The 69,370-nt window shown below is 31.5% G+C and overlaps 2 protein-coding genes, 1 long non-coding RNA gene and 1 other non-coding gene across 4 annotated transcripts in view; 3 read left to right on the top strand and 1 right to left on the bottom strand.

The window, feature by feature from the left end:
* The first annotated feature begins 9,702 nt into the window (after window positions 1-9,702).
* LOC128170149 (uncharacterized) lies at window positions 9,703-10,864 on the top strand. Its single transcript, XM_052836101.1, has 3 exons — window positions 9,703-9,790; window positions 10,332-10,451; window positions 10,641-10,864. The coding sequence occupies exons 1-3, from the start codon at window positions 9,733-9,735 to the stop codon at window positions 10,700-10,702; spliced, it is 240 nt and encodes a 79-aa protein (XP_052692061.1). The 5' UTR covers window positions 9,703-9,732; the 3' UTR covers window positions 10,703-10,864.
* An 11,012-nt stretch (window positions 10,865-21,876) lies between these two features.
* LOC128170159 (uncharacterized) lies at window positions 21,877-23,379 on the top strand. Its single transcript, XR_008241692.1, has 3 exons — window positions 21,877-22,012; window positions 22,097-22,207; window positions 23,204-23,379. It is a non-coding gene; the product is annotated as an uncharacterized LOC128170159 (long non-coding RNA).
* Window positions 23,380-65,547: 42,168 nt separating this feature from the next.
* Window positions 65,548-69,370, bottom strand: part of LOC128167229 (enoyl-CoA hydratase domain-containing protein 3, mitochondrial-like) — an 8,116-nt gene continuing 4,293 nt past the window's right edge. The window contains exon 10 of the mRNA XM_052832826.1: window positions 65,548-65,797. Coding sequence (XP_052688786.1) covers window positions 65,680-65,797 — 118 coding nt within the window. The 3' untranslated portion in view covers window positions 65,548-65,679. The remainder of the gene's footprint in view (window positions 65,798-69,370) is intronic.
* Window positions 67,401-67,490, top strand: Trnay-gua (transfer RNA tyrosine (anticodon GUA)). The gene is given in 2 exon segments: window positions 67,401-67,437; window positions 67,455-67,490. It is a non-coding gene; the product is annotated as a tRNA-Tyr (tRNA).

Here is a 69,370-nt window from a genome sequence, read left to right as displayed (position 1 = left end):
TAAACTGTTTGTGATTGGCAAAACTCTCTTGTAGGTATTTTCATGAAAAAAAAATCTAAAAGAAATGATATACTTATCTTTTAACAAAATTGAATTTATTTTTAACAAACAAAAGAAAGGTATATGTATTAAAAGACGACTAGTTACAGAGTACATGTATATATAACGTTTTTATACGATGTTTCAGTACTGGTACAGTTTTACCGGTAACGAATATTTGCCAGTATCGAATAATTTTTAGAAAAATTATTGGTGGAAGACAAAGTTGAGGTTTTAAAAAATTCTAGCTAGGTGATTATAACACAGAAATAAATATTATATCAGTACGTGAAGTTGTTTGCCATTTGTACGATTATTTACCGAATTGTTTACAAATTAAAAATGTGCCCCAGATATGAGCTACCGGATGTTCAAAGCAGAAAAAACGAAAGTGTGAAAACAATTAAGACTAACTATGAAAATAAGTTTGTTATTGATCCCTATTTAGTGAATAATTAGTAAATATAATTCATTTAAAAAGATAATACATCATATCAAATAATAATGGAGCTTTGAATGAAATTACGACTTCAAATAGAACCACGTGTAGTTTTCCTAGTTATGGTTCATTGCGACAGCAGTATTATTTGGCTGCAAAAATTGATAGATATACGGGAAAAACAAAGGAAAATGACAACTACTTATCATCAATTACTATTATAAAGTGTTTTTATGAAAATTCAATATTATAAAGTAACGGAAATGAAAACTGTTCAAGTCCAGTTTCAATTTGACCGGAAAACGGTATGATAAAAATAACGATCATATAATTTGTTTAAATGACATATTCCCACAATCGTTTTTCCTTGTTCATTTATAAGTCCATTAACATGTACCTCTAGAATATTTTTGAAATTAATTCGCCTCAAAATATTCGGTCAGAAGTGATAAAGGGCGCTTAATTCGATACTGGGAAACGAATTCGAAACTAGGAAACTGGAGGGGGTGTTGAAATTACTGTCTCCGTAATTAATCCTTTATATTTTCGGAAGTTTGATACAGTTTAGAAGGACAAAGAAACGCGATTTAAACAAAAAATAAAAACATTTGGAATTTTGATAATAATAGTTGCATGCACGAGAAACCGCATACTGATTCGTTACCGGTAAAATGACTGTACAATATTAGAATTCGCTATACATAAAAAATATTAAATACAGTTAGCAAAACATGATTTCTGTTGGAACAAGCCTTAATCAACTTTAACTTACACGAGCATGTTTTGATAAGCATGTATCTTTTTTAAATTTATTTACATCGATAACTCTTATTGAGACCACTCGCGGCACACATATAAACCTCGGACATCGGGTGAGACCTGCACCTGGCTGAACCTGTCAATCAAACTCTGTGTATTTGTTTTCATTGGATGGTCAAGCGTCTCTTTTTTTGTCAATAGCCAATGGAAAAATTAATGACTTCAATGTAATTGGAATCAGTATCTGATGAAGCACACAATTTAAATGATAGAAAATTTATTAATTATTTGAACAAAATTAAATGTAAACATAGAAAGAAAGCATACTGATCATTTCTATGAATTGCGGGAAGTAAGTTCTTTGGAATCCCGATTATAGATATTTTTACAAGTAATTATTTTAATTACTTAAACCACTGTTAACGGAAAACAAGACGTAATTAACGCACAGGGATTTGCCTACAATGTACACAGTCATGCAATAAATTATTAAGGGAATCTTTATGAATGGAACTTAATTCAAATAGATTATGATAATCTATATACACTGTACGCCGTTATACATGTAAGGAGCGCCGGTAATATATACGAAGATTGAGTCAAAAATTTAAATCATTTTTATTTCTTGTTCTTTTCAATACAATGTTAAATTACTTTGAAAAAAATCCGAAATAGTAATTACAACTTTCTTTTTTGTTTAATCATTTGAATTTTTTCTGAGGTACATGGATATGTACAGAACATATTTATTTACGCGAATGATACGACATAGGAAAAAAATTATCGGATGTTTGTATAACATTGTTTTCTAACGAATGTGACTAATTTAATTTTAAATATTTTTCAACATTATCAATGTAAATAATATCAGATTTATTTCCTGTTTGTATTTTTACATCGTATTCTCTGAAACCAATAAAAATACTAATGTTAGAAGAAAAAATCAAATCCCGCCGAATACTGAAAAACCGATTTCAGTTTGTAATCATACGGATTTTTATTTTTGGTATTGACTATTGAGTTACGGTAACATTTTTTCTGGATGATTTTTTTATTTATATTTTATGTAGTAAAAGCACCATTCTAACTGTTACTCAATTACATAACAATTGATGACCCGGGGCTATATATGTTCTGAGCTGTGTGCGCTGAAGCGACACAAGATTCTCGGTCGCACGTGGCGATTGAATTAACACAGACTGACCGAATAAACAAACGGTTGGGAAAGTGAAACAAAATGTTACACATAAGAAGAAGCCACCAAAAATGATTTTCGACAGATCCTGATATCGTATCGCCCCCCCCCCCCCCCCAAAAAAAAAATACAGCGCGAGCTCCTGTCAGCGGGGCGGGAGGAGGGGGGCGGGGGGCAGCAATGAGTTCGCTTCCATAATGAAACGAATATGTAGAAAAAGTACAGAAGTGATTAATATGTGACCGACAGAATCTAATCTAAAGTTGTTTAAAACTCATGTGAATATTCTTTTAAATAATCATCGAATGCCTCAACTCAGGACATTCTTTTATCGTGCTAGCACCTACCGCAAACATGTAACATGGAACTTTGATTATAATTTGATTTGATTTTTAAACTACCTTGTACGCTATCGTATACACCAATGCTTAATCAACTGTACAAGTAAAATAAATTTATCTTTTCATCTTAAACCAAAATAATAGTTGAAAACATAATAAAATATAGTTGTGTCCGTGCAAAATGCCAAAATATGAAACATGAACGCGTGATAAGGTACAAGATCACGAACCGACCGCGGATCACTTGTCCAATCGTGCCGGATCTCCTCAGCCATGGGCGATGGATGATCATCATTTAAATGTTTAATATTTAGGGGGGGTTGTTGTTGTTGATTTAAAACATTATTTGTACAGTTTATAAAATATTTTATATAAACAAACCAACCATTAATTTATGTCTGACGATGTTTCCGATTTGGGTTAATATCGTTCATTAATATTCATTTACACTCAAATTTAATTAAATAAATACAAAATGGACAAACTTTTATAACATAAAATTAAAACAGTTCTTGTATTTACGACTATATTAACTCAAACACGTTCATATGCATGGAAGTGTGCGTCTCGGTGTGCGAATCTTCTGTATAAATAACCGCTATGTAGTGCAGCCGTGGCTGAGATCCTCGGCCGTGGGCGAACGATAGATTACGTAAAGGTACAACGCACAGACCCACACAGCTCAGAACCCAGTAAGCCTTGAAAATTGCAGTATAATGACCTTACTCTATCAAATAGAAGTTATTTATTTTAAACTTAAAACCCACAATTTATCTATAGCTATTATTGCTTTAGATTGAGAATGACATTGCTTTTATTAATTAACTGAACGATTTCTTAATTGACACCCAATCGTTTAATCCATAAAAAAACATGTGTAATCAAAACAAAAACAATTCTTGGGTTTGCGGATAAATAAAATCATATATGAGAGACGCAACTCTCGTGTATTAGATAACCCCTGACCGCTAGGTAGTCCAGCCGCGACCATGGTGACCGATTTTCTCGGCCGCGGGCGAGGGAGAGCTTACGTAATGGTACACACCAGCTCTGATTCAAGGTAGATTTTAAATGTATGGAGTTAATAACTAAAATGTAATGCATAGATTTTTTTTAATTCCATATTTTGTGGTTTACTAGAAAAGAAAAACAATGATTTGTTTTCCAAATCCCGTTTTTAAGGGTTGAGCATTATAAGAACTTAACAACAATGACTTAAACTCCTAAAAAAAGCACGTATAATCTAAAAAAACAATTCTTATGAATTAATGCCGTTTGTATAAACCAGCATACTTTCTGCGGTGACTTTATGCCAGTTGTACGCGCAAAGACTTTCGTTAACTTGTCAAATGAAAACAGGTACATGTTAACATGTAAAGCTTTTTACACTCATACTACACAAATCACATACAAAATAACATTGTAGCGACCTTTATGAGATCCCAACAAACAACTTTTCCAGCAACAGCCATATCAAAATCCTAACCGTTTTTGAGTTATTAAGCAAACTTTTTTAGGGGCCATTGGCCCTTAATTTAAGGGGCCAGCCCTTTTTTATTGGTGTCAAATGAAAGCCCTCTATATTTTGCACAACTTTTATTCTACATGTCTTAACAAAATATTTTTCGTTTAAAAGATATAAAGGAAAATATGTCTAAATTTTCGCACTTTTTTGAATCCTGTTTTTTGACCCCCTACCTTTTCCTAAATAAAAAACGTAATCTAAAAACAAAAACAGATGTGCACAACTACAATGTCTCTGTTATTCAAATTCGTTGGATTCCCATTCCCTGCTATCATAGTCTCGGAGCCTTTGTCTGGAAACAAAAGGCCCTAAAAAATTTTAAAAGGGGAATAACTCTTTAACGGAAAGGGAATTCTAAATTTTATGAATTGCTTAAGATAGTGTTTTGTAAAGTACATTAGCCCTGAAAATTTGAGCAAAAACCGTTCAGAAATAAGCAAGATATGAAGCCTCAAAGTTCGCGTCTAGGAAGAAAAAAAAAAAAAAGAAAAATAATCTTTCCCGCACAATAATAGAAAGGTCTTCCGTTGGAAACGGAAGACCTTAATGAGTGTTGCTCAAACACTAAGTTTTCACTCATGATAATTTACATTTGAATAGATTTACATTTCTTTATATATCATTTACTTATCTAGCAAATATAATATGCTTTATTAATAAGCAGTAATATAAATGGCATAAAATAAAAACAATTGCTTACAGTCTATGGATTTCTTCTGGTCTTATGATAAACACATCTGGTCAGTATGAAGATCAGATCAAAAAGGACAAAGCAAAGAAAGGGAATTTAAAGGGTACCTGCAGTGCCGGTCAATTTTTGATATAATGGAGATCTATGTGTTAAAACATCATCCTGAAAATTTTACAGCGATCACATAAGTTGTTTTCGAGATATTTTGGGAAAACCCGATTTCACACCTGAACGAGTTTTGAATCAAGCCGATTTGGCGCGAGATGAACTGTGACGTCACGGGGTCAACACCGCTGTATGAGAAACAGGAATATCGTATGAAAACTATTCGTTTTCTTATATTGTTTTATCGATTAATGAACATTTTTTCTGTTGTTTTATTTCCTTATCAACCCAGGATGACTAATTATACTGTTGTTTGAGTTTAACCCGTATTTTATCGAACAAAAATGCCGAATTCGGACAATTGTTTGCTTTATGAATTTTGTCAAATGTGTAACACATTTTACATATAAATGCACAACATATGTAGCAGAATGACAATTAATCAAAGCATTATTGATATAAGAAACATGCTTTGTTAATATTGTCATTCTTTCGAATGATTTCTCAGTGACATTATTAACTGATTAATAATATTGATAATACATAAATAAATGATATTTCGTAAAAGGTAACTCGGGGTCTATTCCTCGTATAAGGCATAAAATTACAAATGATGTCGCCCGATTATTCAATATTATTGATATCGGACCAATAACAATCAAAATAGTATGCATTCTTTAACAAACAAACACGGGATTATAAACGGATCAAGGCGAAAGTCCAAGATGGCTGCATGATTAAGTCTGTCTCGTATTCTTTTAAAAATACGATAATGGAATTTAATTTTACATTTATTTACATCCTTTGTCAAAATGTTACAGTTTATTCAGATTTTATAATGATTCGTTGTCAGTATTACAATTTAAGCTATACGGAGTTATAAAGCGTTTAATTGCTGGCCATAGCAATAAGAAATTATAAAGACCAACGAAATTACTTCCGAAATAATTACTTGATCACATAAAAAAGGTTCAATTGCTCAATTGTAAATTTAGTCATTATTTAAGTGATTAGATAAGTAACAATAAAGGCATTTACTCCGAACATTAGTTTTACTATTTAATAGTATCATGCATGATTCTTTAATAATTGATTGACGGACTATACACTTGTTTTAGCTGACGAATGGTTGATTTTACACAGTCTAATTTATTTTTCTGTTTTATCTTTTAACAATTGAGTAGCTAATTATACACAAATCAATTTACCCGTCTAGAGGTGTGAAACCCTCTCTTTGTTCACCAGACTCGTGTACCTTGTGTATACATACCCCAGATACACGTGTGTCTGGAGCGATGGCTTCGTTAGTTTACCTGTCTACCTGTGTCATTGTCTCGGATCACTCGTGTGTGAAAGGATATTATGTAATCAAAAATGAATAATGAACATAAATTTGCCCATGTAAGCGTTTTAAGATATCGTATTCATCGGTAAAAAGGCGACGAGAATAACGAATTTTAAAATCCTTTAAAAAGAAATCTGATTGTAATAAAATAATAACGGATACAAATTTCTAGATCTACAATACTTAAAAAAACAAGATAAGTCAAAACATCAGACCTATATCAATCATTTTGGCTGAAACATCGAATTTAATTTGTATAGTTTTGTAAGGAAATTTCCCTCCTGTTGACCTCGTGACGTCACTTCCGCTGAAGCCTCGTTGTCGCCTAATTCTGTTTTCTCTTGATTAGATTTCCCAAAGCAGGTAAAAATAGCCACTTTGAAGAGGCGTAACTCCGTTATTTTTGCACCGATTTCGATGCGGTTTTATGCATTAAATTTTGGTAAATAAACTCTTTAACATATTTTTCACATCGGCTGGGCTGCAGGTACCCTTTAAAGGACCAATGAAATTTAGAATTCAAAAATAGAATTGACCATGTGATATGGTTTAACACCGACCATAATGACCATTGTGATTCATACAATATAAATAACTATGTAGCTATTTACATACTGTTAGGTTGTACATAAAATTGTTTATATTGGCAACTTTTATAGCAAATACCGTAAACTAATAATAATATAGAACTATTAACTAATAATTTCATGATAATGAAATCATGATTTAATTACTATAAAATATCACCCTATCACATGATGTCCATGAAGCCCTCTACCAAAATTGTGAAATTCATGTAGGGATTTTTCTTGCTTAGTTTTGGGTCCGTTTACCGGACCGATTTCCAATCCAAAAATTACCGATATTTTCCCAAATCCAGATCCATTTTTCCCTATCAAGTGTCAATAATTTCAAATATCAGAACATGTTCTGCTGGTATTAAAAATGCAACTTAAAGAGCTTTTTTCTTTAAATTTTGTTTATTACTAATCATAAATAATGAACCAACTAGGGGCCACTTCATAAACACATTCCCTTTCCGTAACTTCGCCAGGATTTCTTCATAATGTGCATTGATTTTAACCGATGTTAATTGCTTTTGTAGAGATGATTTTTTAAAATTGGTATTTTAAAATTAGTTAATAATTGTGCCAATTAAATGCTGAAACTATCATAAAATCGTAAATCTGCAGTTATTTACAAAATTAAACAGTTTATCTGTATAATGGTTGTAATTGGGTTAAAGGGTAGGACTATTACCCCCAAATGCAAATATCATAGCTATATTGCAATGAATTATTTTATTTTATGTTTGTCAATTTGCTTACACAATTAATGATATTTCATCTATAAAAGGTAAAAAATGTATGAATTAAATTAACTTCTGCAAATGGGAAAACTTAAAGAAATTTGGAGAAAAAAAAAGGATTTTCTTTTAATCTTTGAATGTAAGTGTGTGGCCCCTGGGACAGGGGTTCAGGCTCTAGGGTGGGGCCAATATGGGCAAATAGTAAAAATGTATAAAGCCTTTAAGATTCTTCTTCTTTACTCCCAAATATGTTGGCAAAAAAATGAATACATCGTTATAAAGTTCACTAACTCTTCTACCTAAATTGTGAAATTCATGGCCCCTGGGTCAGGAATTCAGAACATGGGGAGGGGGGGGGGGGCAATATGGCAATATAGTGTAAATGCATATAATGTTTTAAAATCTCTTTTTTTTTTACACATCTGTATGAAAAACTGACTTCATAATTATGTTTACCAGGAAGTCCTCTACTAAAATTTTTAATTTCATGTCCCCTGGAGTATTGGTTTTGACCTTAGGGCAGGGCCGAAATGGATGTATAGGTGTTAATGAATGTAAAGCTTAAAAATTATCTTCTTTACTCCCACACACCTGAAAGGAAAACTGAATTTATGATTTTGTAGACCAAATCTTTAGATTTTCAAAAAAAATATAGGTTTCAGAGTTCTTTTTGAAAAATTTCAGGCAGGGAGATGGTCGTCATTACAAATTTATAATTTTTCTACACAAGAATGAAACCTAATCATATGAATATATGAGACTCTTCGACAAGTTGGTGTATGGGCTATATGCTACTCAGGTGACCGTTAAGGCCTATTGGCCTCTTGTAAAGAAAAACAGTCATGCCAAAAACCCTCAAATTATACAACTACCATGCTCTAAGAGTCTTAATTATCCTACACGACATCATTAAACAAGTAAGGCTTTGTCAGGGATATAACGAAAATTGTTAGTATGTGATAAAGATGGTGCATTTGACTATTCAAACTAATTTAAACCAAAGAAATCCTATTAGAATTGTGTTCTAAAGTATTGTAGTACACGTTTCTATTAAATTATTTTTGGTTTGGTCTTCGTACTGAAAATAAGAAAATTATTTTAATTAGTGGCTTTTCTAATACAATCATTTATAATATATTATAGCCATACATATGTAAAAGACATCCAACAAAAGTGTTAGATGAGTAGCCTAGTGGTAGCGCGTAGGTCTTTTTCAATTTGTTGTCGCTCGGTCAATCCCAACAGGTCATTACTATTCTTTCACTTAATTTAAGCATGACAAGAATATTTTAACTAATATGTATCTAAACGGCTGTTTTTGTTAAAACTTTGTTGTTTAATTCAGCTTGGGTATGAGCACATCCAATATAGACAGATCCAATATAGACAGATCCCTTGAATAACACTTTACATGCATTCTATATACATGTAAAACTGTACATGTAGATTCATTGCATATTAATTGTTACCAGTCCACGGTTCAAAATAACCAAGTTAAATTATACACATAGTTCTCTATACAATTTATTCATTTCTCGAAGCAGGTTTCCCAAATTTATATCATATCAATCGTTACAGACACTATTATAACTTGATTTCGAAAAACAATTTTGCGACAGGAAAGAGATACTTTCTGTCCAAACACAGGTGTAGGCTAAATAATGGTTAGGCGCAATACCTCTTAAAAACATTTCAAAAATTTTTCTTATCAAATGATTATGGTTCATAGGGTGACTTCTTGAAGGAAAAAAGGTTAGTTTATTTTTTGGTAATATATCAGCACACTGTCAATTGAAATGTTTAAAGAAGTGATACATGTCCCCAAAAACGAAAAATATTTGACCCTAGTGATTTTAATTGTATCTTGATGACACAAAGAAATTTAAGTCTATGTTGATTGGTTGAAGCAAAGACAGGGAGAGTATATATTCAAATAAACAAAAAGCAGATGTTACTTTGAGTACCTGAGTGATACAGAATCAAAATGAAGAACACTATTCTTGCTTTGCTATTCATCGCTTGTGTGGTGTCTATGACATCGGGTAAGTTTAACCTTAATATTTTTACAAAACGTATGAATACATAACGCTAAGCTTAAATGTAGATTAATACGTATTAAAGTGGATTTGATGTTTAATCTAAAATGTTTACACATTACGCAAAATATCCAAACTTCAAAGCCAGATATAGAATTTTTTCAAAAATAGTTTATACTTAAAAGAAAAATCATTTTCAGAGTAAGATAAGATCTCGTTAATTTGTGGACAGTGCAGCTTCCTGAAATAACTTTGGTTCTTACGGGTTTAAGGGTAGCAATCAATCAGAAAAATGAATAACTCTTGTCAGCAATTTTGTGATTATTTATAATGAGACTTACATATATAGACACTCAAAACCACAATAGAAAAAATATTTTTTTAACACCAGATATTTACTAAATATATTTCAAAAGATGATATTTTTGCCTCTCAATGCAAAGCAACTAATGTACAAATGTATAAAATATCTTTGAAAATGAAAAGTTTTTTCTACTCTTTTTGTCTAAGGTTTGAATAGGAGAATGGTTTTATTATATTTGTATAGCTCGGATTCCTCCTTCTGGAAAATGCTACTACTGGAAAAGATGTAGCATCTGGAGGCCATGCGGCTGGGGAAAATATTGCGACTTCAGATATGGCCATCATGGATACTGCTGTAGTCAATGTGAGTTTTTTCCATGCATTCATTGTTTGATTATTTTCCTAATTTGGAAAATGAATTCTGCATATAGATATTGGAAAATAATTTAAGTTTATTAAAAAGGTATACATGCATTAAGGAATGGAGTCATGAACGACTCATCAAATATAAGGGTCAATTTGTTTGACAATTCCATCTTATATTTTGTTTCAGATCATGGCGGACACGGCCATCACTACGGTTACTATGGTGGCAATGGAGGCTATAGTTTTTAAGGCTATGGTCATGATGTTGATCATTATTAATAAAATGGTTATTTTGGCAAATATTTTGGTATCCAAACAAAATTTCAATGAAAACAACAATTGGTTTTGGATGATCTTCTCTACTATTTAAAGAGGTTTCATTGTAAAGCACATTATTTCATTAATAAACAATATTGACACAATTTTTTTTGTTTATTTTTTTTACTCTTACCATTCAAATTGTAGCTATAGAAAGTGATCGTAAGGATAAGTCTAAATAGACTAATTGAAAAATCAAACTATTTTGTATGTTTCTGTTTCACACAATGCCACCTAAACAGAAATTTACTGTAAACGAATGATATAAATCCCGTTGTGTCCAGAATGTAATTTTAAGGACACGGAGTTGGTTGTTATTAAAGTAAATCATGGATAAACCTATACAAATGTGCCTGAGAGAAGTTATAGTTGCATATAGTGTCTAAAACCGTTATTGGTGTTACATAGAATTAAACAATTTTATGGCTAGGAATATCCCTGTGTAAATAATTATTCATCAGACCATGTATCAATAAATACTTTGGTTGTTCTATCTTAGTTAGTAATGACTAAAAGAATAGACAGGACTAGTTTTTAATACGTTTTTATCATTTAGCTAAAAGACAAATTTCATTTATTAATATTTTTTATCCAACGGCCAGTATACGAAAACCGATTAGGCTTGATTTTAAAAAGTTTATTGTATAAAACTTGTTGTAACGAGTGAATATCTCATTATTTCGCGTGGTCTCGTTAATACGAGTTTGAATCGTAGGTTTGATTAACGAGTTAATTATCTCTTTATTGCAAGTAAGTGTCTTGATTTCACGACTAAATTATCTCGTTAAAACGACTACGTTATCTCGTTATAACGAATTAATGTACAACACAATGCACAAGTGTAAGTACCTGTTGAAGTGATGGTGCATCACTTCCAATATACAATACAGCAATATACACTGTCAGTGAAACGGCGAACATGACATTTCCTTCTTGTACCGTTCAGTGTTCAATCTAACGGGTCAATGTGTTTTCAAAAAGATATTTACAAGATTTTCACGCTAAAAAGCTAAAATGTGACGAAACCTTGGTTCAACATTTAAAACCAATAAAAATGGAAACAAAATTGCAAACTATATACGGTAAAAGGCCTGTGATTCTTTAAAGAACTGGAAGCATAAAGAAGGTCTTTCATTGCATATTAGTCTTCTCATGTAATGATATGGCCATACAGATTCCGTTGCCGAAGAGTAAAAATGATAAAGGTCAGTGTTATCTATATGTTATGTTTATAAACATGAAGAAATTTTATCCTAAGCGACGCTCTGTGCCAGGGTATCTCTATAAAATATCTTGCAAATAAATTAAGCCACCCGATTTTTCCCAAGCCTTCAGATTGGATTTTTGGCTTGTTTTTTCTCTATTTCAGCTGTTGTTCTGGGTACCAAGGTTTTTGGAAAATATCGTTGTAATACTTTCACGGAAGATAAAGCATATTGACATAAAAGTAGAAACTTACCAAGCTAGTACTTGGTACTCAGACATTTTGTCTTTGCTACACTTTTTTGAGATTAACATGGTTTTTGTACGTATATAGTGATTTACATGATTTGTATTGTAGACCTTGACACTCCAAACAGCTCAACAAGTTCTTATATCGGACTATGTACATCCAAACTACTTTTTAACGCACTAATTAATACATTAATAACACAAAATGATAAATGCTAATTGATCAATATCTTAATTGAGTTTCAAGTCCTGAACCATGAATTTTGAATGTCTTTATAATAGTTGATTCAATTAGGACGACAACTTTAAAGTGTGTACAATATCGGATGATTTACTGCAAATGAAGTTAACCCGTCACTATTCAATCTTCATTTGGAACCCAATTGATTTCTTTGTCCCTGTTCACACAAAGGCGTCTTAATTTTTGCAGCCGGTGGTCGTATTTATTTGCTAAAAAATGATTGATCCTGTCTTTGAATAATGAAGTACGCTGTGCAATTAAGTTAACGTCACGTGGATATAAATCACTGTAATTCCGTCTTTCACATGCACGGCGTCTAAATTTTAAGATTAAAAAACACTTTCAATTTAAAAAAGCATTTTAAATTTATTTATTAAGATGCATTGTTTGGTCATTATTTAGTCAAATGATGTTTCCTGACTAAAACGGTTAAATGAAAACACATGTTTACCTTATGTATCATCAACTTTTATATTTCAAAAATTGCTTCATGTTATATGGTTTTATGCATTTTATTTGTATTTGTTTTTGCGTTTTCCCAAGCACATTTTTACTAGGCTTTATATAAGATTTGTATATACTGAGAATAATATTGTAAAAAGTCAATCTTCTTCTTTTACATTTTTAAATATCAGATAAGAATAATTTGTTAAGTTTGTAAGAGTAAGATTTTGTGATGGGATTATGATATACAGTTAGGTATGATGTAAGTATAAGTTACTTAGTTAAACACACAATAAGTATGATATAATTTTCTAACAACATTTGTGAAAGGGGTTAATAAAAGAAATAATCATATTTAGCTCTATGTTGGTTCCATTGTATCAACCCTATCAATGTCATAAAAATCAAATTTATAACTTTATTTCATTCCGTGACAAAGACAGCCTGCAGTTTATATATTAGTTTGTATGGATATATTTGCTTGGAATGAATTTATCATGTATAACTTTAAAATCTATTTTTTAGGGATAAAAACAACATAAAAGTTGCCTAAAAAGTCCATTTATTTGTTTTGTTTTTATTGTTTTAGAAAAATTACATTTCGCCAAAATAAATGTTGATTAATGCAGTGAATTGTTTTTTATTTTTCTTTTATCGTCACGTTATTGACACCTGCAAAGTCAATCTGTTTTAATTGCTTTCCAAAATATTGTCCGCTATTTACAAGTATAATTATCTTTTGGTCAGGGCCATACATTAAGCATTGAATGTTATGTAAATAGAATTAGTTTGACAAAATTGAAAATTAAGTAGAGTGAACAAATTTACAAGTAAATAAAAGTAAAAGTCTGTTCTTATCTAAATACATCAATGCTATGATAAATTTCATTGAATTACTATAAAATATAATTTAAACGCATTTCTACAAGTACTCTTTATACATTCTTTATTATCTAGTAATTTTTCTTGACATATGTATGGAAAATAATCATTAAAAAATAATATCTTCATAAAATCTCAAAAATCTTTTTTCCAAACTTCCTTGTAACAATATGACAAACAAACTGAGTAGAATTGGGTTATTTCAATACGATATTTACTGTATGTATTCTTTTCTTATTTGAGAATTTCTACCAATACGTTTTCCTTACAACATGGTTAGTATATTAGAAATATGAAATACACATTTTAAACAGTATTGTCGTTCAGAGAGAGAGAGAGAGAGAGAGAGAGAGAGAGAGAGAGAGAGAGAGAGAACGTGAACCGAATCAGTGTATATAGATCAAACTATAGCACTGTTTAAGGACAAGCACATTCTTAGTCAAACTGTTTTGCATAATTGAATTCCCATGGACGTGAATTTATTATAAATTATAACTCATGATCAGTTGTTAGACATTCGATTAAATTATGTAAAAAAGATTAGATATTTCATTTACATGAATAAATTATGTCTTGAATGAAAAAATTATTAATGATTAACTGCTGTCTGGAATTTCAAAAGGAAATCAGATTTTACCTTTGTCGTTGCTTGTTACATGTAAGGATTTGTTTTGCTTAGACATGGAAAAAAAGCAAAACACTTTGGTTTTCTTAACTTTATTTTAGAAAATAAAGTAGTAAACTAATGATTTCATTTATCAATATGAATCATAATACAAACAGTGGTTGATTTCTCAACATAGAATAAATTTTTAAAAAAATTTGTTATAGAATAGAATACATGCAATACAAATTATTTCGGATTATCTAAAATAAATTTTATATAGTCATTAACAGATATAAAATAAGTGCATCAGAACTTTCTAGGTTGGTTGTTCTGGATTTGGTTTGAATTTGGGTTTTTTTTAAACCCAACAGGTGTTTAAGACTAGAATAATTTGAACAAATTTTGATAAATATAAGTGCAACATTTATAAATTTTATTAGTACAATTTAAACAGTTATTTATGAAAAGAAGTGGTACACCTTTGAAATGTATTTGAAATCATACATTAAAAACATACAAAAGATATACAAAGTAACCTGTTATACATGTATACATATAAATGCAGTTGATAAATATCAGATTATTGTGACCACTCCTGTAAGGAACATTCAATTATATATTAATCATTCTGTCTTGATTTTAGTTAAAGTTTATTTTAAACATTTATACCAGATTTAAATCTTTTGGCAACAGTTTTGGTCAATTGTGAGGATAAATTTAGATCAAGAAATGTTAAAACTTTTGGTCATCTGTAAGGATAAATTTAGATCAAGAAATGTTAACACTTTTGGTCATCTGTAAGGATATACTTAGATCAAGAAATGTTAACACTTTTGGTCATCTGTGCAAGAAGGCCGGACAAACCCCTTAAGCAGGTTTGCTGAATACAACGGTTCGGGATTGACTTTTTTTAATTATGAAACTGCAATTTTAAAGCAATATGAGCTGTATTTTTTTTTTAGAATTTTATTTTGCTGCAAAAACCTGCTAATGTGATAAGTCTGCCTGTAACTTAAACTTTTATGATAAATAAGATTTGAAAAAATCACTTACAATGAATAGATAGCAAATAAATTTTTAAAACCATGATATTTTTGTCATTTTAGTAAAAAAAATATTTTCTTTAAAAATTCAACATGAAAATTTCAGCTGATATTGCTTTCAATATTTCAATTAAGACAGTGTAGAATACATAACTGATTCATATTTCACATTTATGGAACCAGCACTAGACCAGCTGAGTACTCCTAGTTTGTGTAAACACTTAAGTCTACTGCATGCCTTAATTTTAGCAGCACTAGACCGTCATATTATATCTACACCATACCAACATTATCTTTTAGTTTGTTTTCCAGCATAATTATAATTACAGTGTACTGGCTTAAAATAATATCAGGTCAAATGATGATTTACAATTGAGTGCTTGACATCAGACCAATTTCAGAATCTCATTAGTCTTAGTAGATATTGCAAATTAGGATTTCGTGTGTTGGATATAAGTTAAGTTAACAGAAAATTGCATAATTTGGTATGAGAGATAAAACATAATGTAGTAACCCCACCCGTCAGCAAATTGTACAAATTAATTCATTAACTTCGGCTTATAAAAGTTATGATACCTTTGTGTGAGATACAGACTTCAATACCAGACGAGTGCCCTTTCAAGAAGTTGGGGGGGGGGTCAGTATAACCCGCAGTAAATTCTATTACTATACTGACAAGTGATAATTTCAGAATTATGGAACAGCACTTTACAAGGTTCGGTAACCCTTCCCCTCTTACGATATGAACTAAACAAAATTTCTAAGTTGTCGCCAATAGAATAAATAAATTGAAATTTATGAAGTAAATAGATATTACATTTTCAACATTTTACAACCAGAATGTATTCTTATAAACAGAAAATAAAAAGTTAATCAATATTGATTAAAATCAATAGTTCAGTGTTTTTCAGCATTTGTTTCGGGGTAAAGACAACTTTTTAAGATTGATATTAAATCGTTCTTAAAAGGTGTCTCAAATAAAAAAAATCAAAATTTATTTGCTGAACGCCAATGAGAAAAAGAAAGAACGTTTGGAATTTTTGTTTCTGAATTTATCATATGGTAAGTTGTACTTACTTCACATGTAAATCTACTATTCATTTTTTCTCGATATTGTTTAAAATATCTGGCAATGCTACAAGAAGATATTTTAACGTATCTTTACAATGCTGTAGATGTATCGGTATTTCAATTGACATAAAATTACAATTTAAAATCTCTGAATACCTTACTTTACCGGAAGTATTCACGATATCCGGCAACCAAAAGTAGAGATCGATATATATTTCTGATCTTAGGTCACGTAAATAGTGGTAACGTCTAATATTGTTAGTCGAATGGTAAAGTTCGATGTATATGTATTTAAAAAACACAGGGAAATTCCCTATTTTAGACCTCTTAAACTCACTCTCCTAGCAATGAGCGGTCACCGTCCTAACCACTCGGTCATCTAGGCAAAACAGAAATCTCGCTTTCGATGACAAACGGAACCTGGCGCTGGTCGCTTACTACACGGTTGCTTGAGATACGGGCGGTGTTGTATAGCAGTTTTTCCCCCATAGTAGCTTTTCCCCCCGGAAAACCTACTATATAGTAGCCTTTCTCCCCGGGGGGAAAAGCTACTATATAGTAGCTTTTCCCCCATGGTAGGGTTTCTCCCTCACGTTTTTGGTTCAGATTTTATAAAAAATATTTACGGAAATCCCGTAAGGATTTAAATCATTGTTTCTACACTCCCAGGTTGCATACATGTATATCTGCATTCATCTGTTCAGGCTAAGTTTCGTTTTGGCGATTTATTATTTCTATAGACAATGCTGAAAATTGAACATGTGTGTAATGGAATTACACATAGAACTTAATTTAGGTAATTTATTGAAAAAAGTACTTGGTTTTACAAGTTATACACTTATAATTCTGTTTTCTGAAATTGTATTAAGCGAGAATGTTTTAAGAATTTTTTTATAAATCTATCAGACTGTCTGTTTGTGAAAATATCATCCAGGCTAAACCTCTGTTTTGGAGAAATTTTGTTTCCGATGTTTCAGAGCCCGATTTTTAAAATCCTATTATAATTATTATAGTGCATTTTCTTTAGGGTCCATTGTCTCATAAACTAGAGATGACCATATCACCATATTTTTTATAGTGGCAGTGTTTTACCACTTGAAGATGACTCTGAAAATTTCAGTCCTCAGGGTAGGGGCCCTTGATGTTTCAGGGCCCGATGATTAAAACCCCATTATAATGATTGAATAGTGTTCTATAAGTGGGGACCCGAATCTCAAATTCTAGAGATGACCACTTAACCATATTTTCACAGTGATAGTGGTATACCACTAGTAGATGACACCAAAAATTTTAGCCCCCATGCAGGGTTAGGGCCTTTTGTTGTTTTCGAGCCCGATGTTTGAAATCCAGGTATAAAGAATATGTATTTTTTAGGGCCCCATATTTCAAAAACTATAGATGACCACATAAACATATTTTTATGGTCATTTAAAAGTAAAAACATCAATTAAAAATACACAATCACTCATATATTTCTTTATCAAAATGATCGAAAATTACGTTTAATTCTGCTTTTCTTTTTAAATTTACGAACAAAAATGTTCAAAAAGATACGCGGGTAAATTCATTATTCTTCAAAACATTTAATCAATTCATAAGATGACTTATGATATAATAAATAACTAGATAGATAAATCAATAAACTTTTATTCATAAAAGGAGAAACAGAAAATCAAAAATAAATAACCAACCTAAGCGCATATACAACTTTTTTTTACTTGTTAGTTGATTAGAAGAACAAGCTTATATCTAATAAAGTCAGCTCATCACAATAGATGTGTTGGTTGTTTTGTTTTGTTTTGTTTTTTTTTTGTTTTTTTTTTTTTAAATTACCCTTGTTTCATTGTTCGAAGAAATAATATGGTACACAAGTAAATCTTTATTGCAAAAATATGAAACAAATAGTATAAGATTTTTAGGTAATTGAATCGTATATCTTGATTTATATAGCATCGTTTTCAAAATTGTATATTTATAAATCACGTTGCAAACTTAAAAGTGGAAAAATTAACAAATAGTGAGTGACAATATATACATAAGGTTAGTGCAGGATCCATTTCACATTTTCCAAAGTAACCAGCAAAGATACCGACATTGTTCTGGTTGTGAAGACATTTCATTTTTTTTTAAAATGTTTACATCATAAAATCTCGCGTTTCGTAAAAATGTGCTTAAAAATATGAATATGCGTAACTTTAAAACGAAATGGTAAACACTAACTTTACACATGCTTTTAATACATAATTAAAATACCCCTTACCCATGATTTAGAACCCCATCAATCAAAGTAAAACTAAAACATTTCAGTTTCTCATTATATCATTGCGCCCCGTCTCCCATTTGATATTTAGAAGAAGATATATATAATGTTTTTTAAGATCGTCAATTCTAACGGTATTAATTTAAAATTGATAGACTTTCGGAGGAAGGGAGTAATACATTTCCACTTTTTATTTCCTTACTCTACAAAATTAAGTCAAGATTGATCAGTTAGTTCCCTGGGAGAAGCTTATACATAGATGGTAATACATTGGAAAATTAAAGTTCCAAACCGGCGTATTTTCACTCAAATGTGTTCTCACGTGTTCATAACGTCGAGGTCAAAACTGTAAGCATCGATTAGATGAAAAATATTCGAGGTATTCTGAAATCCGTGTAAAAGGTGTTCCAAAAAGGGGTGAGAACAGGTAAAATAAACGATGATGACACATGAATGTTATGAAGGCGCATGCCTTAGTTCATATTTGGGGTTGAAAAACCATGTATTTTATTCTGTGTATTAATAAATGCCATAATTATCCATTTTTATGAGAAATTAATATCATATCACTTATTGCAAATTATTGTCACGAATGGTCCGCCAGAAACATGGCCGGAAAGTAAAAATGGGGGAAAATCCACTATATAGTAGGTTTTCCGTGGGGGTAATCTGGCTATAAAAAGGAGGAAAGCCCACTATATAGTCAGCTTTCCGTGGGAGAAAAACTGCTATATAGCCATTTTTCCGGGGGGAAGAACTGCTATATAGCCATTTTCCCGGGGGGAAAGATGGCTAGGGGGAAAAGGCACTATATAACAGCGGAATACATTTAAAGGGGCATGGTCACGATTTTGGTCAAATTCTGGTTTTTTTCTTTTTTATTATTTACAATGCATTAAGAATGCATTTCTAAAGATCAAATGAAATTTGAGATTCAGTGGTTGAGTTATATGCAAGATACAGGACTCGCAGTTCTTTGTCATGTAAACATAGCTTGTGTCCTGTTTTTGTTTACATAGGTTCAATATACCAGTAAAAATCCCCTTCAAGCTAATTTGTCTATCTTCTTATTCATTTTAAGCATAAATAATCAGTTTTGGACGTTTAACACACTCATTTTAGGTCTAAAACCGGAAATTTCACATCAACATTCAAAATGTAAACAAACAAAGGCTGTGTTAACAAAGCGAAGAATTGTAAGCTTTGCAACTCGCTGATAACTCAGCGAATGACACTTAATTTTTGGTTGCCTATTAAAAATACCTTACTGAAGCATTGTAAGCATTAAAATTGATATTTTTTTTTTACCAAAATCGTGACCATGCGCCTTTAAAAGACAATTTGAGAGGATCAGGACGATAAACATTGCAAAGATATATACATATAGTAAGCACAAACATTGCAATAACTCAAAAATTGATATAAACCTTAAACCGTTTAGATTTTAGCGTTGTGATTTTTTTTAGTAATTTAGTAAATTACAAGGGTTGATCCAAAAGTAATGTCACACTATGCACGACACTTCTGAAGGACACGCTATTGTTTAAAATGATACATTAAAATTTTCCTTATCAAAAATTAAATTCTTCTTATTAAATTTAGTTGAACACTTCACAAGATATTGATGTTTGTAGCATGATATATACGTGACATCGCCGCATCCTGAATTTACATCTCTTTCAAGGTTTGTATATATGAATAAATTACATGCTTCAAAATTTGAAAATGCCCCCAAAACACACTATTTTTCAACAGATACATTATTAACTTTTTCTGACTGTTTTGGAAAATTAAGTACCCTTACTGTCCATTTCGGATATCTACCCAATGCCTTTTGTCTCAAGATCAAGGGATAAAATGGCTTGGTATGTGAATAGTGATACGATGTACTTTTTGCTTCGATGGATAGAAATCACTACAACATGTACTGGAGTTGATATATCAACCTAAAATTGAAAGCGAGGGTACAGGGTACCTTTAACATGGTTCCAATACATAATAAAAGCGTATGTCATGTTAATAAATAAATAAGATAGATAGAAGACATACGCTCTGAAGGAAAATTAAAGCTGAGTTCTTACGTCAATGGCTACGTATAAATCGTAAAGCTACGTTCATGACTTCTTGAAGAGACCTCGACAAACTGATCGCACATTAAATAATCCAATATTCTACTTCGTCGATTAATTAGTTACTTTATGAAAAAATAGATTAAAAAATGTAAAATAGCGCATTGTGGTGAATTTCTATAGCGTACTAAATAACGAAATTCAACAGAACACCAAAGATCTAGAAATGCCGTCCCGAGCGTGCGGCGACTATCGTTTCCTCATGCTCTACAAAATATATTATCTTCGGAAATAATTATCACAATGCATTAAAATTTTCAGGTCTGAATTGAATTAGGTAGATGTCAAAAAGCACGAAATTTGGTCACTTTACGCAGATTTTTCATGATTTTATTGCATCTGTGACATTTCTTTTGGATGAACCCTCGTACTTGTTACTTTACAAAACAATACTTTATTTGAAAATGAAATAAAAACTATAACCAAAAATTATCAACGTACATGTGTTATTCTTTTACATGTTTTTGTATTTATCTTTTAATTGCGATTTAAAAAAAAATGAAGAAAATTACAGTTCAACAATTAACTCCTCTAGGGTTTTCATATTACAAAAAAAAAATGCTCGTCCTATGGTTCATGTTTAATTTTACAGGGATAAACTGCTGAAACAATGATCGGTGATAAAATATCAAAACATTCAATGGTTGTGTTAATCCTTTATTGTTTACTAGTGTTAACACATTTCATATTAATGCATTAATTTAATCTTTAACCCTTTAGTTCATTAAAAGTTATTAAATTATTTTGGCTATCTTTCGTCATTTTCATACTAATTTAAACAGTGTATCAAAGCATTAGATTTTCCATTTGTTTAAATCTGTTTTTGCTTTTTAGTTTGATAAATGATAAAAGATGACAATGCCAAGGTCCTTGTTATTTGTCTTGTAATTCATTAATTTCACGATTCATTTCGTCCCTAGACAGCATCTTTTTTCAAATATTTGGTTATTTTTAACCACACGGAAACTACTGGTGACAACCGATTGGTGGATTGTTGCTCGTAGACAGTATAAAAGACCATCATCTCCAGTCGACTGTTATCTGCATTATCAAAATGGGAAAGGTTATCGTTGCTTTGCTTCTTCTTGCTTGCTTGGTAGCCATCTCCTCGGGTAAGTCCTTCTCTCTCTCTCTCTCTCTCTCTCTCTTGTTTTTTGTGAGTTGTGTTAATATGATTGTATTTTCATATCTCCTAGCCAACTGGAGTGGCAACCATTGCAGCTATCGGCCTTGCAACCCATGGTTTCCATTTCCATACCAGTGTGGCTATTTTGAACAATGCACCCAATATGGATACTGTTGTAGCTGTAAGTTTTTTTTTTACAATCCATGTAACGTTCAACTTTTCCATTTTTTGCGTGCGTTTAACGTTTGCTTACCGTGCATTTATCGTGCACTATTTCATATCGTTTTCTCAGGTATAGTTACGACGGTTCTTGCCCCATTGTCAGTCAGATCCCCACTATAAAGATTAATCGTGAAATATAATGAAAAAAAGAATAAATACACCGGGTATATCGTTTTAATCGGCAAAGTTGCCGTTACTTGATTCATGACAGTAGAACATTGTTAATTATTTAAATGGGAGCTCCTTTATCAATAATAGGAAATCAGTTATTTATAAAACATTCTGAATAATCTGTACATTTTACTTTATCACCCAGTGCGATCAGTCTAGGTATCAAATATTTGTTTATGGAATATCAAAAGAAATCTTTCAAAATGTGCCAGGGTTGATAATTTATACCCTTTTCTATTCTTTGAGAATATCCATAGCTTTTTAAGTAGCATTTTTTGTTGATATTAAGGATTTTAATTCATGATGATATTTTTAGTATTCTTGTGTTCGAACATCATGAAATATGTGCAAATAACAAAAAAGAAAACAACGATGCATTTCAAAAGTTACTTTATATGCATCATATGCTCATTGTTTCCTTCTGATCGCATTTGTGCTCCGTTTGCGCTCTGTTTTCACTGATTGTTCAGTATTCACGAAGTTACGAGCATTGTTCACAGACAGTGAACGTACCATTTGTTCAGCAGTCATTCACTCTTTATACAGCAATAATTTATACCACCCATTCACCATCTAGTCAGTATTTACATACCATTTATTCACCAATGCTCTACCTTTGTTTAAAATTAATTTATAGTTTAAATCATCATTTGCGTATTGCGTGTTCTTCATTTGTCCACATGCAGGTGGGATTATTCTTAGACTTTATACCATCTTTTATTTGAGTACCGCAGTTTTATAGTCAAATCCTAAATATTATTAACCATAGATTTTTTTTTTACAGACTACAGAGGAGGTTATGGCTATCGCTAATATTGACAATACTAAGTCGACGAAAATCAGACATCTGAAAAATGTCAACATGCAGGCTGTACTGCTGACAATGAATCATCATACTCATATTCCTAGCAGCTCAAATAAAAGATGTCAAATTACTCTTGGATAAAGAAATCTTCAGTTTTAATACATTACGTTCTTTTTTTTTACAAAGCTTTATCTCATCATTTATCTAAACTATTTCCTATCAACGGGTAATATCAGAATTCAAAGTTTACGTCCAGAATTAAAAGAAAGTAAGCATTTTTTATGCATATGTATTCGTCAGGTCGACGTACACGCTATGTTTGTAATTGGTTTTTTATTATGCGGAATGTCAAAGGCAAAAGAATAGTCTCAAATGGAAAGTGTTCTACATCTGCCAGAAATTGTCAGTTTAGAACGAATATCATAATCAGCTTATACCGATGCTATGATGAATAACAAACCGGAATGGATAGTGTGACGTCCTGGTGTAAAGTTCAGTGGGAACCCTTGATATTTAAATTAACCAATCGGGTAGGGGGTAGGTGCGTTAAAAAAATTACGACTTACAACAACAGTACATATTAACTTCTTAATTAAGTGTACTTTGTGTGTATAGTTTCCTCTTCATTTTATCAAAATATATGCTTAGAGAATATATATTAAAAGTAAAAAAAAAAATAATCAAATAAAAAAAACAAACAAACGAAAAGGGACACTTGGCCGCCAACAATAAAATGGCACCCCTATATTATGTAAAATATTTAGGAAATCCTAGAAACTGTTTTTAAATCCCCCCAAAAACAGATTTTATGTGTTTTTGAGAAGCGCAGGGCTGCGTTCAAGATCGTAGCTGCTAGCCTAGCCGCTAGGTCGTAGATATCTAGGTCTATTGAACGGACCGCTAGGTTAGCCGCTAGGTCTCAGATTTGAAGTTGGATATATTCAACTAAAGACTTATTACATTGACATAATTTATTAATTTCAAGCACAAATATATATTTGTTAAGATTCATTACAACTTAAAGGATGAATAAAATATCACTAAATAATTATGGCTAGCTGTCAGATTCACTTATAGATAATGATTTAAGCATTAAAGGTTTCTTATGGACATCAAATCCAGATGAGGAAGATCTTTATCTATTAAAAGCAAGTATTAAAATTTATTTCGAATTCCCTTCATAAGCACTTTGATCACTTTGATTCCTGCAAAGTCCCTCTTCAATGTTTCACATTAATTAGGAACCGCTTTCTTAACAACTCATGTTAACAAAACAATCACATTCCGATCCTTGATGGAGTATATAACAAAAGAAATATGTCCAAAGTACTCGTTTTGAAAATTTAGCGTTTTTTTTCTCATCACTTTTTATATACATTGTATTCTATTGTATTAAAAATCGCCATTATGATACCAATATGGCCGCTAGGCAATTTATACTCTGTTTTTGCTTCCAAGAATTTTTCTGTAGTACATGTGTATCGATAATCTTGGTTCACAAACTAAGTTCATCCAGTAGAATAAAAAGAAGTCTTGTTTTGAAACGAAAGCGTTTAAAATGCACCCTTGACCGCGTCTGGTTTTAATACACACCAACAATAGAAAGTCTACGGGGATGTTGCATCGCAAACGACATGGAAAATACCAGGATAATAACTTTAAAAAACGTGTGAGGTGATCAAAACGACTCCCTAATGATAAAAGATCAATATTACTTAAAATTGATTAAAAATCTCAGATGGAAACACGTGTTTGTTCATGTTAAAATGTCAATGAAGAAATTTTGCATATTTCCGCTTATATTGATTTCAATTGTATTTCTTTGACAGTATTTCTTGAACAGTTACGTGTATTATTTCTTAAATTCGCCAAAGACTGACGAAAAGAGTAATCTGGGAAAGGCTTTTAATTAGTAAATTGTACATCGTTTCTCCATATGATATAATAAATGATAATACCGAGTGTTTCGCAATTTTAGTTGATTTTGCTCGCTCAGTGTGTATCCTCCCCCGATATTTTTTAAGCCGAAGTACATGTATTCTCTCCCCGATTGTGTAAAAATCAGTTTGAGGGAGAGAAATCTTTTAAGAATCTGTTTTAATCTAAATTTTAAAAAATCATTTGTGTGGTTTCAGCTACTGTATTAAACCAAATTCGATGATAATAACAACATTCTGAACACATTCGATTTAAAACTATAGAAAATTTACAACATCAACGACAAGATTTCCAACACACAAAGTGTATATAATGTAAAAATGTCATATGAGAGAGAGAGAGAGAGAGAGAGAGAGAGAGAGAGAGAGAGGTTGACATGCGCACAAGCATAATACGTTAACGAAAGATACACATGTAACATCAAAATGAACAATTTTGATAATTTATGTTAAAATTTGATAAACTTGTCACTGAAAATGTCTCAAGGGTACGTTTCCCGTCTTCGTCAGGACATTTCTTGCATCACATACAGTTTCTTTATTTGGTTTCATGATTAATATGGCAACAAAGTTGTAAGTTTGCACTACTCACTCCATTGCAGCTGCTACTCTGATTTGATTTTGTTTGGTATGTGTTATTTATGTAGTAATATAAATACACGGATTTTACATTTTAGAGAGTTTCTTACAAGAGACATGTAAGGTAAGTGTACGATTCAAATGTAATTGTAAATTTTGACCAAATTTGTGGGACTGGGAAACTACAGAGAGATTCACGTGAGATATATATGCTTGGTTATACATTGTATTTTTTGTTGTTGAGGAATGAACTGTCAACAAAAAACTATAACAATATATTTTACAAGATATATGCAATCACATTTAACTTTTGTCGTGAAAGTAACCCAATTCATATACCTTGCGATGATGTGAAAAGAGTTTATGTTAAGAATTTGTACTATTTATATATCTGTAGAATCGAAGTGATGATGTACTTATTCTTATAATACTGCAAAAAGGAAAAGGAGTCGAACAATCAAATTTTTAAAGCTTTTTAATAACTGTTATCATTTACATGTTATCGAGATAGTCATATCTATATCCAGATAAGTATATTTACAAAAAAACCCAAAAGATTTGTACTTACACTTTTAAAAAAATTATATTCTTAATATCAGATTGCATAAGATGATCAGATAGATATTCAACTTGTTTACGCAATCGGTCGATGCAAATTTACATATTTAGTGGAGTGGATCTGAGCACTTATTATTGGATGAATGAATGGTGATCATTTATTATAGGTTAAGAGAACTTATATGATTAAACTTTGCAATAGCTCTAACAAAATTCAGACGATTAAGCCTTCGTACAGTCCGCCATGAATAAACAATTCAAACAGTGTTTCACAAACAGGTACAGGGATATCATTCAGCTGAACAATTTATGAAAAAAAATCAATTGATACGTATGGTTTTAATAGAAATAAACGTAATCTAATGACAAATTTCACTTTTCTAAACATGATTGAGTGATTTGAAAAAAGAGATACTCTTGATAATATATTACTTCAAGGATTTTCAACCATTTTACTTTAACGTGCCAATACCATCTAAACAGTTTCCCTGTACATGTCTTTACTTAAAGTATAGGGTGGTATATTTTTTTCAAATAATCAAAACATTGATATCAAATTAGATACAGAAAATTTACAATGATTTTGGTGGTGAAGTAAAATAACATATTGTTGTGTTAATGGCTTTGGTCGTTTTGATTTGGATTGGGGTTGACGCACCATCGTCAATTACATGTTTCTAGTAACATTAAACTTCTTTCTGGCTTATGATCCTGTCCTTTCAATTAACAAAAAGGAATTGAATCGGTGGGTCCTGATACATCAGATGATATGTATATGAAGAAATTAAGCAGATCAGACAAGACTAGTTTACATATCACGTAACATTATCTACTGTCAAAAGATTAAACTTAGCGATAAGAAATAAAATATGTTTGATTTATAGATAACATTAAATATTTTACAGATGAAGGTGATGGTCAGCTTTCTGGAATCCATATATTCTACCTCTTTATTTGTCTTTGAGAATTTTAGTCCTTAGTAACAGCTATTCTTAATACATCTCATCTAGCCTCTTTTGCTAAATACAAACTCTTTTATATACAGGATAATGGTTTGTATTTTTGTGGTAAATGAAATTTGATACTTTGAAATACCAGTTTTGTTAAGAATACCGAGGTTTATGTTAATGACAGTTGTTTAACAAACAAGTCTTGATCGTTTAATCATCAAATAGTTTGAAAATATAACAACCTATCAAGTTGTCTGAAAAGAGAGTAAACGACATACTGTCCATTTAAAGAAAAGATATCTTGAGATTTGACCATAGTTTATATCAATTAAGAAGATATGCATGTATTTAACAATAATATATCTTTATATACTGAATTCACTGAACTTTGAATTTAAAAAAAACCCGGTAGAAACGAAAAATATTTCTAATATGAAATCGAAATTCTTAGAATACGTTTCATACCGAGTAAATGTTGTTGCATTAATGATCCAGCGTATTCTCGTTTTAATCAACGATGTTATTAAAAACATTAGAAACTGAATGCCAAATTATGTGCGTCGATTTATTTTGCAAGAGATTAATTATTTATAAGATAACGAATTGTGGCAGATGACAAAATTATATCAGGGATCTGCGCAAAAATACATTTTAATTCTAAAGGTAAGTGAATGTTAACAAAGGCGTTATTATTTCACAGGAAAGACTTTCAGTCCTGATAGGTATAGTTTAGGGGACATGACTTTTGAACATTTTATTTAACATTAAAACAGTAAAAATATTATATAGCTAATCATGGTTTTAGATAACTTTCACTATTTCGTACATCTTTATCTTCCTCATTTCAGTAAATGCATTTTCTCAAATGTATTTGAATTTAATTATCTGCATCTGCAGAGTATTTGAAATTTAATTAATTATATTTTACATCGATGTAGAGGCCTATTAAAAGTAATGGTAATTTGATAAAAGGTTTTAAGCAAAAAGTTGTGATATTTGATTTGTTGCTTTTCATTGCAATTTACCCCATCTTTGGCTACGAACTACCCAAAAACGTTCAAGCTCCGTCATATGTTGATGAATCTACTTGCAACGTTCGAGCTTTGTCATATGTTGATGAATCTACTTGAAACGTTTAAGCTTCGTCACATGTTGATGAATCTACTTGCAGCATCGAGTTCGTTTATTATGCTGACATTGATAATATCTTGTTAAAGTTTAAGGCAGATTCGATGGTTAATTTGTTGCCAATAACGATAGCCTCCTTAACTACGTCAATGCTCTAAGATCAGATTCTATGAGGCTGTAACTCGAACGGAGGTGAACTATTCCAACAGATGGTACAACAATCGTCTAGTATTGAGACATAACGTGTAATTAATCTATTCTAATTTTTTGGATTTTAACATTTCCTGATAAAAAAAAGAGATATAAAATAGATATGCATTTTAACACTTTTAACAATTAAAAATGTGTCAAAACTGAAATTACAGTATGCGCGCTTGTTTTGATTATTTTACTCTGCAGAATGTCGTCAAAGGTTGACTTAAACTACTATCATTCAGGGGATCAGATCGTTGGTCACAATTCATCCAAACTCGGATGCAAGTTTGACCCCCCCCCTCAAAAAAACATTATGGAATCTAGCTTATCAAATATGCTATTTTAGTGACGTTTGTAATTTAATGACGTTGTCTGGATATATTTAATAATGATATTTAATATGTTAAACTTAATGCTTTAGATAATTATCTTGTGACAGTTTATTATTGCAGCAAAGGTTATCATACGGATAATTCTAAAAAAAGAATTGATTGGCATATATTCAGTAAAATGATTACATAATGTAAAATTGTTGTTTGAAAAAAGAAAATTGTTGATGTAATACATCAAAAGCATCATTCAGATTATATCTTTTCAAAAAATGTGACATATTTTAGAAGAACTAAATAAATAAATGTATTATAAAAAGTTCCATCAGCGCTTGAAGAATTTCAAAATCAAACCTATGAAAATTATTGACACAACATGAATTATTACACTTTCATAAGACTGAATTGTTTCAAAAAAGAATAAGTCTTTTAATGATCAACAGAAAAATTAGAAATATACAAACATCAAGGGAGGGTTGACCTTAATTATGTCTATATTTTTTTTGGGGGTGATATCAATTTATCCGCTAGACTATTTATCAAAAGTTATGCCAGACATTTGTGTTTCCTTAAATATTGCTTTCTCAGTTAAAAGAAAAAAATATGAGCAAAGGAAAGTTGGTATATCATGTAGGCAAAAGAATATTAACTTCACGGATAAGGTGGGGCAATGAACATTGAAAAAGCTTTGCTCAGGCGTGGTCGGTCAGAAGATGATTTTATAAAAATCCAGGTTGTTTCAAACAGTTTCACTAGTTTGATTACATTTTCGCCCCTAATTTTCTTGCCTTAAGCGAACGTGTATCATGTTCAGATGAATGGATCAATGGTATTTGGATGTTTTATTCTTTGGCTAATCTGAGAAATATTTCTTTCCTTTTTTACATAATGATATAAATTTTTTTTGTTTTTTTTAAATATATATGTTTTTACATTAGGTAGATTGGGATTACTGTACTGTTCTATACATATAACGGGAGATCACTCTGAATTTATAAAGAGAAAAAATCCTGTAAATGTAATTCATCACCGAAAAAAGGTAAAGTAAGTGCAGGCTGTTTTTATGGTCGGCGCAACTCGTTAACATAACCTTTTCAGCAAATTTTCTAAATTAAGCTAGAAATAAACGAGGGTTTTACTTGTTTCCAACAACTGATGAAAACAGCATTTGGGTACGCTATTTAATTAGCATATGACAAATGAATGGTTATGACATCAATTTGACTTTTTATGCGTGACTTTCTTGTGTTGACTTTATCAAAATTGAATAATCAAGTCCTGTAGGTTACATATTCGGTACATTTAAAAAAAGAATCGTAATACCCTCAAAAGGTTTACATTAAGACACAATCAAAGTCAACATCACATATGAACATGTACATATTTGTACTACACATAAAATTAGCAATCAGATAAATAAGCGTATAGAATTATAGCATTCAACACAAAAATACAATTATTTACATAACTGTTGTTTGCTGCGAGAAAAAGTGGTGGGGGGCTAAATTGTTCGGACGAATTAGGATTTGTTCGGACGAATTATATATTTCTTTTTGACGAATTTGCTATTTGTCGGACAAATAAGTTATTTGTTTTGACGAATTAGGTATTTGTTCGGACGAATAAGTTAGTTGTTCGGACGAATATGGATTTGTTCCGACGAATAAGCTATTTGTTTGGACAAATAAGTAAGTTGTTCGAACGAATAAGTTGTTTGGTCAGATTAAGTTAAATATTAAAACTGAGAGAGAGAGAGAGAGAAAGCATTCTCAATCATGGATAGGCATATGTGAAAAGTCTAAATCACTTTATACGATCATCGCATATCCTGAAAATTTTCTTGATTGGAGGGGGAGGAACAAACAGCTAATCCGTCCGAACAAATCCTAATTGATCCGAACAAATAACTTATTTGTCTAAACAAATAGCTTATTTGTCCGAACAAATAACTTAACTATTCTTCCGACCACATCCTAATTCGTCCAAACAATTCTTTATTCGTCCGAACAAATAACTTATTCGTCCGAACAAATAGCTTATTCGTCCAAATGATTCCTAATTCGTCCAAACAAATAAGATTTGTTTTTTCATCTGGCCCTTCCACGCCGCCGTAGGAATGTTGTTTTGTTCATTATTTTATAAAGGTCGGTTGATTTCGGTTTATCATGATCTGTTCTTGTTGCAAACGTATCTGTTGCAAAGGTATAATTTATATTACTTTAAATTAAACAGGTATATGTTTTAAGAAAATATTTCAACCTATTTTTGAAAATAAAAAACGAAACGTTTGTTTCATTTTTTAAAAATTGTCGATGCTCAAAAGAAGATTTGGTGTTTATATTGATAGGTTGTTTACATATAGAAATTTAAAATAACAAAATTATTATTTGAAAATACAAATATTTTTATTGAAGCAATAAATCATTATTTTAAGAAAGATACAGTCTCATAAATGCAAACATATGTGCATACAAAATGAGAATAGTCGATAAATTTTACATAATGCTCTTTATTAAGTGTTGACCAGGTACCAAAGAAAGATTTTTTTCTAATTTAGATATTTAGAATAAGAAGATACATAGTTATCTGAAAATACCAATATTTCATTAAAGCAATAAATCACTATTTTTAGACACATATCATCTCATAACAGCAACGGTGTGTGCATACAGATTGAATAACGCGTTGTGAAAATAAAATATTCGATAAATTTGAAATGCTATTTATTAAGTGTTGGTCAAGTACCAAACATTGTCAGTGTTCAGATGTGCGTATTGATCTTTTTAACCGTTTCTGAATGTACACTATAAAAGGTCAAAAAGATTAATACGCACACCTAAACAGTTTTAAAATGTTTGAATCAACGCAGGATATTAAATATGATCCTTTGTAAACATATACCAAACATTTTGTCATCAAGTCCTTGTCTTCAGCAGAAGTCATGCTAGTACTTAAATAATGTATGTCTCTTTTTTTTACATTTTTAAAGGTACATACCCTAATCTTAACTGTTTTTCCGATCTATATATGCACGTCTTTACAAGATAAACTCAAATTGGATAATCATAGCATGCATTTTATTATGCTGGCGTTAAATACGTTATTGTGACCAAGAACTTTATTGGCCAAAAATTATTATAGCGTCTTGTTTTTCCTTTTTTTTTCGTCCATAATACGTTAAACTGTTTTGCTTTGTTAAAAATCAAGGCATTTAATGAAATTTATTATCTTGAAATATCGTTTGGTCGAGAAAAGAATCATTAAAAGGGAATAAGGAATATTTGCAACAGAAAATATACATCAAGTATGATATGCTCCACTGAAACTGCGTCGATTAAATTACCTTATATAAGGTGCAACAAGTTTTTTTGTTGCCAAAAAAGCCATGAATAAGATATAAGAGGAAAACAAACAAAACCTGCTTGTAAGTGTAGTGATGCGGGGATGATTAACTTAGGTTTATTTAAGTACATGTTTGTATAAAAACCGTATAATAGATAATAATAAAAATCTTTAAAAAAAATGAATTTTTTTGGTCAATTTCACAACGAACTTCCTCCTCAGTTACATAGAAGCCAATAACTAAAAATGATAGGTCACCTTGTTATCTTGAATAAATTTGAACGACTTTCAATCATTTTTTTTATACATCATATCTAATGACGTTAAAAAAAATAAATTATGTCTAACCTTTCTGTATAAACGTATCTTGTGATAAATGACATCAGAATACAGTAGAAAATCTTATTTTCTATAACTAGTTACGTTGAATTTAAATTAACTGAAATAACCGAAATATTTACTCACTTAAAATAACGCAAAATAGTTAAAATGTAAGATATTCAGTAGTTTATGCAATGCTTATGTAGATTTTAAAAAGTTCCACATTTAGTTATAAGAAGAAATTTAAAGCTTTTAAAGTGCAAAATGAATAAGACATCCATGCCCCATTCTTGTAGTATAGTATAATTTTGACTAAAATATATTTTATAACGAATAATTTGATTTGACCAATGGTATGTTTGCATTTATGCGTCAAATTAATCATTTTATTGGTGGTAAATCATTTTATTTTTATTTATATAAAATTTGAATTTATTTGCATTCTCAAATTAGTGTTTAAAAGTCTTTCATGAAGTAAAAACATTCGTTTTAATAAGATTTTATTCTTTATTTAAAATATAAATCGAGAGAGGTCATGTTGAGTGTTAAAAAAAAGACATTGCATATCTTTTATTATATATGTCGGGTTTCCCATTTACTTAAACAAACGGTATAATGACTTATTTTTGCTGTTAAAAATAACCTTTATATTAATCATGCATATAATATATGCAATAATTAAATTAACACATTAAATATAATTGAGGATGATAAATGTCTAAAAGGACAGACTATCTTCCCTCAAAGAATTTACTCAAGGCAAAAAATTACAAAAGCTTTTCTTGGAAAAGCTTGCGCAATATATAAGGGGTTGATAACTTTGATTTGGGTATTTGTGAAGATACTAATCGAACTGAAGAACATTAATTTTGCACTGGTTCTTATTGTCTGTCTGGCGTCCTTTGCCTCGGGTGAGTCTTTGTAAATAAATTTTATCATGAAAAATAAATTTAGTAGATAGTAAATAAAAGATTAGAAATCAACTGGCACATCTCTTTTATAAATATATATTAATTTGTTTTATCTTTAATTTAAGGACATTTCATTTAATATAAAATCAAAATGTTATTTTTTTATCAGCGTTCAGACGTTGAATGTTTTTTAATGAATTATTAGACCCCTCCCGAAAAAAGGGGGTTGGGTCAAATTTATTAGTTAGGTCACTTCATGGTTCTAGAAATAATCAAAGTACTGAAGTACTGACGGGAGTTGATTTTATCGATTATCATTTATTTTAAAATCAACTTATCTTGCGTGGCAATTAGTTTCTAGTCTGTATTTAATTTACGCACTTTTTTATAATATGAATTTCAATTAGACATTTCAGACAAGAATTTAGAGAAACCCCATATGAATCATGTTGTGTAATATTTAAAGATAGATTTCAAACTATGTATTAGTAATCGAAACAATTCTAAAAATTGGATGGATCCAAGCACTATTGATATTGAACTCCAGTCTCGTTCATCCAGACGCCCAGCTGTCTCCGTTAATCTCCGACAAGCAAGAGAGCCTCTCTGTTTGTCGGAGATTTGCGGAGACAGCCGAGCTTTTTTGGTTGAACGAGACGATATTAAAGTCTGGCGTAGGAATACATGAGACTACATAAATATCTAAATTGTTCGTATTATATAAAATCTTACTATTTTCAAAGTGTTTATAGATAAGTTTCCTTAAAAAACAATGCTTCAGCATACATTACATCGAATTTTTCTATTATATTCAAGAACTAAAACTTGTCAGCGGTGATGATTTGTGCTTAGGTCCAAACACTGTTTCACTTTCGGTTTGCAAGAGTGACTGCATAGGAGAGTTGATTAAAATCAACTCCCAAAAACGGTATTTTCTGATTGATATCATGTTTGTGTAGTTGGAATGGGATCTGCCAAACAATCATAATATCGATTCCTGTTTCGCAAATAAAATCATTTTAGAATAATGCTGGATGATTTCAATCAGTACGCATATTTGATTTCGTAAAAAATTCAAACGTCCCCTTTCATTATGAATTTGGGAGGGGGGGGGGGGGTTAAAAAACATACCCCTCAAAAATATTCTGGACGATGCAACTATTGATGCAAATCCTCCATTTATGACAATATTATCAACATTTTGAAAAACAAAGGAGATACCATTTAAAAAACATGTGATGAAAAGGAATTCTAAATATATCCAATTTATCAACAGAAGTACATGTTTAATCGGTTCACACTAAAACTCAACATTAAATGTATGAAAAAAAGTTGAAATAAAATAATCTCGTAGCCTGATCCCTCTACTGGCCAAAAACGATTCTCTTTAAAAAAAAAAAGTATACAAATTATGTGTTTCTGAATTTTGAAATTGGTTAACCCGAATGTGTCATGGATTGAAACATCTTTATTTGATAAATTTGGCTTAGAGATACAGTCTTTGTCAGTGATGTTTGCGCGTCGTTATCGTTAAATTCGTCAACACTGATTTTCTTTTTACAATTACATCTATTGCATACATTTTTAACAAATCAATAGACCGATTGCAACCAGACTTGTTATAAAGCATCAATAGGCTATTTGTTATCCAATCTTAAAAATAGGACAGGTTTTATAAAATTTTCAGTAGAATTGCAAAAACTTTACCTATAGTTATCGAAAAGCTGTTTTGTTGAAATAAGTTTGTTTCATATTGGTTGAATTCGTGTTCCCAGCAATAATGCAGTCAAAAGAGATATAAATTTCAGCATACGATAAGCAAGGAAATAAACTTCAAATATCTATCAAAACTTTAAATAATCATATTTCAATTTGGATAAGCAATGAGACAAAAATGGCGTGTGTTTTAATTTCTAATCAAAGTGTTGTCGTTCCTTAATACATATTTTTAGTAAAATTTTGTTGTATTCTAATATTTCAGATGAAAATTATCCATGCTTATCGCATGATAGTCAGTCTTTCAGGGTGATCGTAATAAGATCTGATTTTTATCTGTTATTACATTTACAGCAATTTCTATGTAACATTTTATTTCCTTCTTGCTTTTCTGTTGTATAATGCATTCTATTGCTTTTTCAATACACGTTAAACGTGTATTTTGGATTGACGCTTGAATTGATTTATGCTCTATTTTTTTTTTACAAAGCTGCATATCATTCAACTGGACGATGCTACTGGTGGAGAAGATGTTCTTGTTACAGACGATGCGGAGGGCGAAAATATTGACTACAGATACGGCAAGACTGGAATCTGTTGTAGTATATGTACGTATATAATATTCATTACTCTGTAAGTTAGTTTTTTTTTAACGAGAATGGATTGTATAGCAGTGTTCCGATTTTGATCGACTCTTTAAAATAAACCGTTAAGTTTAGAAAATATGAATTGATAAATCATGAATTAGCAAATTTATGAATATGAAGTTGAAAGATAGTTATAAGTTTGGTACTTTGTATACCTTTATGGAGGCTGTGGGGTCAAAAAAATCTCTAAATTTCACCAAACTTGCAGAAATATTTTGTTTAACACGGACTTCATGGCAATGATCAAGGTTATGGAGGTATCGGACCTATCGGACGAAGATAAACACACCATTATCCAGGGGAATACCTGGTACAAATTTGGTTGTTGTGGCGAATAAAACGAATACTAACCAAATGGAAACGGTTAACGGCTTAGACTGAACTTTTATAAGAATAAAATAGAATCTTCCATACAAGTTATATTAACAGATTGTATTAAACAAATGGATGTTTTTGCGAATTAAACCTCTTGAAAGATATTTCTTGGAGTTTTGCATTTTCGTTTTTGTTTAACATGTTCGGAATGATTATGTTAACTTGAAAAATACGACAGAAAAGAAAATTTATAGCAGAGGAGCACACCCACAAAAACGCACGCACTCACACGCACTCAAAATTATAACACGAAAATTCAGAAAACGTGAAATGCATTATAGAAGCAAAGTTGTTCATCGTTACAATATCTATCAGAAAAAATCAATGCCACGTCCATTTATTACGTAATTAGGGATTTTGGGGGGCCAAAGTACTGAAACTTTGACGCAATATATCTAGAAAAGGAGACATATTTTGTTAAGCATTGTAGAAGAGAAAATGTTTGCATTTATGATACTAATCGATTCCATTCATCAAACCACCAATGGCTGTCCCCACTAAGGATCTAGAGGGCTGGCCCCTAAAATATTCAATCATTTGTATCTCAAAAATGAACAAAATTTTAGATGGTTGTAAGAACAAAAACTGTCAGTATTCGTGGGACCTTTTGACTAAACTCAAGTAAAAGGGCCTGGCCCCTTTAATTATGGTCCAAAAGACTCGTAAAGTCTCTTACACGTACCTTAAAAATGATCACGATTTTGTAATGCATTATAGAAGCAAAGTTGTCGATCGTAACAATATCAGTTTGTAAAACTCATTGCCACACCCATTGATGACGTAATTAGAGATTTTAGGGGACTAAAATCTTAAATCTTTAATGTGCTGTATGTGAAAAAACAAAACACTTTGTTAAACATTTGAAAAGATATTGACAATTGTATACATTATGTGACAGGAAAGGGTTGAGTGGAAATTCTGAAATTTCATTGATATTTTAATGGTATTGTTTAAAAAATTGAACGGAAGACCTACTCGTTACTCGTAACGAGATCGTATCTTGTTAAATATATACTAGATTTTGACTCGTGCGTGCACGGGTTGGCATTGCATATGATATCAGACATTTGCGAAAGAGATACATCGACACACCGTATTGTTGACATTTACATAATCAAGTTTTAAGCCTACAATAATGCTATTAATTTCACTACACTCTGCTTAGCTATAATAATCTAACTGTGTCTCGGAAAAGGCCTTCACCACATGCCTCCCATAGACTCGTATTGTAGCAAAACATTGCAGAATCGCTCCAAAACGATTTTGGAGAAAGTTAATGAAGCTGCATTGAAAAAAAGTCAAATTGTTCATAACAAACCATTTTAAGGCTGAAAATACCTTTTATTGAAAAATTTGATTAATATCAATAAGAAATTCAACACTTTTTGACCAACTCGCTTCGAATTTACATATCATGCTGACATTCGGAACTCTCGGGATTTTTCATAATAAATGCACTGAGTTGTCTCCCGTATTTCCTTTGATGGACAGAATATATCAGAAATCTCAAGATAAAAATTTACACGTATTTGTAATATCATTTCTGAGTTTATCCATGCAAATGTGATATTGTGGAAACATAAACTAAAGAGTCCTCCGTGATTTAGCGTGAATGTAATGCGGATGTGCAAGATTGTAAAATCCAAAAAATCCAAATGATTTCCGGATTTTTAAAAGGAATTATCGTTGATTATTAATTAGCAAAACTTGATTGAGAAAAAATAAAAACAAATTGGTAACCTTCATGTACCTATGATGTTTAAAACATATAAAACAAAGGACAGTACTCTTCCGATTTCTCGGTATTAAAGCTCAAAAATTCGACTCTATTATTTTAATATAGTAGTATAGATAGATATAGATTTGCATAAATAGATTCATACTAATATTTTAAAGTATTAAAGTATTTTTAAACATGTCAGTAATTGTAATAAATAAGCTATGACCTAATCGGCAGCATGTTCAAAATTGTTATCTTTTATAATGCATCACCCATTCCATTAATTCTTTTTCATGCATTTTCATATCAAAACCCTGTCTTGTGTCATTCTACACACAGATGCCCAAATCGTGTCCCGCATGTTTATCAAAATTTCTTAAGAAATTGAAGTAATTTTAACAATCGCCTTTTTGATCAAAGAAAGATATAAATGCTTTTATTCTTAATATTGGCCATACAACTTTATAAAAACCCAACATAATTATTTTGTTCCTTAATTAAAGTATCAAAGATGTTAAAAATACGATGTCCCAGGTCTTGGTTATATGCATATAATTCATTAAAAATATTAAGTTAGTGTCCGTATGGTAATTCTAAAAGCTTTTTAGTAATTGTATACATACTTTTTTATGCTTTTAGTGCAAATCCCAATTTCTACTTTTTATTTGTTTAAAAAGTCAATCTAAAACTTGTCGTATGTTTTTTGTCATTGCCGTAACATAACTTAAAAAATCACCATTCCCGAAAGACAAAAGGTGCGGTTTTTTTAAAACATCACGTGACTCATTATACCCGGGAAAGTTGATGTAGAAGATGCAGGGTGGAAGTTTGGAGAACGATGTAAGTACCTAAAACTTAGTCTTACATTTTAAAACTTAAATAACTAGTATGTTTATTGTGTGTAATAACCGAATGCAAAAAATTCAAACAACTTAGCCTTAAGCGGAAAATTATATAAGTCGTCGATAAATTTGATATTCATAACCAATTCAGACGCTATCAGCAGCCATGATGACACGATGGGCCCTTTGGGTCATTAAAAAAATAATTGTCATTACCGAAACTGGTCATTACCGTGACCATTTTTCGAAACTTTCTCTTTACGTTAATGACAATATGTGACGGTAGTGACAATTAGATGATTTTCAGTTCATTTATATAAATATATTTTATCATTTAAGAAAGTAATTCACAAATATACTGAATATTATAGTAGTTTAAATAAAAACTATAATATCTATTTGAATTATATAACATTTTATATGTATTTTATATGTTATTTCAGATTAACCTTGACGAAACTATAATTTTTAAAGATTTGATCAGAACTGAAAAATTAACAGTTTTATCAGAGAAAACACTAGTTGGCCTTTTACGCAGCTCAAGCGATCAACATCTCCATATTTGGGCGGGTCTTGTAGCAGATGCGTTTGATAAGTTGTTACATGCAAAGGAGCTTCTTATTTTACAAAACAAAGTAGTAAAGCATCTTTACTTAAAATGGCACTGGTCGGCAAAAGCAAGAGCAAGAACATGGAGAGAGCGACAGAAGGACGATTCAAAAAACATCAGAAATATTTACAAGCAGAAAAAGAAAGAAAGGTATGAGTCGAGAGAAAAAAAGCGGAAAACTCAAAAATGTACCACAGATGACTGAAAGAGAAAGAGCAGTGCGTACAAGATGGAGAACAAATCAAAACAAAAACACAAAAGAGAAAGGGACAAAGATATTATAAATTTGTTATCTACAAACACTCCTCCTGAATCCCCCGATGAAAGAACATCCGTTGCTTTTCCAGTGGACTTAAAACAATCTTCAGGAAGGAAAAAAGTAAGAAAGGACCGCGCAAAGGCTTACAGGGAAATAAAGAAATTGAAAGATAAACTACAAAAGAAAAGAAAACATTGAAAAGTACAGAAAACGTTTGCTCAGAGGAAAAGCAAAATATATGAGAAATGTAACAGACTCACCGAGAACAAAAACTAAAAAATTACTCATAGGCCAAACTGTTTCCAAAGAAGTAAAAGGAATGTTGAACTTTCACCATGCAATCATAAAAGGATTAAGAGAGAAGTATAAACAAGCCAGAAAAAGAAAAACCCAGAGAGCAATTGTCAACATTTTACCTTCCAAGACATTTTACCTTCCAAGTTATTGCGAAAGTATAGACTAAAATCTGTCGCTGCTGGGGCAATCGGATACTCAAAAAAAGAATTCTTACTGCAATGAGCACAAAATCTTCAACTTCCGGAAATAAAAGAATTCAGAGAATACAAACAGCAGTCAAAATCTGCAAAGGGATGACAACAGCCGGTCCTCTGCTGGGAAGACAGAAAAAATCGACAGGTTTAAGATAAAGAAGTAGAAACGATTTCTTAATGATGATATGAAACGCCTACATGCTAAATTTCTAATTGAGAACCCAGAAATGGGAATATCATATTCCTTCTTCTGTAGAGTCAAACCATTCTGGGCAGTAAAAGCAACAGAAAAGGACAGGCAAACATGCTTGTGTATCAAACATGAAAAATCTTCAATACCAAGCAGACAGATTAAGGGATTTGGATATCATTGGGACGTCAAACATTAATGTCCTCGCAGATATGATTTGCTGTGACTCAGATAGCAAGACGTGCATGTATAAGGAATACCCAACATGCAAAGAAAAGGTGATTACCGTAGATGTTCTTGAAAATGACCTAGGAAAACAGATAAATTGGAAGAAATGGACAACTCGTAGGGTCGAGAAAGTTAAAAAGGTACAAGGTGAAGAAATAAAGTACACTATACCTACATCCATGACTACCAGAGAAGAAAAGCAAGGCACAGTCAAGAAATTAGTTGAAGATTTTCAGGCAAACCTTAAGAAAACTTGCCGACATTTATACAACATAAAGCACCAACATCCTGTATTACGAAAACTGAAAGAAAATATGTCAGAAAATGAAATCATAATTCCTATGAATTTTTCAGAAAATTACTGTTGTAAATACATGTATAACAAAGAAATTCAAAGTGTCCACTTTGGTCCTAGTCAAACTCATGTTACTTTACACACGGGTGTGGTGTACTTCAAAGGAGAATGCACCCTGTCGTTCTGCACTGTATCCGACTACAATAAGCACGGACCCCCTGCAACATTGGCTCATCTAAAACCTATTCTTGCCCATGTAAAGGATGTGCATTCCACAATAGATACTGTCTACTTTGTTAGCGAGGGTCCGACCACTCAGTATAGGTGCAAAGCAAACTATCTCTTATCGTCATACTTTTTTATTCTTGGGTTTAAGATCGGCAACTGGACATTTCTTGAGGCAGGGCATGGTAAGGGTCCAGCAGATGCAATCGGGGGTGCAGTAAAGCGGTCGGCTGATGCTGTCGTTGCGCATGGCGGGAGTATTAAAAGATGGTAAAACCATGATGTCTGCTCTAGAAAACACTGGGACAACAATTAAGTTCTTTCTCAGAGTCAGATGTAAAGCCAATCCAGAAGTAATTCCCATTGAACCAAGACACGGTACCACAGACGATGAAACTTCACCAGGTAAGCTAACCATGTAAACATTTTTCTAATATGTCCCTAAATGTAATTTATTATGATTTAGTACAAATTTTGTTATCTCGCTTTACTTTTAGGTGTTTACAAATAGAAGTTGCGCCGTTCAAGTTCGTGTCCTGAGCTGCTTTTGCCAAAAACCAGACATGTGCTCTTGTTTTACACCCACTCCATTCACCTTTACTCATGAAGCTTCGACAGCCTCTACGACTACATCAACAGAAAATTCAGTAGACACTTTCCAAAAGTCTGTAGATAGCCAGATAGTAGGGAACTGGTGTGTTGTTTTATATGATGATATTCCATATCCTGGTGTTGTACAATGATGATGATGTTGAAGTCCAAGTGATGCACAAAATCGAAAATAACCGATACTTTTGGCCCATGATTCCAGATATATTGTGGTACAATCATTCGCAAATTATTTGTGAAATAAGTGAATCGACTAAGATTGGTTCTAGGCATTATCAGCTTCCTAAGTCCGACTGGGATAAAGTGGTGAAAGTGGTTGATGTTTAAATAAAAAATAATAAACTGACAAAACTAATGCTTTGTATTTCATGTTTTTAAATAAAACTTTGTTTTTGTGTGTATGATTCTCTTATTAATGGTTTTAAAAACGTCTGCTAATAATATTTTTGTGTATACGGTCATTACCATAGCGTCTTGTCATTACCGTACGCCAAAGTCATTCCCATAACACACTCTAAAAATTGTAATATATTATAAAACAGTAGACAGAAATACTATTTTTTTGTATTTTTTAAATTAGTAAGACGTTAAGTGTGGGTCCGAAACGTAATAATTAAGAAATGATACAAATTAGACCCTAAAAGAACAAAGACATAATGTACAAACTTAAGAATTTAATAAATAGGGCGTTGTTTCTGCATACCGCTAAAACAGTCTAAACGATTCACAACTTTTTACGTGTGTTTTAATTGCATCATTTTATTTTATTTGGGATGTATGAAATATATACTGATATAGATCATTTGACTGATTAAAATGAAAATTGATTCTTGTTACGGGAATGACATTCATCAATGAATAATACATTTCAAATGCTAATTAATTGAATTTTATCACCAAGAATTTCACTGCCGATAATATTAACTTGTCTCACTATTTTTGAAAACATTAAAAACATAGAAATTATCCACATTTACACATTTATTAAAATCCAGAATTCAGGTATTTGTTAGGGCATCTCTGTGTAGAATGACCCCCTTATTTTCATCCAATTTTTTGTACGATCTTATTTTGCTTTTATTAAACCAAAGTAGGTCACAAACGTCACGACCGCAAATTCATCTTCACAAATTTTCTTATTTCATATATTGTAGGTCGTTTATATTGTATACCATCTATTCGTAACCTTCCCGATACTACATATGATTGATCAGATATTAAATTTTTATGCATATGTATATGATCTCAGTGCCAATTTTGGCAGTTTTCTGATAACTTTGTTTTTACAAGAAAGTTGTGACTGAAACACTTCTGACTACTTCACACAATAACAAACGAAAAAAACGATAAAACAAAATGCACGAGTTCTCGTGGCCTAACATATGAGGAAATAAGGTGTTTTTTCCTATGAAACCTGCTTGAACAGGAATACTTAAAGTAAAATACTTCTTTATATTAGAGATTTGCATAAAATGTGTAAAGTTTTAAAATTCTCTGGACTGTTAATTTTTTTTATCAATCATTGATCGAAACAGCTATGATACAATGAGAATCATATAATTTACTATTCTTTATGTCCTGAAATAATTTCATTTTGTTAAATATTATCATCAAATATTAACATTTTGTTACAGATTAACTTTGTTTGCTAACAAAATAGTTTGATGTTTTTAATTATAAGTGTTTCAACTTCTTTCAATTTATGAATTGTCCTGAAAATTGTGTGGTTTATATTTAGTGATATTAGAACGAAATAACTATTTTTTATCTCGGTCAATAGCTTAGTTATGGAACGTTCTTGACCTCGTTAAAATGATAGTAAAATGAAGAAATGACGTGATTACTTTTTATAGCTATTCAAAATGAAAAGCCATAAACATGTTTTATTTTTCTACATTATTACCTTTTAGTCATGAAGTATAGAAAATATGATAAATCAAACTTATTTTGACACCATAATGGATGTAAACCCAAAGAGAAACGCTTAAACTATTAACTATATCTTGGCATTAACAATCTTGATTTTTGGTTTTTTTAGAATGGTAATACATAGACTTTTTTTAAAGATTTATAAACTATCATCGATCAGATTGTGGGTTTTTCCTTATTCGTATGTTTATGATTATGGCAATGATGGCGCAACACTGCATTTTGTGGCTTAATCAATCAAAGTCCATGTTTATCCTATTTATTTATCAAGAATGAGGGCGCCGTTATATGATCAGTTTTTATCGGGTTAAGGAAATTCGATTCAAACGAACATAGAGAGACGTAGACAAGTTTTTGGGATTTTTTTAACATTTGAATGGACTGCTCTATCTGTGAGATGGTTTGTGGCAATACATAACCTTGATATTGTTCGTTCGCCATGACTCAACAGACAAATAGTTGAATAGTAGAATAAGCAGCCTAAAAATATAACAACAAAAGAAATTAAATTAATGAACATTAATAATCATTACTTATGCTATCCTTTTTCATTTAAAATACAAAAAAAAATTACTGGCAGTAAACAAAACATTAAAACTTTAAAAGCAGCAATATTAGAAATCTAAAAGTGGAGTTACAACATGCTTATAAAGGACACCAGTTAAAATTAATAAACTTTGTATTTAACACATTTTAGCAATACAATGAATATAAACACAAATATGATGAACAAATCGTGATGAGACTCTAGAAAAATTATTCAACCAATCTGTGACAATTTGTTGTTGCAGAAAAAATCATGTATTGCACTTTGATCACAAAACGTGCAGACGGATATGGACAAAAGTTAACTGTTCACCGAAATCAAAGCTCGTACAAACCATATAGTTCACAAGTCTTGCATAACCACTTGCTGCATTACGATTAATCGAGGCATTCGTCTTGGACATTCCCAATGTCTTTTTTGGACAGTCTCGTGTCTCGCGTGCTCTCTGGTGTCACACATAAACAATCACAAAAGCAGCTATCAGAATATCACAACACTATATCCATTGCCCGGCCGGAATTGATCAGCACTGTTGTCTATATGTTCCTCTTCACTATCTTAAACAAATTACGTTTCACTCAGTTTTGGTTGCCATTTGAATTATCATTAAATCAGTAAGTTGACAGCTTTTAGCATGGTTTTAGTCAAGTCTGTATAGGGCGGACCTATTGGGAAGATAAATGGGTATTTCATAAGGACATCGGCAATTGTGTTCATATTTTAAGCAGTTTATAAGAAAGAAAAAAGTTAATTATTATAACTACAATAATTTGCTCTACGAACTCACTGACAGAAGAACAAATTTCATATAAATGTAAATTATATAAAATTTATCGTATAGTAATTTTCTAAATTTGGCATTGTTTAAAAAATGTGTTCTGAATAAATTGTACTAAATGCATTATTATGATGTCCATGAAGCCCTCAACAAAAATTGTTAAATTTATGACCCTTGTGTCAGAGGTTCGGGCTCTAGGGTGGGGCCAATATGGCCATATAGTTAGAATGTATAAAATCTTAGAAAATCTTCTTCTCTACTCCCATTTATATAACTAAAAACTAAATGCATTATTATGATGTCTATGAAGCCCTGAACCATTGTGAAATGGTTGGCTCTATCACCCCCGGGGCACCACAGGATGAGCCAAATATGCAAAAAAGCCAAATTTTCAAAAATCTTCTTCTCTACTCCCGAACACGTGAGGAAACAAGAGGCCCATAGGCCACATCGCTCCGCTGAGCAACATTAGACATAATAAGATCAGCTTCATGAAGTCATATCCAAAATATGGGGACAATGAATGAGTAAAACAGATCCTGTACGTATTAAAAGATTTTTCAAAATTTTCTACCATGTTCTTATGTTGAGCCCCTTTTGTAACTAGATGTTTTCATAGTTATATCACATATTGAGCATTACTATTCTCAAAAAAATCTTAAACAACTGTTCATATAGATATGAACCTACATCAAACTTTGAACCCCTTGTGTGGCCCAAGAATTATCGACAGCCACAGTCTAAACAACTGAGAATCAACAAATATCAATATGTTTGCATATTAGTAATTAGACTATATATATATATATATATATATATATATATATATATATATATATATATATATATATATATATATATATATCTATCTATCTATATAATTTTGTATGAGTGTCTGAAGAGCCGACAAGACAAAGCGCTATCAGTAAACAATTTATTTAATTTGGACTGTCGCATTCTGTTTTATTTATTTATATTTTTTGCTGTCCCAAGGCTTTATTTATCCACACACACACACACACATAGAGAGAGAGAGAGAGAGAGAGAGAGAGAGAGAGAGAGAGAACGATCAAATTTATTTCCTATGTAAAAATTTGCCATCCCCCAATTATATTCTCCTTCTTTTTTATTTTATTTTTAAAGATTTTTCTCTATATATATTAATCAACCTGAAGATCCTTCCACTCAAGTAATACCTTTCTGCTTAATTGATTTTCGACAAGAAGATATTACTTTTTACATTCCTATGTAAATATCCGCCCCCATGGTGGCCCCAGCCTCCCCCTGAAATCATGGTTTGAACAAACTAGAATGAATCAACACTACCCGAGGCTGCGTCCACACAAGTTACAGCATTTCTGGCCAATTGGTTTTTGAGAAGAAGATTTTTAAAAGATTTTTCGCAATGTATTACTATGTAAATCTTCGACCCGCCCACTGTGGCCCGAACCTTCCCCGGGATCATGGTTTGAACAAACTTGAATCTACACTACCCGAGGACTACCTGAGGATGCTTCCACATATGTAACAGCTTTTCTGGCCTACTGGTTTTTGTTGAGAAGATTTTTTTCTATGTATTCCTTTATAAAAATTTCGACCCCCCCCCCACATAGTGGCCCCACCCTACCCCCGGGGATCACGATTTGAAGAAAAAAAAATTGAATCTAGACTACCTGAAGATGTTTTCACACAAGTAACAGCTTTTCTGGCTCACTGGTTTTAGAGAAGCAGATTTTTATTGATTTTTCTCTATATATTACTATTAAGAAATTTGATACCCGATTGTGGCCCCACCGTACCCCCGGGGATCATGGTTTGGGCAAACTTGAATCTAAACTACCTGAGATTGCTTCCACACAAGTTACAGCTTTTCTGGCCGATTGATTTTGTAGAAGAATATTTTTAAAGATTTTTGTCTGTATCTTTTGTCTGTATATTTCGTACTTAAAAACTGATCGAAGCCCACCCCTTCCGATTATTATTTTCGTAATAACTCAAATTCGGAAAAAGATTGGCCCTTAATTTTTGCAATTTATTATTTCCTTTCCTTAAGGATTATTAACAGGATTGTTAATTATTTATGTTAAATTGCGTTGAATTTGACTCAGTAGTTCTTGAGGAGAAGATTTAAAAAATGCACCCCCCTTTTTCTACAGTTTCGATGTTTTCTCCGCTTTGAATAAAGATCGGTCTTTCATTTCTGCTATTTATATTTTGCCTTACCATGAGGATTCTTGGTGCCAAATTTGGTTGAAATTGGCCAAGTGGTTTTAGAGAAGAAGTTCAAAATGGAAAAAAGTTTACAACGGACGGACGGACAGACGGACGACGGACAAAATGTGATCAGAATAGCTCACTCGAGCTTTCAGCTCAGGTGAGCTAAAAACTGGTTGCATGGTTATGATGTCCTTGAAGCTCTCTACCAAAATCGTGAAATCCTGGTTATGGAGTTCTGGCTCTAGGGTGGGGCCAATATGGCTTTATTGTAAAAATGTATTAGATTATCAAGTCCAGAATTGCCTGACGTCATATTACTTGTGCCACAGTTAAACTGTGACACGAGTAATGTGTAACCATGTTATTAATCTACACCATAGAGTGAACAGTCAGTAATGTTTTTAGAAAAGGCCACGCACCAAAAAAAGACAGGAATCTTAGAAAAAAATCTTCTTCTCTACTCCCATATGTATTTGTTAAAAACTAAATGCATGATTATGAAGTCCATGAAGCCCTCTACCAAAATTTTGAAATTCATGACCCCTGTGTCAGGGGTTCAGGCTCTAGGTCGGGGCCAATATGGCCATATAGTTAAAATGTATTAAATCTTAGAAAGTCTTTTTCTCTACTCCCATATATATTTGTTAAAAACTTAATGCTCTGTTATGATATCCATGAAGCCCGCGACCATTGTGAAATTCATGGCCCCTAGGTCAAGGGTTTCGGCTCTAGGGTGGGGCCAATATGGCCATATAGTTAAATGTATTTAATCTTAGAAAATCTTCTTCACTACTCCCATATATATTTGTTAAAAACTAAATGCATGATTATGATGTCCATGAAGCCCTCAACCAAATTGTGAAATTCTTGACCCCTATGTCAGGGGTTCAGTTTCTGGGGTGGAGCCAATATGGACAAAGTTAAAATGTATTAAATCTTAGGAAATCTTCTCTCCTCCCATTCACATATTTTAAAAACTTAATGCATTATTATGATGTCCATGAAGCCCTCAACAATTATGAAATTCATGGCTCTCGCACCCCCGGGGCATCACAGGTGGGGCCAAATATGCAAACAAAAAGCCAAAGTTTCAAAAATGTTCTCCTCTACTCCCACACATGTGAAGAAAAAAACCTGGTTGCATGGTTATGGTGTCCATGAAGCCCTCTACTAAAATTGTGAAATTCATGGCCCCTGGGTCAGAGGTTCTGGCTCTTAGGTGGGGTCAATATGGTCATATAGTAAAAATGTATTGAATCTTAGAAAATCTCCTTCTCTGCGTACTCTCATTTATATTTGTTAAAAACTAAATTCATTATTATAATGTCCATGACGTTCTCAACCAAAATTGTGAAATTCATGGCTCTCTCACCCCCTGGGTCACCAGAGGTGGGGCCAAATATGCAAAAAAGCTATATTTACAAAAATCTTCTTCTCTACCTCCACACATGTGAGAAAAAAAACTGGTCGCATGGTTATGATGTCTATGACGCCTCTACCAAAATTGTAAAATTCATGACCCCTGGTTTAGGGGTTCTGGCACTGGGGTGGGGCCAGTATGGCCAAATAGTAAAAATGTATTTAATCTTAGAAAAAAATGTTCTTCTCTAATCCAGTATATATTTGTTAAAAACTAAATGAATCGTTATGATGTCCATGAAGCCCTCAACCAAAATTCTGAAATTCATCACCCCTGTGTCAGGGGTTCAGGCTCTGGGGTGGAGCCAATATGGCCATATAGTTAAAATGTATTAAATCTTAGAAAGTCTTCTTCTCTACTCCCATATATATTTGATAAAAACTAAATACATGATTATGATGTCCATGAAGCCTTCAACCATAGATTATGATTTCCTAAGATATAATTATAGGAACAAAAACATACGTAAAATTCGCATTTAAGCAGACCTGTGTTTTTTACTCCAAAATTTAAATTATGATGGAAATTGGCAGTGATTTGTTTGAAAATAGCTTGAATGGCCACATTTAGGTGACGATATACAGCTAGTTGATAATCAAGACTTGCACCCAGCTGATTAATATAGGGATATCCGCTGTGTAATGTTTTATAAAATTTTGATTATTATACGCTAACATTTATATATGGATTAAAATTGGTGGTAGATACATGTACTTGACCATGTCAAATATAGTTCTTTCTTTATGTCTGTCAAGATTAGCTAAGAGCTTGAATATAAAAAAAGTGTTTCACCATTCTTTCAGAAAGACCTTGTTTTAGTTTTAAATAGGTTGTACATTAAAACTGTAGTAGATATACATTGTAAATGACTGCTGTGCGGGTGAGCGATGTGGCCAAAGGCTTTTTCCCCCCTTCTTTTTCGTTCCTGATTAGTTTTACCTTCATCTTGCTTTGATAAAATTCAAAACTTTAAATGAACTTAATTATCTTGGCATATTGTTATGCCAAAATCAGTTAATGAATGGCAAAAAAAATATTTGCATTAAAAAGAATGCACCAGAACATATACATCAAGTTTGATATGCTCCACTGATACCGTTAATACCAATACCTTAAATTAGATGTAAATAGGGTTTTTTTCAATGCCAAAAAAGAGATAAATTATACGTAAAAGGAAAACAAACAATAATTGCCAGTTAAGAATGTGCAGCGATGCGGAGATGATAAACTTAGGTTCATTTATCTACATGTTTGTATAAAAACCACCAGGTGGATAATGAGAAAATCTATAAATCTGGATTTTTTGGTGTCCTATTCTCCAAAAACTTCCTCCTCAGTGACAGAGAAGCCATGAACTAAAATTGATAGGCCACCTTGTAATCTCGAATAATTTCGAACGATTTTCAATCAATATTTCATAAATCATATCTAAAACTTTGCATAATGTCATTAAAAAAAGGAAGATATAACGTAACCTTTCTGTAAAAAATTTGTTAAAATGAGCATCAGGAGAAAGAACATCCTATTATTTTCTTTAACTAAAAAGTTAAGTTTTTAGAAATGATCAAAATATTTATCAATATAAAAAAGGGCAAAATATTGAAAATGTAATAAACCTGAGAAATATATTGCCTCCAATAGTAAAAAAAACCCCAGCAATTCATGTCACACACGGTGTCGGATAGTACCAGTGCAAAGCACCCGCTTAAGATGCAGTTTCGTAAAAATTCATCTATACCAAATGACAGACCTTGATTAGAGAGTATACATCTACTTTAATTTTTAGTATGTGTCACCGGACAGGTGATATTGTAAGGACCTGCTGAGAATATTTATAGTATATTTATTATTTTATTGTGATAACTATTGGTCGGGTGGATTTTATAAATTTTAAACAACTTCGTTTGTCAACAGAGACAAATGCATTGTACATTGCATTTATTTTTACATTTCATGGATCAAGTATCATACCATGTGAATTTGCATGATTTCCTTGAGTTAATCATCATATTTCTAGCCTTTTCGAATGTTTATATCAGCCGTTATCCCCTTTAAATCACCTGCTGCCATGCACTTGTTTACTCAACTTTCGTTTTCATACCGGACTTTTGTGGCTTAGTTTCGTATTTTGCCAAACTTGTTATTTATGCCATAAAAGTTGTGTATTTACGTCTTATTAATTGTGTTAAACAATTAAATGATAATTGTGATGCATTCAAGTACTTATTTATTCTTGATTACTTGTATTTAAAAGTCGTGCTATTTTTGACCCTGCATGGTGTCGTCTGTAAAATCACGAAGTAACTTCTGTGAAATATATAAGTTTTAAATACAAAATGTTTACTTACATTAAATAGGAATGTCCAGTGTAACCAGTATTTATTTATCATCACCTATTTTAAATCCAAATTCATGTATTTGTGTATTTTTCACTTTGTACGACAAAAGTTGTTTGACAGTACGACACATGTTTTATTTGTACGACGTCGTACTTTGTCGTGATTGGTGGAACGTCGCCGTACAGTTATCCCATTGGTTAATCCTTGTCATGTGACATACTTCCGAAGGTTATATATATGAGCGGATGCTCAGTGGCGTCAGCTATTTCGCAAGTTGTAAAGCGGCAATATTTAAAACCAGAAGTTGTAGATCCGCCCCTTTTTCCACCCTAGCCATTCCAGTACAGATCTAGGTGAGGATCCTTGTAGCAAATATCTCCCAAAACACTGGACACCAGATTTACTATTATTTTTACTGAACTACCGTTTGTGCAGCTGTTAGATCCATCCCCCCCCCTTTAGTGTTATGCTGTACGGTAGACACCACCAATCAAATATTATTGTACATGTTGAAGGTAGAATTTGTTTATTCATGTTAATAAATATTGCTGAGATCAAGATGACTCTTATGTCTTCCATATTACCAAGTAACCAAGGATTTTAGTAAAGGAGAATAGCCAGTTATTATTTTGTAGTGCTCCCAAATTATGCTTGGCCATCCCCAGGGAGCTTACAATATATTAACATTTTAAAATGAGTAAATAGCCCGTAGGAAAATAATTATTTCATTGAAGAAATAATTTACCTTTCAGAAATATTAAAATCATATGGGTTATAAAGAAATCATATATGTTTTATACATGTATTTCAAGTAGGGCAAAAGTATTTACAGCAGGAATTTGATTCTTAAGGTTTTCTCTTAGATTTTAAAATCCTTTGGGAGTGTTGACACCCGATTGGAAATTAAATTCCTCTAGGAAGTTCTTTAATTTCGGTAGAAAACTTCAAATATCCTATAAGTAAACCTTTTTTCTATGGGAAAAACTATTTTTAATTGGTAAATATCTCACTCGATAGGTGGGATACATTAAAAAAAAACTTCTTATGCAATGGTCTATTATATGGCATATTTGATATTTTTATGCAGCTTAGACGGGTGAAAAATACCATCTTGGTACTGGCATAATTATCCGGTACATTGTTACTACTTAACCTGATTTCCGAACACATTCTATAAAAATATTTGACAAAAATAATCCTTGGAAATTTTTTCTATAGATATTATAACTTTACTTGTCTCTGATATTCTTTTAAATAACATCACTAGCCCCGTAACTTGAAGTGGTGCCGTTTGCTTACATGTTAAAATGGCGATTCTCGGTCTCGACGTGAATTTTACAAATTTCAATTTTCGAGGTCGGTAGCGTGTTTAAGAGAAAGTTTATGGCAAGTTATGTACAAATATCAGTAGTAAATTGAATGAAGAATTTTATGGTACTAATTTTTTCCAGATAATGTGTTAGAGATAAGATTAATTAGTCCAAAGCTACCGCATTTATTAACTTGCAGTTTTTTGTACTTTGGAAGGCATTGTAGCCCCCAATTCGTGAATCCAAATTTTTTCAGACCTGCAGCTATGAGCCCTGGCGTGTTTATATTCATTTGTCAAATTGATAGTTTTATTGGTTGTAGAATTAACGCTTTAAATAATAAGAACTGTTCTTGGATATCGTAAAGTGAAAACATTCTTTTCATAAGGTTTTATTCTTTAGTTTGAATACACATCGAGAGAAGTCATGTTGGGTGTTTTAAAAAAAAAAAACTCAGTAAACCCACACTGCTTATTTATAATCATATGGATCGAATTTCCCATTCAATACGGCCTACTTTTGTTCAGATAAGTAAATAAACGTTCATATTGAACCTGCATATTAAATGCGATATTCAAATAAGAGTACTATATATAAATGAGAGTGATAAATTTCTAAAAAGACGATTCATCTTACCTCAAAAAATTCATTTGCATCTTGCTAAGGCGGAAACAATTGGAAGCCCTCATTGGTAAAGCTTGCGCAAGGATTGCATATATAAGGGGTGATAACTTTGATTTGGGTATCCGTGAAGATCAGAATCGAAATGAAGAACACTATTCTTGTACTGGTTCTTATTGTCTGTCTGGCGTCCTTTGCCTCGGGTGAGTCTTTGTAGATAAATTTTATCATTGAAAATATGAAACCATTAAATAGTTAATAGAAAATTAGAAATCAACTTATCTTTTTTTATCGTCTCTTAGATTTTAATTACAAGCCTAACATTCGCTGTAATGGATCAAAATTAAAATTGTATTTAGTTTTATATAGCGTCCATTAGATTGAATTCTTCATTGACTTTTTAGAAAAAAAAAAAACATGGGTGAGGTCACATATATTATCGGGTCACTAAATTTTACCTCATTTCGTGGTTCTAATGTCACTTTCATATAGTTGGAATGGAATCTGCCGAACAGTCATAATGTCGGTTTATGTTTCGCAAATTAATGATGTCTAGAAAAAACTGCCGTTAGTTGATTTCAATTTGTACGCATTTTTGTACATGTGCTTTTTGAAATTTAGTAATATATTTAACGTCTAATTTTGTAAAAATGTAGAAAAAATAAACCATATCATTTTTTACGTTAAAAAATTGTTGATGATACAATACTGTGGTTTCATCAATATTCGTTGAATACAAATTTTCGTGGATTCCGTTGTTAAGTTGATCTACGAAATTAAATGTTGATTGAAGTTCAATTTCAACTAACATTTTGTATTGATGGAATCATTGGCCACGAAATTACGTATCCTTAAAACTGTGGTTTTCCGAAAAGCCACGAAAATTGATACCCACGAAAATTAATGAAACCACAGTACTAAAAAAGGGATATTTTCATTTAATGAAAACCATATGTGATTGATAGGAACTGTTTGTGCATCAGATTTATTAAAATAGGTCTATGTTCGGTCGGTGTAATACAAGATAAATACAACTTTGAATTTCTATAATGTATTTAAACTGCATTTAGATTGCTTTTCAATGCACGTTGAATGTGTATTTTACATTGACACATGGATTGATATCTGACATATATCTGATGTAGCTTATTACCCTTCAACTGGAAGATGCTATTGGTGGAAAAGATGTTCGAAATATAGACGCTGCGGATGGGGAAAATATTGTGACTACAGATACGGCAGGACTGGTGTCTGCTGCAGCAGATGTACGTATTTCCTCAATACCCATTACTCTTGAAGTCAGTTTTGTAACAAAAGTTATTTTTAAATGAATATATTGAATCTGATTGACTCTTGAAAAGATTTATTCTATAATATAGCATAAAAATGAACGTTTAATTGGTAAATAATGCATTGATGAATCTTAAATTGGCAAAAGGGTATAGCGAAAAACAGGGTACTCAAAAAAGATACAGATACCTGTCACAACACGTACTTATCAAATAATGGTATTTAAGACTGATTTATCAAAACTTCATAAACTGCATCGAAACCTTATATATAACTTTTTGTATAAAGTCAATTGATATTATGGACTGTGATACTTTCCAGCAAAATGTAATGAATGTACGTGTAAATAGAGCATTATGTTATCGAGGATATCTTTTTATATTGAGTGTGCTCACACTCAGAAATAAAGATGAGAATTTGAAAAATTTAAAAAATCCAGCAGATTAGGTGCATTTTATTTAAATCTCCATTTTATTCTTGATTAAGTAAAAATAGAAAAACATATTTACTTCTTGTTGGAATGGATCAAGTCATCGGCAATTAAAAAAGATATACGCGAAACCACCATGCCATGCATAACCCACCTTCATATGAATTTTTTTCAATACATTTGGCTATTTACACAATTGTATCGAAATGTCATTAATTAAAATAAACCTATATGACTTATTTTCATTTGAAGATCACTTAAAATGTAAAATTATTCAATGTAAACGTATACTACAACATCTGTAAAATGTAATTATCAATCGAATTTTTTTTTAGTTTAAAGTGGTTCAAATAGTCAAATATTCAAAATTGTATTGCATACTGATTATATTCCTACATATCCATAACAAACCGAAAAAAAATCCTTATAGTTTTTTGTAAAACAATTAGGACCCGTTTAACATGATTATTGTTTAAAGTGTGGGTTTTTTTCGAATATTTTGTAATTAAAATATGGAAAAGGTCTGATAATTGTAAAAGTGCTATGTTGTAGGCAATATTTAATACCTTTAGACTTAAGATATTTGAAGTAGAACTTCATTGATATTTTGTTATAGACGGACATCATGGCGGTTATAGAGATTACGGACATAGACGTCATTATTGAGGAGAATACATACTTTGTTATTGTGGCGGATAAGACGAGCACTTATCAAATGAACACGATCAACAATTGTGAAGAACTTTATAAACATCAACAAAGAATTTGCCAAACAAGTTTTATCAAATAGATTTATCTTCAATTAAACTTACAGCAAAACAAAACTGTGGCTCACTTTTGTTTGTTTTGTATCCTTTTCTTTGTTAACATGCACAGAATTCAACATATTGTACATTATTTCGTTTAAACAACTATTCAATTATCTCATAATATTTCTTAACTAAAAATATAGAAATCTGAAAGGTCGGTTGAAAGTCTTTTTTATGATTAATGAAAGCTTATAGAGATTTGTTATTTAATGTCGCTAAAAACCACACCACTAAGTTTAATGACATCATAGATATCAATAAGAATTACCAGCAGTTAAATGTTTTATGATATACTTGTATAGGTATCCATTCGATGATATGCTTTTTTTATTTACAAAGAAATGTTCAAAAGTTTTTTCTGAAATTCAAAACACATTTAGTGTTTATTTCTCTTTTTCTTCTAAACCGTAAAATAGATTTATTCATGGTGATTTTAAAATGAATTAAAAAGTTATGAATGATCAACATGCATTTGCAAGAGCCTAGAGTGACTAATAATGACTTATAGCATTGGGTGTTTCGACCTCTAGCCGTCAATTGCCCTCGGTCAATGTTTTTTTTTTAAAATCTAATTTCAATATTTTTTTATTTGGATCATTTGGATCATAAATGCATCTTAAACTACACAGAGTCTCATTATCGATTAATTTAATTATTACTGGCATAAAAAAGAAAAATAGTCACAAATTGAGCTAAACCGGTAACAACAAACTGCTCGATAAAACAAGGTAAATTTTTCGATATAACGAGAAAGGAACAGTTTTTACAAATAAAACATTGTTTATTTGTTTGAAGTAGACTCAGTGTCCAAGTAGCGTAGTGGAGAATGCACTCGCTGCAACCCGAGTTCGATCCCCGTGACCGACAGTGGTTGTATGTGATAGGGTAAGGCGGTCGCCCGCTTGGACACGTGGGTTCTCTCCGGGTACTCAGGCTTCCTCCCACACCAATGACCCACTCGCGCTAACATTCGTACCAACGAGAGATATTAATATAAGTTGTAGAACTTGCTTATCAAAATATTGCTAATCAAAATGCTTGTAAAATAAAAAAAGTTCAGTTTTTAAGTAGACTCAAACCAAATAAAAGTGGTTAGAAATCTTTTTTCAACAAAATATTTTCACTTTGTTTAATCGACATTTTTATTTTATTTTAATTTTTACTCAAAAGTACTGCAAAATGTAAAATGAAATGAGTTCTTAGCTATTCCATTAAATTGGACTCATTACCATGAATCATCTTTTGTGTTTCTCGCCCCCTTTCTTATTAGTCCCTGTAAATGTTTTACTAATTGACTTTTTCCAAATAGAATTATATATTGTTGCATTTATTGATAGAAAATTGATATTCCCTAGCATTATATGTCTTATTGCCTTAATATTACAATGATGACTAAACATAATGGTTTGAGAAATTCTTTTTAATAACTGAGATGTTTCCTAGAAACTTCATTTGATATGTACTTGTTTTATCGCATTGATTAAAGTGCAAGAATAAAATATATCAGGTTATAAGAAATAGAAACTAAATGTCGAGAAGAAATGCGGAAATAAGGGCAGCTGTGACATGGCAGAGGGTCAATATCAAAGGAGCAATCGAGTGGATATGTGCTCCCATCAACCACTTTATACTAAGAAATAATCCCTCCAAATGTTAAAAAAATTGTCTACGTCTCTCTATGCTGCATAATTGATTATGAATAAAATTTGATATAAAGTAAATATTCTGCATAAAATACCAATCATAAAAGGTACCTTCTTCCTTATTTAAGAAATGGGATTCAAATATGATTACGATAGATTAAAACCACAAAATGCAGATTGAGAAAATGATTGACATTATAAAAAAAAAATTGAAGTATGGAAAAACCACAATTTGATAGTCGATTGATAATGAATCTTAAAATCGTACAGTTATTGTCAACCTGAAAAAATATAAAAAGCAGATCAAATGAGAATGTTACGATTTTTTATATATCACGCAGATCTTTAATATCAACTAATTGTTTACTTATAATTTACTGTTAATTTACTTAAAAAACACCTTTTTCTAAAATGAAAGGACAAGAATAATATTCAAATTTGGTAAAAGTGCATCTATGACATTGATTTTAAAAACAAAGATACAAAGACCATACACATACCTCCATTATTTTAAAATTCATATATATCATATCAGGTAGGTGATTTGGATATGATATACCATATTTGCGTGCAGTGTATATTTTCCCTAATGTTTGCATTGGGAATCTGCGACGTTCAATTATTCTTAAATACACATAGTCAATTTATGCGCAATTGGCACAAATACAAACGTCGTCCCGCGTTTTGAGTATATTAGTTTTTGTAAGATAAGATAAATCCAAAAACGCATTCAATGCTTGAATATAAACAACCTCTGAGAAATGAATTTATTAAGACATACACATGTATTTGTGGTCGTGACGTTTGTAACTTAACTTAATTTGATAAAACAAAGTATAAAAATGTATGAAATTAAAAGAATGCTACTGTATGCAATACTCTTGCATACCTTAAATAAAGTTGCCAGATCAGAAGTTTGGTTAACTCGCCCTACACTTTCTGCATGACGTTTATTAGTCAAACTACGATCTTGGGTGTCCTGTTCTGAAAGGTTCTTTCTTTTAGTTTTTCATCAAAACTAAAATTGCATAAAATTGTTCCATTTTATTTCTTAACTTTTTTGTTAGCTTTTTTTACTGAAATATGAATGCTCGACTTCATGGTAGGGCATTCTGGGAATACTGTTCTACTGTTTATAAACTGCACCATGTGAATTTCGCTTAATAATCTACATATGATCTGAAGTTTTTTTTTTTTGGTTTTTTGTATAAATGCCAAAAAAAACTGTAGCGTAGGGTTTATAATGCAAAGTTATTTTTAAAATTATATAAACAGTTAGCTTTAACTTACATGTAACTACGAAAACAATTCAGATATGTTTTCTGAGCTTGAGAGGATAAGATCACTACAAAACAGTACCAACGATCTACTGATCTTGAAAACTCTCACATCAAAATTGCAATTACAATAAATGAAATATTACCAAAGCACAGTGTATGAGCTACGCCATCGCCGATGCGAAGCCCACTTTACACAATTCTATAAAAATAGACTCCAACCCCACTCCAACATTACTGAGCACGACTGCGTCTTCCTTTTAATTATGAATCGATTCAAAAAATTAAACCAATGTTTTAGAAATCTTCTTCTGTGTTTTATGATGGCTAGAGCGCTAGCTCACCAATGATAAGCAAAGTTGTCCGATCCATATATCTGTCCGCGATGCATGATGAACTCGTCCTGCACTTTAAGCAATGGGTCATTCGTAAACCCGCGTTCTTGGTTACCACGTTCGGGAAAATTTATCCCATTCTCTCACCAAAGGTCGTGCATTGCAAACCTTTTATACATTAAAACTAAAATCGCACGTTCAAGAAACGAATTGCCTTATTTTTATTATTTAATATTTGTCTAATCTTAACTTCTTTGTGTTCTCTAAGTAAATTCCTAGAAAATATATTTACTCTTTACGTAATCATTCGATATTATTTTATTGAAAGCATTTATTTTGATACAAACTCGCACTGACGTGGATCTGTCAAAGCGTGTCCACCAGCTTACTCTCATTTTTGCTATTTTGGGATGGGTAATCGAAAATGAATGTAGGTTTTTAATTAATTTCACAATAATTACTTATCAAGTAAAGTTCAATCATATCTAATGGTGTACATTTACTCTGATTAAGGCATTTTGTAGTTTATTGGCAAATTATCTTATAAGTAGATGTTAAATAATTAATTGAAAGGGGGTGCATTATATAAATCAAGAAAATTATCAAACAGCGCAAAACATTTGGATAATCCAACCCGTTCTTATTAATGCAGAAAGATTTCTTATTTGATAATTTTATACAGTTGTTTATTTGAGACAAAAACGTATATATAACACGGAATGGGTGTCTGAGTTTTAGAAAATAAATACCTTTCGTACAAGTAACTTGTACTTTACAGCATGCTTCTTAAAATGCGTCATCAATTCAGCTTTTCTGAATTGGATTTATCAGCAATGCTAATTTTTTATACCTTTAAAAAGCAATTTCTGAAAAAAGAAATTTGGAAAACTGATCTATGAAGTATGCGCAAACTGTGGAAATGATTTGCACTTTGCTGACACTGATACTGGAAAAACCTTACAAGTCTATAAGATTTAAGTATATGCTACGGACAAATGTTAAATGATCAGGATTAATCCAATAAAAAAAGAAGTAAGGAGAAATCACAATTTGATAGATGATGTAGAATAAATCTTCAAAAACGTCTAATTATTGTCATCCCGAAAAAATAAATTTAGGAATTAGATCAAATTTGTTCAGAGAAGGTAATTAATTTGATATCACTAAATGAATACCAATTTATAATATATACCAAACGATTTTCAAAGAATATTATTAAACTTAAGATAAAAAAGTAAAACATTTCAAAATGAAATAATTACATTTCACTATCTATGATATGAACAAAATATTCAGTGTTTCATTGAAAAGCAAACTTGAATGTCTGACAAAATTAAGTATTGGATTTTCAAGGGCATGAGAACTCATGAATTTTGTTTTACTAAAATTTGTTTTTGTTATTGTTTTAAAATTTGAATTCACATCTTGTTTGTAAATGGCAAGCTACAAAAGACCATATAATTTTGACTTGAGATACCCATACATGCATTAAAATCCAATTTTTAAAGATTCATTTTATATATTATTTCAGACAGGTAACGTTTAAATAATATACAATATAAACAACCTAAAAAAATAAGTTGATGAAGACATATCTGCGGTTGTGACGTGTGTAACCTAGTTTGGTTTGATAAAAAACAAAACATTTACATCCATCAAATGAAAAATCATTGATAATTCATAGCTCTGTAGAGAAACTGACAAGATTAAAATCTACACGCCCAGTTTATCGATTGGTCGAAACCTTCATCGGCCCCAAAAAATTCATGGACTGCACGAACTAACCATTATGATGTCAGACTTAAATTCTCAATAAGTGACAATTTGGCCGTTTGTTTATCCACATACTGATTTACATTAAGAATAATTTAGTTAATATTTCTTACTTTTTACGATCAATTTATTCAATTGCGAAAAGAAAGATGTGAATATAAACAATAAAATGATTTCTTTTATGATTCATACGGGTAATGAAGGTAGCAATCACTGCAGAAAAAATACATAACCCGCTTTGTATTTTGCTGCAATGTCGCCAACTTCATACTATCAAACTATGATAATTCCAATATGATACTTCAATTTGAATAATCCTCGAGATCGTGTTTGTCCTTGAACAGACACCTGTTCCACATTTAAAGACCAGAACTATCTCCTCCTATATATAGGGGGTAGCCTGTTTCCCTGTACATAAAAGACAAAAGACAACTTCAAGTTGAAATATAATTTGAACTTTTTTTATAATAAAACATTCAAAATAAAACAACACAATGAAATATAATATAATGAATAATTAAATGACAAAAAATATTCATTTAAGCCCCCTGAATCACTTATGTTAAATTTTGGAGAAGTGCACAGTCATGTGTCTTATTATGATCTACCTGTACAAAAAGAGGAAGCAAAAGAAAGCTTTAAGTTGACAAGTGGAGAGCTGTTTTCCCCGCACCTCCTTCTAATAGGCACGGACAAATTTCCGACTCCTTCAAGCACAATGTAAACGTGCTCAAGTCAATACAAATGATCTGACACACCGTGGTCATTTCTGGCGTGGTGTCGCTAGACCCATCACAGGACTCAATTACACATTTCTCTTTGAATGTAGAAAATTAAACGCTATATGTATAGCGAAGGTACTTAACCAACTATAGAATCTCCGTAATGGTAATATCCTGCGTGAAAGAAAGCATTTAATTGTTTAAGAATCAATAGTTGAACAGAAATTTTGATTTCAACGAGTTGGTGAATAACAAAAAATGGCAGGGTTTTGAATTCTGTATTGTATGCTTATGAATTAATACAAGGGGGATGCATTTTTAATATTAAAAGTTACCATTCAACGCAATCAAAACATTTGGAATATCTAACCCGGACTTATGTTTAAACCGGCAACATTTCTAAGTTTATAATTTAGTTCGTTGATTTAAAAAAAGAAAAAAAACATCTGATAGACAACACAGAATGGCTTTCTGAGATTTAAAAAAAACCATTCATGAAATATTCGGTACGTTCACGCATGCCTCTTGATATGCACCAACAATTTAGTTTATTTCCATTTGATTTATCAGCAGTACGGATTTTTCATATTTAGATTTTTTGGAAAAAGAATTTTTCTAAAACGAAATAATCTATGATGTAAGCCCAAATGAATGAAATGATTTGCACTTTGCTGATACTCCTACTGGAAAAACCTTGTACTTTTAATTTATTGTGTATATAAGTATATTCTAAGAACAATTTTTAATTTATCAGGAATAATCAGAATCAAAATGAAAACCACCATTATTGCTCTGGTCTTAATTGTTTGTTTGGCATCTTGTGTAACAGGTAAGTCTGACGTTGTTCAGTAAAATATTCTAAATAATGATAAAAAATGCTCAATGGCATAGATACAAAAGCTGGCAAGACGGAGTTACTTTCACAAATTCAATTTGAAGAAAGACAATCCTATCTGAAAAATTAAAAGAGAAATATTATTTTGCATGCGAAATTCACACAATATTACAATTTTTTATTCAATTTTTTTATTCTCGTACTCTAGAGCTCTTTTATGGTGATGTAATTTGATTGAATTAATGGAAAAATTGCTTTAATTTATATAATGTAGGAATGAAAGTTTTAATCCTGCATGGTTCTTTCAGATTTTAATTCAAATGTAATGGTACCTGACATGTTATTATTATATCATATAATATTAAATCACATCACATAATATCACATTATTGTTAACAGCAAAGGGTACCACACATAAAAAGGACGGTGCTTCTACCGGAGAAGGCGAAAGTCCTGCTGACCATGTGGATTTAGAAAATGTCGATCCTACAAATATTCAAGACATTCCAGGCAAAAAGTAAACAGAATCCTCTCAGTTTACTGTGATGAACCAAATGTTAATTTTTGTGTCCTATCATAAATAATCATATTCAAGTTAAAAAAAATTATCACATTAATAAATCATTCCATTATATGAAGACGTGTTTTGTATTTTTTTTAGAAATAGTTAAAAAAAAATGATTGCTTTGTATTGTGATTTGAATGTAAATTAATTTCATATACAATAGAGTATACGACACTGTTTTAATGTCACTGGAAAACAAAACGATATCACAATATTTTATGCAAGATAACATGCAAGATAAATATGCCCGTATAAAGCGTAACTATACTTTAAAAGGACTGCGAACGATAGCATTGTCTAACCGCCTAACTAAAAGTCATTTTTTGAAAGTTGTCTAATTAAAGTTAATTTTTTATAATAATGTAAACATTTATGTATATTTTCATTAAATATAAATGATTTGGTCAAACAAAGCGAGATAACTTTGTATTTTGGGTTAAAATAGCTCATTTCATAAAAGAAAATAACGGAAAACGGATATGTTTTTTAAAACATCTTTAAAAAGGAATTTTGCTTTGTAAATTTTCGAAAACTAATTAACAGATGTGAATTAAAATGAAATTTTACTTTAATAATTATCGTAAATATGTTATTATTAAGTTTTTATGCACATATTGGCCGCTAAATTAAATTTTTCTGACTCATAGAGACCGATTTCAATGAAAAAAATTTTAGACCCCGCGTTAGCAAATCTTTTGTTTAAAAAATAATTTTATTACAAATTTTGTTTTGATATAAATTGATTAGGATTTGATTATACTTTTTAGTTGAAAACTTAGTTTTTTAATATCTGACAGAAATTCCGAAACATTTGGGTGTAAAATGTAGGCGGAAAACGGGCGTTAGCGTTCGCAGTTCTTAAGACATTTTGCAAATAAACTACAAAATGCATGCACCAGAGTAACCGCTTACACCTGTGGTATTTCAACACGTGTGAGATGATGTCCGTAAGCTATAACTGAATTTTATCTGAAAAGTGATAATTGTGAAATTGATTAAAAACCTACTTTCATTTCGATAAACAGGCCCGAAATGGCAAAAAAGAGAGTAAGGTGGTGGACACGTTTTGGCGGATCCAAGTCATCAGAAGTTTGCATCAAAATATAAACTTGCAATGAAATGATATTGAATGATTATGCAAAGAACGAATATCTTTATTGGTAACTTATTAAGAGTATACAAAGACGTTAAGATTTGACAAATAAACAGGGAACTTACGATAGTTGTCTTACTAAAATATACAAAATACAAAGTTTAACTACGCACCTATTTTAGAAATTTGGCCCTCAACACCGGCATTGCATCCAATTGGGCATGTCCCGTAACACATCGTGTTCATTAATCAACTTGCTCTTTTAAATCTGTTGAAAGATGTTTTATTCGATTTTTCTTACATTAGATGCTGCATCGCATAGAAAGAATTATACATTAATGGCCAGCACAAAGAAGCTACTTGAGTCAGAAAGAGCTGGGCGAGTGCAGAGATGCAAAGATTTGTTATCGTTTAAAGAGATGCACATGTTTTTTTCCTTTTACTGAAGTTGTCAATGCCAATTTTGAATAAAATTAACACAACCTTTCACTATGTGCTACGATTATTTCTTTCATTCCAACCCCTTTTTTGACAATGTACTAATACAAATCATATATCATGTTTTCAAACAAGTGCATCCATGAACTCTCAATTCCATACGCAGATGAAGAGACTGCTGCAAAAGCTGCTTGGGAAATTTGTCCAGGTGAAGGCAATCACCGACCCAGGAGAAGACATCACTCATGCATCTTTTCAGGATGCAAAGATGCAAAATTCCAACTAGACAATGAGTCGATTGCCGTGGGACTTGAGACAAGGTACATCTCAAAACATAATTATAAAGATGAGATGGAACCTACAATTATCGAAAAGTTCTATCGGTTTAAGTTTTACTAGTCACTCTACAGCTTAAACATTTTAATCTAAATGCACAGCATGATATTTACATGCAAAGTATATTTCACCATAAGTTTGCATTGGAAATCTGCGCTGTTCAATTTTCTATGAATACACTATTCAATTTGTCTGCATCGCTTGGTGTGTCATAGGAACGACGACATCCATAAATAAGCATTCAATGCTCAATTAAATATCTTTACTATTTTTCTTCATTAGACATGTACGGTTATTCTAAAAGGCAGTGGTCAAGAAAATGATGACGTTTCTTTTAAAGACACCATTGTATTACTCATGAAGTTTCTGAACCCTGACATGAGAGAAGCAGCATGTACAGAGGATGGTACATTACATAAAATCTTCTTGTAATTCAAACAATTTTATTTATTGCTACTTGTTATTTATTTTGAGTTGTAGTGCACTTGACCAAGAGGTGTTTTGGTATAATCCATGAAGCAATGTGCAGTAATATTAATAATAGTCGTGAGTGGTCATATGACTTGTAATGACCTGCTAGTGTTCTTTGCAAGTGATACTCTATAGCTACACGGTACATCAACCCGAGTTTTACCTTAGAGCTATATATTTACATCTACCGAGTATGACTCCCTCTATTTCTTACGGAAACTTATAGTTGATAAATAGCTCAGCAGAAACAGTCAGACTGAAATCTACACGCGCCGTTTATCGATAATCACGGACGGCACGAAATAATCATGATAATGTAAGACTCAAATTCCCGTAGGTGACGATTTGGCTGTTTCATTTACATGTAGCAAATATACTGATGTACATTAATAATAATTTGGTTAATTTTTCTTACTTTTTACGATCAATTTATCAATTTCTTAAAAGAAAGATGTAAATGTAAACAATAAAATATTTTCTTTGATGATTTATGTGGGTAAAATATGTAAGTACGTAGCGATCTTTGCAGAAAAAAATACATAACGTGGGTTATGTATTTTTTCTGGTATGTCATCACCTTAATATTTTAATGTTTTAACATCTGTGGCTAACTCATTCATACACGAAATGCTTCTTGTATGAAACAAAATTTTCAGAATGAAATTTAAGTGCTTGTCTGGAACAGGTGTAAAATGAAACCAATTTAATAAGATATCACTGCATACTATGCGTTAGATATTGTATACACAATATGTCCTTATCACATATGTTGTCACTTCTCCTATGACGTAGGTCAGAAATAATACACCGACTGTGTATGTTAGTGAACTTTCTGATTTCTGTGTGACCAAGTAGGCTTCCTCTTTTCTATGAAGGCCTTGATTCCTTCCTGTCCGTCTTCTAGTGACAGATTCTCCACCATTACAGCTGACGTCAATCTGTAAATTAAGAACGTATAGTGTATAGAGATGACTTCATACGTTTTTTTTTTATTTGCGACATAACGTGATTGGATGCGCCATTTATCCGCATCATTTATTTGCGAGTCAGGATGCACTGTCACAGAGCGGAAAATAATCTGCTAAAAGCTAATTTCCCGATATGCTAACTAAGATAAATATTAATATATAGGAAGCAAAAGAGAACAAAAATTATTATTTTGAAGGTACATGACTATATCGCTTATCCCCTTAACTCCGTCACTTTCAGGTAACTCCTCGCTGTTTGAAATCAAGTGCGATTATTACGTCTTTTTTTCATGTCAAAAATCTTCAACAAAATGTCAACAATTTACAAAGGTTTAATTCCAGAATGTGTTAAAATATAACAAAATTAAACCTTGTTCATTTGCGTGAAATCGGCTAGCACTTTTTCACAGGTGTTTTAAAATTTCGATATATCTGAAGTGTGGGCCCTATGCCATGATCATTTACGGTGGCCAATAATTTTTAGAAAGGTAAATCTGAAACATTTCACTAATATACATTTTTTGATTTAAGTTGTTAATACATTTTTTTTTCAGTATGCATTAGCCTTTATGCACTACACTTGATGATAATGTCAAATCGCTCATGCCGTAATTTTTTGCATTATACGGGGTATAGACATACGATTTATCGCTATTAAGAATATTCTACATTTATAAAAAGAAAAATGCAATAAATAATATATTCATTACCGATATAAAATATCTGAAATATGTAAGAACAGAAATCCAACGGCATCCATACATTCTGAAAAGGTCATGGTCATTGTTGTTACAAGGACCCATTTTTTTTTTTTATTCTGGCGATCATTTCATTTCGATGAAATTAAATACGATGTACATTTATGTAAAAGTATATTTGCATAATAAAATATGTTCAAATCAAATCAATTAAATAAAATTTAAATTTCGTGCACCAATTTTGTTTATTATAACTTGGCCTGGATACAGTTGAGTTTAAATTAAATTGTTAATTGATCTTCATTCATTGGCATATCATAGAGCATGTGGGTGACGGAGTTAGGTTTATTAGATATGATAAGCACGTGTTATAACCATCGCATTCAGTGGGCTTTTTTCAAATAATAAAATATATTTTTAAATAATTTTATAAATTATATATTGTTTCACTTTATATTAAGTGAATGCAAATGGCAAAAACCAAAAAAAAATAATTTACAGAGAAACGCAGGATGTTTTCTGCTTATGGTGATGGAGTTTAGGTACTCGGGGGTACATCGATTGTGTTTGTCGACTGAACGCCCGGGGATATAGATTTTACATGTACGTGCAAGTGAAAAGTTCCGGGCCGAATAGAACATTGGGTTGAAAGTTTTAAACTGGTTCCCAAACAAGGACCAGTTTAATTATGGAAAATATGTTATGTACACAATCGCAACTTCTCGGGCCCTACATATACAATATGTAAATGTAATATACCTGCGTTAATTTTATTAAATCTTAAAGAAATCAGCCTTTTTTTTTAAATATGAAAGAGTTGAACGAGAAATCAGTATATTACTCTTTTAAAATAAGTTAACTTCCAGTTTTTCTATCCCGTGATAGCTCAGTTGGTAGAGCGGAGGACTGTAGAGGTATATATCTAAGTTATCCTTAGGTCGGTGGTTCAAATCCGCCTCGCGGGATTAATATTTTTTTCCATTTGGTTGAGCCATTCATTAATCTGACAGTGTGACGTAGAATTGAATAAAAATATGAGCATAATAACATTATCTTCTACACTATCTGCAATATGACTACTTTAAAGTAGCAATATTGCAGATATTATTTGAAAAATAATATATGTCAGAAAGGACAAGAGTTTGAAGAATTTAATTTAGCAGAATGCTAATTAATGGTTGTTATCCTCTGATCCTGTTAAGGGGGCTGGAGGGTGGCTGCCATTTTAGACAATATTGACCTCCTTTTAAAGAAGAGCTCCATATAAAGATAATGGAAAATGATCAAATTTTATATTAAAATATATGAAATTTTTCTTTACTAAAGAGTAGTTGACAACTTCAGTAATCGCATATAAAATTTTCAGCTAAATCTAATGGTTTTTATATCATATTATATTTTGACCCCCTTGCCTCCTTAATATGACGTCAGTTGTTATCAGCGGTAATAGGAAGGATAAATTGATCATTAAGCTTGAAAGAATGCTAGAGAACCGTTACCAAAGTCATGATCATAAGGAGTTGTGCATGGTCAATTCAAATCGATCCTTCTTTAAAATATTTCTAGAGAAATCCTACTAGAATACATGCATGTGTTATAGACCACTTACCTACACTACTGTATAATACACTGTACAAATATTTCCAGTTATATAATAGAGAGTCCCCCTCCCATGCAAAATTCAAATTTGTTTTTAATTTACATTATGAAATTACCAAATATATGCCTAAGGTCCCACTGTTACAAAAAATGTCAAATAACTCCAAGACCTTGGTCTCACAGATAATTAAGGTCTTCCGTTACAACGGAAGACCTTCTAGTGATTGTAATGTTTTTTATTATTATTATTATTATTATTTTTTTCCCAGTTTTTGTCCACAAGATATCTCAAAGATGGCTGGATCGATATACTTGAAATTTTCAGGATTGATAGAAAATGATCATATCTCTAGGCGATTTTTTCATTTTTTTAAAATTCATTTCCTGTCGTCCGTTTCCTGTCCCGCGACAAAAAGCTTGTCACATCGAGATCTCAGAAACGATAAAGATTTGAACATCCAAACTTTGAGGGATGATAGACCTATAGTTGTAGATGTGTTTAAACATTTTTGTTTTGTTCGGCGTAACTTCCGGTCGTCACCGGAAGCTCTTCAAATTTTTTTGTTTTTACGTATTTAATTTATTTTCCATAGAATAAAGATATTAGTATAGATCCTTACATATGTCATCTATACAATGTTGAATAAACAAAAAAATTCTACTTCCGGTGAGATATCTCGATTATCTCAGGAAGCTTTTTTAAAACATATTTTGTACCCGCAAGTTCTCAGGTACTGTACGTGATCAAGACACGAAACTTTTACTAAACATAGACATTTGATTGAAGATGTGTTTAAACAGTTTCATTTTGTCTTCCGTCACTTCCGGTCCACAGCGGAAGAGTTCAAACAAATCAAACTGTTTATCCGTTAAACTGTTTTAATTTGATAGTTTTAGCTACCTCGATGAATAATAATGTAAAATAGGAAAGTAACAAGATATAAAAAATTTAAATTTCATTAAGCACTTCCGTTTGTCCGTTTCCTGTCCCGAGACAAAAAACCTTATATTGACGAGATCTCAAAAACGGTAACGGCTTCAACAACCAAACTTTGTAGGATTATAGACCTATGTATGGACACGTGTTAACACTATTTTATTTCATCCGGCGTAACTTCCGGTCTTTACAGGAAGTACACCCAATTTTGATATTTTTAAAAATATTTTGGTTATTTAGCATTGAAGTAACATTTTAGCTATAGAAATACAAAAAGTCATCTACACATGGTAAAAAAAAGTTCTACTT

This window comes from Crassostrea angulata, chromosome 1, assembly GCF_025612915.1.
Source record: "Crassostrea angulata isolate pt1a10 chromosome 1, ASM2561291v2, whole genome shotgun sequence".
In the NCBI taxonomy this organism is placed as follows: domain Eukaryota; kingdom Metazoa; phylum Mollusca; class Bivalvia; order Ostreida; family Ostreidae; genus Magallana; species Magallana angulata.
This window is presented reverse-complemented; position numbering and strand designations above follow the sequence as displayed.

Bases quoted from the DNA above. Each gene is read 5' to 3' on its own strand.
- LOC128170149 (XM_052836101.1), top strand. From the start codon at position 9,733: ATGAAGAACACTATTCTTGCTTTGCTATTCATCGCTTGTGTGGTGTCT. The intron at 9,791-10,331 runs GTAAGTTTAACC...ATATTTGTATAG, and splicing joins TGTGGTGTCTATGACATCGG to CTCGGATTCCTCCTTCTGGA. The intron at 10,452-10,640 runs GTGAGTTTTTTC...ATTTTGTTTCAG, and splicing joins TGGATACTGCTGTAGTCAAT to ATCATGGCGGACACGGCCAT.